The sequence below is a fragment of the Gossypium hirsutum genome, chromosome D06 (assembly GCF_007990345.1).
Source record: "Gossypium hirsutum isolate 1008001.06 chromosome D06, Gossypium_hirsutum_v2.1, whole genome shotgun sequence".
In the NCBI taxonomy this organism is placed as follows: domain Eukaryota; kingdom Viridiplantae; phylum Streptophyta; class Magnoliopsida; order Malvales; family Malvaceae; genus Gossypium; species Gossypium hirsutum.
In genome coordinates, this window is record NC_053442.1 from 4,687,590 (window position 1) to 4,759,678 (window position 72,089).

Sequence of the window (72,089 nt, forward strand, 5' to 3'; positions counted from 1 at the left end):
AAAATTAATACTATCTCTTTTACGATTATATAAGAAATTTTTTAATATATACATTAAAACACAATCAGTAATTATGTACCCAAAAAACTTTAAAAATATTTTAAATAATAGTATTTTATTTTTCCATGTATTTTATTTCAAATTAATATCTACATGTCACTATTTTTTTTAAAGATTTTAAATATTCAATTACAAATAAATTAAAATTTATTTAATTAATATAAATATACCAATTAAGATAAAATACATTTTGCGGCGCTTTTCGAAAAATGCCGCAAAAGATCAAAGCATTTGCGGCGCTTTATAAAAAACGCCGCTATAGACTAGACCAGCGCATTAGCGGCGCTTCACCAAAAACGCCGCTATAGACCAGAGCATTAGCGGCGCTTCATAAAAAATGCCGCTATAGACCAGAGCATTAGCGGCGCTTCACCAAAAACGCTGCTAAAGGCCAGAGCATTAGCGGCGCTTCACCAAAAACGCCGCTATAGACCAGAGCATTAGCGGCGCTTCCACAAAAACGCCGCTAAAGGCCAGAGCATTAGCGGCGCTTTCCTAAAAACGCTGCTAAAGGCTCAAGCATTAGCGGCTCTTTTTGAGAAACGCCACTAAAGCCCCGAAAACTCAAAGAACGACGTCGTTGGGACTTGATTTTTTTGCGGCACTTTTCGAAAAATGCCGCTAATTCTCATTTTTAGTGGCGAATTCAAAAAACGCCGCTAATACTTAATCTTTAGCGGCGTTTTTTTAAAAGCGCCGGTAATGCTTGATTTTTAGTGGCATTTTTTATACAAACGCCACTAAAGACGCCGCTAAAAGCCTATTTTTGTGTAGTGTATACAAGCTTTTAACCAAATGTTTATATTATTTAGACATAAATAACCTTCATTTTCAAAATAATTTACTTGCGATATGGAATAATATGTATACAACAATTAAGCATATTTGATATCAATGAAACTTAAATGTGAAAAGAAAGTGGATTAATTTGTTATTTAATGTAACGTATAGTTAAGAAATTTCGAATAATTTTAAAATAAAAAATTTTAATCCAATTCCCACTACAATTTATTAAATTGCTTCTATTTTGCTCAACATATATAGCAATTGTAAAATAAGTAAAATGAAACATAAGCTAAAGGAAAACATCCAAAACCAATTACATATATACAAAACCAGAGCCCCAAAAGAAACATTTTTCAAAAATCATCATGATAAAACTATTACTAATTTAAGTTATGAACTAAAACATACCTTAATATTTCACTCAACTTTGTCTACTTCACTCTCACCAGCAAAGAGAGACTGCAGTCAGAAAATTTTATTTTGTTAAGTGATTTGGTCAATGGTCAGATATGTATTAAGTTGCACCAAATATTAATTCTGCCTACAATAGATGAACCATGATCAGTTAGCAGCAAATATTTTTTCAGTTTAGCTATCAAATATGTAAAAGTTTAGCGATATCACAACCAAATATTACTTGGAAACATTAAATGGCAGCTTAAAACTTTACCGATTTTAAAAAAATTCAAATACTTAGAAAATATTGGGTTTCATCCACTGCACTATTTCACGTTTGCCAATTAAACTATCATATTATATAAGCTACATGATGAATTGCTACTTTAACAGTATCCTCCTGTGTATATATCATATAATCTATAGCATTCTTACATTTTCATATTTTACCATTCATATTGCTAGAGATATTGCTTTATAACTAAAATTAATTATTGCAAACATTCTTACATTTCCATATTTTACCATATACAAATTTAAATAAATTATTACAAAAACATATCTAAATTTGTATTATAATATTTAGGTAGATGATAAATTGAAGTTGAGCAGAATGGTTATTGGATTAGATATTGATATTTATTAATAAAATTTAATATTTAAATAAACTTGTTATTAAATTAATTAGTTCCAAAATTAATATTATATATTAAAAAATGGAATTTAATTGTTTAGATTATTATTGTTATTATTTGAAATACATTATATAGTACTATAAAAGAATGTTTAAAAACTATTTTGCAAAGTTAAATTAAAAATATAAAAAATATATTAAAAAATTATTTTACATTTTAACATGCCAGATGTTAACGACTATACCTATTTGCAATCACCATTTTCATGTCTATTGTATAAACAATGGATTGGCTTCAACTCAACCGAACAAGTATTAAAACAAAAATTGAAGAATACCCATTAGGTACCTTTGGATGAAAATTTAAGAAAAACAAAATATAGATAGAAATTAATGACAGTCACCGGACCAAATAAGTTTTCAAAACAGTAGCACATCCGGGATTTATTTAACAGTTTCCCTTAACAAGTTCAGAAATAAATATTGCTTTCAGGTAGATGATAAATTGTGGAATTATATTTCCATCAAATGGTTCCAAATCCAAAGGAGCAAAGCAGTGTTTAGCATAAAAGAAACACATGGTATGTTACCCACTATCAAACTAATCAAAAGCATCGACTAATTTACTCTCTTTTTCCCAAATTTTGAGCATGAACGAGTCGAATAAAAGTACCCCATATCAGAACCAAGGACACAAAGCTTGAATTAAAATGATGAAATTAATACCGAGAGCTTTATACCTTGGAAAGGGTATCGGCCAAAACTGAAGATGGAGTCCGAAAAGTGTAATTTTAACATCTTCTCCTCGGTTTCAGCCTTGGAGCTTCTGGGAAAGTTCGAAGCTTCAAACCGTCGGTAGCTGAAAGAAAGGAGCTGCTTTAGCCTTCACTGGAAGCAAGACGAGAGGAAAGGGAAAAATAAATAAAAAAACAGTTACTTGCTTAAAAGGACGAACTTACCGATGGTTGCGGACGGAGAATGTGATGCAGCACAGGAGACGGCAGAGTAGCAGGTGGTCGGGTTTGGGGAGCTGTTAGGGATTAGGGGAAATTTTAGGGATTTTGGGGGAGAATGAATTTTGGGGATAACTGATAGAGGTTTTGGGGGATAACTGATGGAGAAAAATATCGGGTTCCAATTTTGGTCAGAATGATGGAAAAAAATGACGCCGTTTTCATCTAAAAAATTAACCATTTCCGGAGTTTATAAATAAGCGCCACTAACTATAAGTCGAAACGCAGTCGTTTCATCAACAAATAGCGCACACCTGTGGCGTTTTTGAATAAACGCCACTAATAATACAGCAAAACGGCCTCGTATCGATCAATGTTAAAACATTTTGGCAGCGTTTTAACTAAAGCGCCACTAACTATAAATCAAAACGCAGTCGCTTCATCAACACTTACCTCAAACCCGTGGCTTTTTCGAAAAATCGCCACTAATAACATTTAAAAAAACGGCAGCGTTTCTATAAATGTTTGAACAATTTTGCAGCATTTTAAGTAAAGCGCCACTAAATATAAGATCAAACGAAGTCGTTTCCCTAACAGTTAACTCAATCTTGTGGCGTTTTCAAATAAACGACACTAATACCATAGACAAAACGACAACATTTCGATAAACATAACTACAATTTTGCGGCATTTCATGTAAAGTGCCACTAATAGCAACGTAAAACGGCGCAGTTTTATTAACTCCCAATAAAACTTTGCGACGTTTTCAAAAAGCGCCACTACTGGAGAAAAACAGAACGACGCCGTTCCCCTTCCCAGTTACAGGATAACTTCCCACTTACAGGATACAAATTTTGCAAAAAATATAGTCCACCAAAAGTATAGTCCTTTTGCGGCGTTTTGCAAAAAATGCCACTAAAATTTTGCATTAAAACGTAACGTTTTGCAGTATCAGGCACAAATTTTGCGGCGCGTTTTAAAAAACGCCACTAATTTCTAACCTTTTGCGGCGTGCGGTTGAAAACGCCACTGAGAACACAGATCAAAACGCAACGTTTTTCCATTTCTGAAACAAATTTGTGGCGTTTTTCTATAAACGCCAACAGGAAAACGGAGTAAAACGTCATCGTTTTTCATACTAATCCACATTTGTGGCATTTTTTACTAAAACGCCACTAATGCATAAACACTAAAATAAATTTAATTTCTGTCCTTTTTTATTAACCTTAAACCCTTAGATCCATAAAAAGTAAGACACTAACTATAAAAACTAAACCCTAAACCGTAAACCCGAAATCCAAATAATAAACATTAACCACTAACCTAAAACACTAAACATTAAACCCTAAACTCTAATATGATATACCCTATAACACCCTAAACTTAATTTAAACCATAAATATATATTATAAGTTACAATTAAAAGTAATTAAAAAGAATCGTATATTGCTTGTTTAAACCCTAAAAAATAACTTTTGTTTATATTTTTTTATCAAAATCCCTAACCCTTAAACCCTAATACCAGCCTAACCCTTAAAACCATAATTAAACACTAAGAGAGCGTTTGGTTCAGTGTATTACCCAATCCATTACACCCCGATTACGCTTGTAATACATTACGCCCCTATTCCGGCGTTTGGTTCGCTGTAATAGGTATTACGCGCGTATTACATTACGCCCCTAATCCCCAAATTGCTGTGTTTTCTAATCCCTTCCCAATTCGCTGTAATAGCTATTGCGTCCGGCTTCCCTCCCCATCTCTCTGTTTTACCCTCCCTCCCTACCCGACCCTCTCCTCTGCTGTCCTCGAAATTTCTCCTCCCATTTCCCACTGCTTCCGTTGATTATCTGTCCTCATCATTTCTTCTCGTCTCGGTGACTAATTTCTCTTCCCCATTTCCTCCCAACCCTATCTGCGCCGCACACCAAAACTCCCATTTAGTTCTTGAATTCATTGAATCGACTAGAAATGGAGATTTCTATGTGAAAGGAGCTTTGAGTGGGTGATATTAGATGGAAAATTTAGATATGTTTGGTGGTATGCAAACTTTATTGGCTATTTGGTTCCTTTAACAGTGTGATTTAATTTGGAAAGGAGCTGAACGATCTTCTTCTGGGAGATGATGTTGCTAGATATTAAACATGGAAATCAGTTTATGGGTTTGCATTGCTTTTATGTTAGCTTAGATGAAATCAGACGGATTAGATCTTGCTGTTAGTCTTGTTCATCTTGATACTTTATAGTTAATTACCATTACATTGCCACTATGTTACAACGATTATGCTTAAATTTTTCTATGTTTTTTTCAAGGACTGTATGCCAATACCATATCTGAATATGTGTTGAGTACATTTACTTTTGTAAAAAAGTAAAGAATCTGGATAACCAAGAATTGCTAGTTTAACCTGGTAAATTGGTCTTCATTGGCTAGCAATTAAGGTTTCATCATTTTCATTTAGCCTTAAGTGAATATTTTACCGTCTGGTGCAAGAAGCTATCACCATGCCAAAGGGAAAAATGATGGATTTGTTTGTTCATACCTCTAGGAATTATGATTGATGTCTTGGAATGACCTTTTTGTGCATGTTTCTTATCCGTTGAAGAAACTTCAGTTTAGCTACTCCTTAAATAAACTAATGGTGTATAGGTTTCTAATAGATTTTCTGTGATATTCTGCAGCTATGACTATTCTGGATACGGACAATCTTCTGGAAAGGTATATAAAATAAACATATTGTTTTGAAAGGAAAGGAAAATTAAAGTTATCTCTCTGTAAAAGATATGGTTATTATCTCTAAGGTGATAGGATTATATAAAGCTCTTTCTTACTTTTATCTTTTTACAGCCAAGTGAGCAGAGCACATATGCAGATATTGAAGCTGCATATAAATGTCTTGAAGAGAGCTATGGTACAAAACAGGAAGATATCATCCTCTATGGTTAATCTGTTGGTAGTGGCCCCACTTTGGATCTAGCAGCTCGACTGCCTCGGTTAAGAGCTGTTGTTTTGCACAGTCCCATACTTTCTGGTTTAAGAGTAATGTATCCTGTAAAGCGTACATATTGGTTTGACATTTATAAGGTAACAGAAAGCTGTATAAGTTTGCTTCTCCAGATTATTCTGCTAATAAGGATTTATTTATGTGAATATTGCAAAAATAATGTGTTCTTTTTTGGGCTGTTTGTTTGCAGAATATTGATAAAATTCCACTTGTCAATTGTCCGGTTCTTATCATTCATGTAAGTATCTGTAATCCTAACAGTCTATAAGACTTCATATATTATAAATTTCATAAGCCTACCACATGCAAACATATCTCTTTATGTTTGAGCCATTATGTTACTTATATTGTTCTTATCTTTTTTACATTGAATTCTTCATAATTATAATGGAACTTAAAGAATTCTCATTTTTCTTTTATTTCTTCAAAGTCCAAAATTACTTTTGAACTTTTTTAGGTTGAAACTTGAAAGGATACCCCCATTATTGAAAGATGACATACTAAAGCAACACTCAACATTTTCTTCATATGATATCTTGAATTTTAATTTTTTCCCCTACATTTTCCTTTGATATGTTTGTTGTAATAACTTATCTGTTCTTACCCAAAGTTCCCTGGATCCACTTTCATTGGATGATGAATTGATGATTAGAGCTTTTGGCCTGCAGTCTGAATGAAAATATTGGCGCGGGGGGGGGGGGGTGCGGGGGGCTATCAATGAATTTTGTAGACCTTTCTACAGTTTTGATTCACATAAAGTCATATCTGATCATTGATTTTGTCATGTTTAGTGCTACGGTGTTTCTCTTGAAGGTCCAATTCTTTCAGTCAAGTCTGACAAAATATAGATCTGCATTGAACTTTGGCCCATGCAGTGTCTCAAGTACAAACAAAAGATAGCTGTCTTGGCAATGGGTAAATAATTGCAAGTTTTAGAGGATTGGCATTCCGGACAAAGTAAATTAATTGGAGTCCATAGAATTAAGAGTTCTTGCAACTTAAACACCCTTTCATCTTCTCTACTGAGGTGTAAATTAAGAAGTAAGAGGATCATGATTGAACCATTGTTTTCTTTATGATTGACCATCATTTTGTTATTAGTTTATTCTTTAGATAGTCAACAAATAACTATAGGAAACGATGAAGATTCCACACCCTTGTTTTGCTACCTAGAAAGAATTAAAAATATCAATCTCTGTTAATTTACTTTTATGAGGACAAATAAATTGGCTACTGTTAGGACAGATTATCCATATCTAGGGAGGATTGTTGAGCAGTATCTTGAAGTGAAAAGAATGGTCTGTATGGACCCCATTGATGGCTAACCCAGATTACTATGCCTGAATTTTGGTTTGGAAACCTTGCCTTAAGTTGACATTGTTGAAAATTTTCTGCATCTCTGCCATATATGGATAATTCCATTAGACAGTGCGCTGAAATTTAGTTTTCTTGGCTCCTTTTGCTTAGTCAAGTAAATCTTCTGTAGGTTGTATTTAAGGTTAGTTATCCTCATCCTTATATTCAATTTAATGCATGATTCCGGATTATGATCAAAATTTTCAATTTGTTGGCTTCCTTATACTTTCATAGTGCATAAAAATATTTGATCTATTTTACTCAAACTCCAGAGTAAATCCAATACGAGTACGTGTGCTATATTGCTTTTCCATATATAGAGAGAGAGACATATTCTCATACCTGTGTCAGTATAGTTTATAAGATTTGACTGTCAATGTTTCCTTTGTATTTGTCTTCATTTATTGAACTAGTAAATGACTACCACATAGAATATTGTTTGCAAATTACCTCATAGAAGGTGAAAATGATTTCATAGGCCACCAGTTATGGCTTTTGAGACCAGTCTGTTTATATCAATGTGCAGGGAACTTCGGATGAAGTTGTTGATTGCTCCCATGGAAAGCAACTCTGGGAACTATGCAAAGAGAAGTATGAACCTCTATGGCTTAAAGGAGGGAACCACTGTGATTTAGAGCAGTACCCTGAGTATATAAGACATCTCAAGAAGTTCATATCAACTGTTGAGAAATCTCCTTCTCAAAGGTACAGTTCTAGGAGAAGCACAGACCAATTTGAGCAGTCTCGGAAAAGTACTGATGCATTTGAGGTTTAAAGTAAGAGTACTGATCGAAGGGAGAAACCAAGGAAGAGCACTGACAGGCCTGAGAAGTTGAAAAACCAGTCTAATAATTTGGATAAGCTAGAAAAGCTAAGAATCTCTTTCGATCAATTGGAAAAGTCTCGAAGGAGTGTGGATTGCCATGAGAAGTCCCGGAAAAACGTTGACCATCAGTTGGAAAGAGCTCGCAAAAGTGTTGATCTGTTGGATAGAATACGAACAGGGTGATGATACTACTTTCGTGTAAAGAAAAAAAAACTCCATGCAAGTGTTTGACATTTCATGTTGTGATGAACTAAATCTGGTTTTGTTCTTTATTAATTCTTATGGCGTCTGAGGCTTTGTATTTGGTTTTCCCAATATCTTTTGATTATACTATGGCATGAAATATGAGTTTGGTGTTTTGCTTGACCTGTGTTTCGGCCGTTGAGATCTCTCTTGCAAACATAAGCTAGTTTTCCTTGGGCTAAAAAAATTGGGAATCAAACTGGTAAAAGCTTTGGTTTTTCGATTCAACAGTAAGCTGATTATTATGCAGGCTACATGGCATTAATCATCTTAAGAGAACAAGCAGCAGTAAAAACCAGATTTGCAACCCTTCGCAAGTGTCAAAAAGTCTTTAATTTTTAAGAATTTTATTAAATTATATATTTAATTAAAATATATTTAATAATAATTATGTTTAAATATGATTAAATTATTTATTATTGATAATAATAATCTTATTAAAATTTAAATAACAATAACAATAATCATTTACCAAAACAAATTTCTGCTAAGGGTATTCTAGTCATTTTAGTTTTTCATTATGCTATTACACCTCTATTACACTCAACCAAACACAGGATTACTATTACGCCTCTATTCCATTACATTCAACCAAACAGTTGATTTGCTATTACACAGCTTTTCCATTACACCTCTATTCCATTACACCTCTAATCCAATACACCTCTAATCCAATACAGCGAACCAAACGTGCTGTAAGACTCTGACTATAAAAACTAAACTCCAAACAATAAACTTTAAAACACTAAATATCCCAAACCCAATATAACAAACCCTAAACCTTAACCTACAATATAGTACTAAACATTAAACCTTAAACTATAAAACCCCTTAAACTATAGCCCTTAAACCTTTTAAACCCTAAACCCTAAAAATTTTTAATCAATATTAAGTACTGCTTCCACAATTCTTTATAAACATATATGACCTTTTACATTAATATATATCTATATGTGTATATACATGTACATTATATCCACATGAAATTTTTAGGGGTTTAGGGTTTTAAGGATTATGTTTTTAAGGTTTAAGGGTTTTGAGAAAGCGATATGGCTGGCATTGATTTTAACAGCTTAATGGTAACTTAAATGAAAACTTCTAATTATAATTGATATAAATAAATCAATTATATAACAAATAGAAAAATAATTATTTTGCAGCGCTTGTTAATAAACGTCGCTAAATCCCACAAATGCTAAGTAAAATGACCTTGTTGGGCTTAGGTTTTTGGCGGCGCTTCCCAAAAACGCCGTTAAAGCCCTGAGCATTAGCAGCGCTTCACCATAAACGCTGTTAAATCCCCGAATACTCAGAGAACGGCGTCATTCGGCTTATGTTTCTTTGCGGCACTTCCACAGAAACGCCGCTAAAGTACTGAACATTGGCGGCGCTACCTCAAAAACGCCGCTAAGTCACCGAATGCTCAGAAAACGGCGTCGTTAGTCTTAGGTTTCTTTGCGGCGATTTCTCAGAAACGTTGCTAAATCCCTGAGCTTTAGCGGCGCTTCATAAAAAATGCCACCAAATCCCCGAATACGCAAAAAAACGACGTCGTTAGGCCGAGGTTTTTGCAGCGCTTTATAGAAATCGCCGCTAATGCTTATTCTTTAGCGGCGTTTTCCGTAAAACGCCGCTAATGATTGATCTAGAGCGGCGTTTGTTATCAAAACGCCGCTAGAAACGCCGCTAAAAGACTATTTTGGTGTAGTGAATCTTTTCTTAAATTTGACTTACTTAAAATTTGGGTTTGAGAGTTTTGTAACTTTTGGACTCTTTAGACTGTTTTGGATTTTAGAACTTTAATTCCATATTTTTCTTAATAACATTTAGTCGACAAAATTTGTTTTTCTGCAAAATTAATGGTTTTCCAACAATAAACTGTGTTTTCCAAAAGGTCACCCTTTTAAGGAGTCTTCGCTGCAAAATAATAAGTTCTTAGAAAAATAAACCAACAACGTTTTCAGTAATAAAATCAGACATGATACATTTTCGAATAATTTGGAATTTTAAGGGATTATGCTAATTGTTCAAATTTATGAAAACTGGAATATTCCAAGAAAATTAAGTAACACTTTCTGATCTGGCCATAACATTTAGGCTGGATTTAGGGTGTTATAGGTCAGATCTATGATCAAGTTTAGATTAGATAAGATAAGATAAGATAAGATGTATCTCATATTTATTTGTTTATATTAGTTTCAAGTTTCAAAGTAAAATTATTTTGTAGCTTAGTTGTAATAAAGAATATATGTTTATGAGAAATACTAACAAATAATTTACCTTTATTTTACTTAATATTCTTTTGTTCATTGGAAAGTAGGTACTAGGCTAAATTAGTCAGGACAAGAAATAATATTGAAAATAGGTTGAAATTTTGAAAAATTAGAGAAATAAATCAATTTTGGATTGAGTGTAGGAACATGTTTTTTGCACAATTGGCAGAAAAGTGGGCCCAACGGGACTTATTTTCCCTTTAAACGCATTTTTTTGACTTTTAAAATAAAATCAATTGCTTTGGTCATATGGTTAAATGTTAGTTGTTTTATCCTTGAGCCTTAGATTTGATTCCTCTCTTACACACAATTGTATTTTTATTTTATGTTGTTCTAAGTTTTTTTTAATTAATATTTTTAATACATAAACTCCATTGGTTAAATGGTTTAACAATAATTATTTCATTCTTAAGTCTTAGGTTCAATTTCTCTTTTAAACACATTTGTAATTTTTATTTCATCTTGTTTTAAGGTTTTTTTTTTTATTTTTAATTAATAAATATATTTTTAAGTCTTTTTATTTTTTTTATTCATCTTTTTAATTAATGTCTCTTTTATTTATAAAATCAAATAATAAATATGTAATTATATAATAGAAATATATATTTTATATATATCATTATGTTAAAAATATTTGAAAATTAATAACCCCTTAATATATAAAATAAAAAAGCAAATTTTAATTAAAAAAAGTAAAATTCTTGATGTAATGCTTAAATTTTTATCACCTATTTACAAGTGGGAAGACGTGTTTGGTGACTAACTGATGCAAAAAATGACATTCTCTACCGCACCCAAGACTATAGCCATATCAGGCACCCGCCTATGTCCTGTGAATTGTGCTTTGTCGTCTAACAAAAACATTTTCAATTTACTCATCCAAATAATATTCAAAATAATTATTTACCACTTTGAACATCATAAAGACACAATTCATCATCCGCACTAATAAACTTTGAATTACAAATTTTCATAATTAAACCACTCACACTTACTTTCTTTTAATTATTCACTTAAAATCATTCATCGCTCTGTTCATACATGAACATAATATTATCTTTACTTAGAGCATTGAAAATATATAATTATACAAAATTAATTATTACAATATCTCATCAAGTTAAACACGTCAATAAGTATAACATAATAATTTAAACCACTTACCTTAATTTTTTAACTAATTTCTTCACATACCTGTGCTTTTTCACAGTTCCATCTTCATTTTCAAGCCTGAATACATTGGTTTCCTATTTTCTCTTAACTTCTTTCACTTCCAACTCCAATGTCTTAGTTTCAAATTGATAACCAAACTCTCTAGGATTTCTACTTCACTTTTCCTTTTTGGTGGCTTTAGAAATTTTCATGAATTTTGGATGAAATGGTGGATTTAATGGAAAAAAAGACTAAATTGCATAAAGTGCAAACTTTTGTTTCTTCTTCCTTTCATGGACATTGGGAACTTTGTGAAAGTTTGAAGAATTTTATCCGTACTTCCTTTATATTTATCACGAGTTCAATTAATCAACACGAGTTTTCAAATTAAAATATCACGAGTTATCAAATTCAAGTAATCAATTTATATTTTTATAATGTTCCAAATTCATAATAGAATATTTAATTAGTGAATTTAATAGTTTATTAAATTGATATCTTTAATTTCACTAATTGAATATTATTTTCACTTAATAAAATATGATTAATTAATATCTTTTTCATGTGAAATTTAAACAAATTATTGAAATAACATTTTAATTAATAACATTTTTATTCAATAAATTATGATTAATAGGCTTGCTTATATGAAATAACTATAATTTTAGTTAAAATTTTAGGCCATAAAGAATGTACTTCTTAACCATTATTATTGCTATTAAAAGTGAAAAGTTTTTATAGAGTGTTAGAATAAAACATAAAAAATCGAATCTACTAGAAATTTAGCTGTTTAAACGAAATGTTATTATATCAAATGACCGTTATAGAAAGGATAGACTATATTTTTAGAGTTTGTGACTACTCTTCCCAACAACATCTGATTCTTCAATATTAATACCTGATATAATTATCATTGACATAGTTTAGGATAGGAAGAAATGGTAGAGAATTAATATATATATATAAATATAAAGAAAAATAAAAATTTAATTCAATACTTTCTTCTTATTACTTATTTTCCCAGATAGTTTATCAACTTCGAAAAAATAATAAAAAAACTGAAATTCAATAAATACCTGTTCTGACTAATTTGTTCGATCGGAGATGATGAGGAATATGAAGAAAACAGACAAAAGAAGCTCCTTGCTTGCGGATAATATGATAGAGAGGAGCCCCTCCAAAGGGTTTTTCTATGCCTCCCCTTAAATCGTCTTCACTTAAGCAAGATTTACCTTAATTAATACATCAAAAATTACATTCTAATCTACTATTATAAGATTAATTTGACGAAGAACTCCGATCAATAAAAAATTCGTTGTCAAGAGTTTCAAAAATACCACTATCAATGATGAACAAAGAGCTAAGTATCCAATACTACAAGAACATTTGAGAATGGTTTCCAATTTGTCTTGACAAATCTTATATATATATATGCATAGTAATAATTTTTAAAAAAATGGAGTAAACAAAAATAAAAACAACAACTGCTTTCATAGAAACAAAATGGATTGAAATAAAAACCGACACAATATTTTAAGAAAATAAAGTGGATTGAAACTAAAAATAATAGAGTTGAAAAATCCCCTACCGACAACTAACTAGGAGATTGATGCCTCCGCCGACAAGATTAAGATTTGATTCTAGAAAGTTATCAAAATTTAGCTTCTATATTTCATGTTAAGCTCAAACTTTCCAATTTTTACTAATTTATGATATGTGAATCCTTGAAGTGCAGATTTTTTATTTTGTAATTCCATAAACTTGTACCACCATAGCAAATAACCCTAGATCTCCCTGGTCCTCATCATAGCAAATAACCCTAGATTTCCCAGGTCCCTGCTTTTTTTATTTTCTATTGCATACAGTACTAATAGAGCATTTTGTCAAAACTGGAAAAGAAATTAGGTGCATCCTAATTAATAGGTACCAGGCAGAGGCGATTCTAGGGGTGGCATTGACCGGCCCCTCAAATAAAAAATTGTCATTTAAGTCTCTTAAATCTTTTTAAAATTAATAAAGGTAAAATTATACTTTGACCCCTAAAGTTATAAAATTTTGATTTAATCTTTTAAAAATTATAAAGATATAAACTATAAAAAAAAATTTCATCCTGCCCCTTCTAAGAAATTTGTTCTGGCTTTGCCCTGTTACCAAAGACTATAGTTTCAATGCTGAAAGGGAAAGGAAAAGAAAAAAAAAACCAAAATGCTGCAGATTTGGTGTAATAGTTTTCAAATTTGTTTGAAGATTTCAAAGATATGCTAGCAACTCTTATTGACTATTAATCTATGGCACTCAAAACTGCAAACTCCAAAGGCACCAATTGATCTAAATCATCATGTATGCTATAGATTGATGAACGTCGAACTCAGTTTCATGATAAAAAAATTCATTAGAAATTGCATTCATTTTTATTTTACTTATACTTTGAGACCCTTTTATGATTGCTATAAGATTTTTCCAATAAATATGTTCATACAAGGTTTGGTTGACGTGAAGTTGGTCGGCTCATCCCATTTAAGACAAGGTGGAGAGCCAATGATGGTGACCGAAGTATGGTCATTGGTGATGATAGCCCACTTGCTTAGGCGACCATAAGATTAATTTAATTAAAGTTCTTAATACACAAAAAAAAACTTAAAAGTATCATAAAAACCTCTTTTTAACTTATGATTGAAAATACATGATTGAAGCTGAACAAATCTTTTGAACTAAATGTGCTTTTAAGGAAAGTGGCGAAGGTTATATCTAACCTGACACCCTTTATTTCATAATCCAAAACCATTGTTAAAAAATGATTAATTGATTATCAATGGGAGAGAGTAAATTTTTTTTGTTTGTTTGTTTGAAAGTATAGAGATTCGTATTTTGTGTATGTCGAAACCGCTTTTTTGAAAATAAAAATTTTGGTTATCGACTTAAAAAACAAAAACTGAAGTCGCCACCTTAAAAAACAAAAACTGAAGTTGCCACCGATCCTTTATAAAGGTGTGATCGGCCCACCTTAAAAAATAATTTTGGTTTACGAAATTTGAGAAAACAGGTTCGGGAGTCAGTTACGCACGAGGAAGGATTAGCACCCTCGTGACGCCCAAAATTGGTACCAAATTGATTTTTGTTAATGTCTTGGTGTCGAAAATTTGATAAAATTTTAAAAGAAACTCTTTATTTCATGAATAAAAAAAATAGTAAGACATTCATATTTCAAAGAAATAAAACACCACACCCAGTGAGTTAGGGCACAATGTTTTTAAATCTCCAAAATACCCGAATATTGCCTTTTGCTTTTGAAAATTCTTATCTCGAGGAGTCAAAATATCAAGACCAGTAAGTTAGGACCCAACATTTTTGAACTCCCAAGAATAAGCTTTTATTTAAAATTTATGAATTTATTGCAAAACAAATACTTGGCTCTCTAAATTCATCGAAAAATAATCGCGATCCAGTAAGTTACGACACGATCTCTCACGAGAACCATGAATGCCAAATATTTTGGAATTTATAAAATAGGATGATTTAAATACCTTGAGAAAATCAAAATATACATTTTTAAAATGGATGCTAAAAGGGTTAAGGTATAACATGAAATGGATACCCTAATTTCAAACATATATGAATAAATATTTACAAATATATATACAAGTACAATATACAAGTAAATTTGCAAACAAAAAGAGATACATCAAATAAAAAAAAACTAATAATAAATGCATGTATATATGTGTACGAAAATCATGAAAATAAAATAAAGATAAAAAAAATGTATATGTGTATATATTTACAAAGTAAAGTATGTAAAAGTTTTAAAAAATATAAAAAAAATATAAAAACGTATGAATAAAAGATATGCATGTATTCATAAAAGCTTAAAAATATATATATATTAAAAAATATGTATATATTATATATAAAAATATGCGTGTGTAATACATAAAAAAATGCATATATATATTATGTAAAAACCATGCGTGCATGAATATAGAAATAATGATAATAACCATAATAATAAATAATATAACAATAATAAATAATGATATAACGATAAATATTTTAAAAAAATAGAAAAAATCTAAAATGGACTAAATTGAACTTAAAAACAAAAAAATGGGGTAGATTCGAAAATAAATAAAAGAGGACAAACTTGAACACGTGAGCAACTATGGGGGACTGAAAGGGAAATTAATCCCACCCTCCAAAACGCTTCGCAACGAAAGACCGAATTGAAACAGAAATGGAAGATGCGGCTAAATTAAAAAAAAAACTAAATGAGTTTAATTGAAGTGCATCGCAAAATGGAAGGGCCAATCACGCAAATAGATCATGTGGCGTCAGAGCGCGCGGATCCTCCCCTTCGGGTCAGGTTACCGCGCGGGTCAAGGCCTGGACAATACAGCGCCGTTTTGATCTGTTATTTAAAACAAATTTTTTCCTCTAAAAACCATTTGACTGAATGAAAGGAAAAAATAAATAAATAAATAAAAGTTCAAATACCCTCTGCTAGGGTTTCGTTTCTGCGCCGCCATTGCCCTCAACCAATCGACCAGTTCGGATCCTGGTCGTTCAAGGCGAAGCGAGCTTCGGGTTTCATCGGCAAGACCACGCAGGTAAGCCTCTTCCCTTTCCTTTTATTATCCTTTTCTTTTAAAAAAACAAATGAAGTAAAGAGAATAAAAAATACGAAAAAAAGAACCCGATTTCACCTTGAATCAAGAAAAACAATCTGTATTCTCAGTGTTTTTTTCTATTTCCTGCGTATTCTTTGTATCCCCCCTTTTACAGATTTTTCAAGGCTTTAAATAGCAGAAAAATGAAAAAAAATGAACAAAATCCAAAAAGAATCTATTCTATTTTTGTTGGCATATTTGCGTTCGTTGCTGCAGGTACTGCGTGCGGGGAAGGCGCAAGATTCGCGACGGTGAAGGGCGCGATGTGCGGGATCGACGGGCGCAACGCGTGGGAGTAGTTGCGGCACCAGCTGCTGCAGCGCTGAGGCAGGGGCTGTTAGGGTTTCTGAAATTTTGATGTTTTTTGGGCTGGGGTCTGAAAATTAGTTGTTGGGCCTGTTAATGGTTTGGGCCCGTTTATTGGTTTGTGCCCGGGCATTATTGGGTTTGTACAGCTGCCCCTCTTTGCTCATTGTCGTGTAACGGGAATAGAGCAAAGACTAAAAGCTCAATTGTGCTCGGTCTTACTGAGCCTCGACTTCTTCAGTGCAAAATGGCTTCAAATAGCTTCATCCTCTCCTACTGCATCTTTATAGGTATAGGAACTAGTGCTTCAATCCACTCCACTGCAATGTTAGGGAGATAGGCTTCGTACGTTGTAGCTTCTTAAAAAGAACAAAATTTGCTATCTTTAATCTGCTCCACTGCAACTTCAGAGAGATAAGACTTGTAGCTTCAATTTGTTCTACTACAACTTAAAGATAAGTTTGATGCGATCTGCTCTACTGCAATTTCAGAGAGATGAGATCTGTGGTCTTAATCCACTCCATTGCAAGTTAAAGGAGATTGGATTGGTTACTTCTCTCTGCTCCACTGCAACTTCAGGGAGATAAGACTTGTATCTTTGATCTACTTCACGCTAATACGTGAAGACAAGACCTGCTATCTTTGATCTACTTCATGCCAATACATGAAGACAAGATTTGCTTTCTTTGATCTACTTCACGCCAATACATGAAGACAAGATCCTTTTTCTTCGATCTACTTCGCCACCTGCATTAGAAGACAAGATCTGCTATCTTTGATCTACTTCATGCCAATACATGAAGACAAGATCTGTTTTCTTTGATCTACTTAGCCACCAGTATGGGAAGACAAGATCTGCTATCTTTGATCTACTTCACGCCAATACATGAAGACAAGATCTGCTTTCTTCGACTTCACGTCAATACATGAAGACAAGATCTACTATCTTTGATCTACTTCACGCCAATACATGAAGACAAGATCTGTTTTCTTCGATCTACTTCGCCACCAGTATGGGAAGACAATATCTACTATCTTTGATCTACTTCACGCCAATACATGAAGACAAGATCTGTTTTCTTCGATCTACTTCACGCCAATACATGAAGGTAATATCTGTTTTCTTCGATCGATTCCACTGCCGACTAGAGAGATAGAATTACTGGCTTCAATATACTCCACTGTAACTTCAGGGAGGTAAAATCTGCCATCTTCGATCTACTTTACTACTGCCTAGGGAGATAAGACCTGTAATCATCAATCTATTCCACTGCTGCCCAAGGAGATAGAATTACTGGCTTCAATGTACTCCATTGTAACCTCAGGGAGGTAAAATTCACCATCCTTGATCTGCTCCACTACTGCTTAGGGAGATATGATCTGTAATCTTCAATTTGTTCAACTGCAATGTTGGGGAAACCAGATCCGCCGTCGTAGCTTCAATCTGTTCCACCGCACCGTCAGGGAAGTAAGATCCGCCGTTGTGGCTTCAATCTTTTTAATTGCAATATCAGTGAAACTAGATCCGTCGTCGTAGCTTCAATCTGTTCCACTACACTGTTAAGGAAGTAAGATCCGCCGTTGTGGCTTCAATCTTTTTAACTGCAATATCAGGGAAACCAGATCCGCCATCGTAGCTTCAATCTGTTTCACCGCACCGTCAGGGAAGTAAGATCCGTCGTTGTGGCTTCAATCTTTTTAATTACAATATCAGGGAAACCAGATCTGCCGTCGTAGTTTCAATCTGTTCCACTGCACTGCTAAGGAAGTAAGATCCGTCGTTGTGGCTTCAATCTTTTTAATTGCAGTATCAGGGAAACCAGATCCGCCGTCGTAGCTTCAATCTGTTCCACTGCACTGCTAAGGAAGTAAGATCCGCCGTTGTGGCTTCAATCTTTTTAATTGCAATATCAGGGAAACCAGATCCGCCGTCGTAGCTTCAATCTGTTTCACCGCACCGTCAGGGAAGTAAGATCCGTCGTTGTGGCTTCAATCTTTTTAATTACAATATCAGGGAAACCAGATCTGCCGTCGTAGCTTCAATCTGTTCCACTGCACTGCTAAGGAAGTAAGATCCGTCGTTGTGGCTTCAATCTTTTTAATTGCAGTATCAGGGAAACCAGATCTGCCGTCGTAGCTTCAATCTGTTCCACTGCACTGCTAAGGAAGTAAGATCCGCCGTTGTGGCTTCAATCTTTTTAATTGCAATATCAGGGAAACCAAATCCGCCGTCGTAGCTTCAATTTGTTCCACTGCACTGCTAAGGAAGTAAGATCCGCCGTTGTGGCTTCAATCTTTTTAATTGCAGTATCAGGGAAACCAGATCCGCCGTCGTAGCTTCAATCTGTTCCATTGCACTGCTAAGGAAGTAAGATCTATGGTTTCGTCGGTTTATTCTCTGGGGAACATGACCTGTATAATTCAATTTATGAACCTAATTATGCCTAGTGATTAGGATGACATGATCAAAATGAATCAAATGCTCCTAACTAGACGTGTATGAATAACATTTGAATGAATGCAGAATGTCATGTTTTGAGAATGATCCTTCTTTATCACTTAGTTTATCATTATTCAAAGTTAAATTTTCATCGCTAATGTGCTATAGCTTCTTCTTGCTCGGCTGGCGTCTCTAAAGAAACACTTGACCAGATTGCCCCCCACTGTAAACCTCCAAGTTTGATCTATTGGGGTGCAAAATTTGTACCATCTTTCTCCCATTGTAACCCAAGAGTAAAAAGATTTGGGCTTTTCTCAATCCTCTGTTATCACAATTCAATGATACAGGATGTGAAACTCTTTGGTCTCTTACACCATTCCCAGGGTATCCTACCAAATGCTCACGCACAAATGAAGAATTTTCTTTTCCAAGAACAACTTCTTCTTATTATTCGGTGATCATTGCTTGCTTGTTCATCTAAGCTTTGTCACCAACACGACATATTGCCATTTTGTTCAATCGATGTTTTAGACAACAAAATTCAAATGGACAGTCTTAATTTAGACTCTTCCTTATTAGATTTCCAACCTTTGAACTTGGTGCGTTCTAAACAATAGTCCTGTTTAAGGTTCCTATATTATTTAGAAACTTCTAGAGTAATATGCAAAACTTTCCTTGTGAAAGTTTTATTAGTCTATTAATCATTACTCTAATGCAACACACTTGCAAAGAGAACAAAATGATGGATAAAATTGAATTAGTTCTGAGCATAACTCGAAATGAATAAATTATCAGGGATAATAAAGATGGATAGCAAAGACATTGATTTAGGAATGCGTATCTTGGAAATGAATAAAGTGTTCCAAGAATAACAAAAATAGTATAAGGATTAGGTGCCCTAGATATCGCAGCTTGAACTTTACTGTACAGGCTTTCAAAAGACCATTCTGAGTTTAACATGTGTTTAGGAGTAATTTGTCGATGCCCCAAGATGTCGCCTACCCTTTCCTATTGATTCAGGTATAGCAAGACCATTGCATGCCCCGTTCTGATCGGTATTTGAGCTGCTCCGATAATCTCATGCCCCATTTTGATCAATATTTGAGCCGCCCTTTTCGGGTTTTCAACTCAAATCCCCTTTGGTCTAAGGCGCCCTTTGCGGGTTTTCACCTTAGCCTCTCCATTTTTACTTTTTCATTTTTTATTTTTATCTTTTCATTTTTTCACATCACTTCTTTTTCTTTTTTTTTCTTTTTTGGACTCAAACTGCCATTTGTGAGTTTTTACATTGGTCCTCTCATTTTTTAAGTGGAGTATTTCCTAACTGAATCTGAGTTTACAGGACTTTGCAGGTTTATCATCCATCTCGCTTAAAATCAAAGCTCCTTTAGAAAAAAACCTTCTCTATAATCATAAGGTTCCTCCCAATCTGGCATCCGTTTCCCTCCAAAATATTTTCCGTAGAGGGAGGATTTTCAACATTTGGTCACTCTCGTGAAATTCTCTAGGATGAACCTTTTGTTATAGGCTCGCATCATTCATTTTCGGTACATCTAACCGTGATGAATAGCTTTTAGTCTTCTTCCTTCTATCAAGTTCAATTGATCACATTGCGATTTATATATAATTTCATGTTTCAACTTTGCTTACCGCCAAGTTGATATTAAAGTTTTGGAAAAGGTTTGGCCATGGCTGACCCTGTCTTGCTTTAAATTCATCAATGACTTTTTTTTTCTTTTTGGTTTCCTTTTTAGAGCTGTTGAAGTTGAATTCTCATACCTGTGCATTCAATATTCTCTTTTACTAATTGTTTGCGTGCTAGAAAACAAATTTGGGCCAAAAATGTTGGTTCTAGTAACCCCTTTTTCCAATCTTACACATGGTACGAAGAGAAAGTGTGAAGTAATTCTATGAAAAACTGTCATTTTAGGAGCGAAGTAATAAGTAGCTCCAAAAGGGTTTCAGTAGGAAATTAATGTTGAATATTTCTGTATGTTGATGCTCTAATAGGATGGTGATGATGGATTGGGCATGGTTGAGCTGGAATTTTGTGAGCGAGGGGATATTAAAAGTTGTGATAAGAGACGTTTTTGGATATTTAAATTTGTATAAAGAAAGAAGTTATTAATGAGAATAAAGTTAAAAATAAAAAATAAAAAATAAAAACAGAGTATGATATTTAAAACCCATTCTGGTATGGGTGAAAGCTAAGACTAAAAAATTCACATAACCATGTACTTTTCACCACACATTCAAAGGTACCTATCATGGGGTGTGGGCAATTGACATCATTGGTTTGCCAATCTGGCTAGCCTTCTAAAAGGTGAATTAGTCATGCCGGCACTCTTTTGGCCCTCAATTTTCTTTAGGCATAACCTGTGGCATATTGGTGTATTATTGTCCTTGCATCCAATCTCTTGAGACTAATGGTACCCTCCTTCCTTCCAACTTTCTAGATTTGTATTGCTTCCACCATTTCATTGTTCTTTACAAAAATATCCATATCTGAAAATATAATTTTTGCTAAACAGAATATTTTTAAGAAGAAACAAAAATAAAGTAGCAAATTTTAACTTTAGGAAGAATGATGGCAGAGGGCACTTATTACACAAGAATTGCATTGTCCAATCGTATTTTTTTCCATTTTGGTATATAAACAAAGCTACATACAGTGGAGTATATACATACAAATACAAATACTAAAACGAGTTCATTTCCAGAAGATAGCTCCTCGCCTTAAGCAATTCCCTGACAGCATCCCCATATACGCCATTCCCGAAAGCCCTCACTGCCAAATCAGCATCTTCCACGTCTGCTTCCCTCCCATTGTGGGTCCCACCTTTCACCGCCCTTACCACCACCAGCGTCGCACCCAACCTTGGCTCATGCCTCATCCTCATCCTTACACTCGGGACCACTGTCCTCCCTCTCTCCTCCTCTTCTTCCTCCACCCTCACGTGACTCTCACGTGCCTCCCTCCACTCCCTCAGCCCTTGTTCCTCCATTACCACCTCCCCTTCCCCTTCCCTGTCCGTTATAACTAACTCTTCCATCCCCTTGTGTTCCCTAACCACTTCCCGTAACAGGAAATGCCTAACGGAAGCAGCCATCAACGCGCTTATCGTCCACATCACGCGCCTCTTCAACCCTCCCGCGAACTCCGTTTCGTAATTCCCGTCATGACCCAAACGGAACCCGAATATGACGCAGGTTTTCAACGTCTCGCCGAACTCCGCTCTCCACTTAACCACCGTGCCTTTCTCTAATTGAAGATCCCCGGCCGGTAATTCCACGTGGAGTTCCCTGATTCGTTGGAACCGGGAGAGGATTTGAGCCGGATAAGTGTGCGTCCGGTTCGGGAGTGGACTCTGTGTAGGCTTGGGTAGGATGAAGTTGAAAAAGGACTTGAGGAGGGTGAGGAACAACGAGTCGGAGTCTGACTCCGACGAGATGACGCGGTCGATTTTCAAGAGGATCGAATCAGTTTGCGGTACGAGAGAGTTGAATCGTTTGGAGACGGAACGGCAACGTATCAGGCTTTTGACGTCGGAGACTGAGTTGAAGATCAGGAGGATCAGAGAATCCGGTAGCTGATCAAAGCCGTCCATTTTCTTTTCTTCAGTTTTTGGTTCATGCTTGGCACTTCGATATTTATACAAATTGGAAAAAAAGAAAAAAGAAAAAAGCTTTGAAGTTAATGATAAAAGAAATAAAAACAAAAGGTTTAAATTGCTCTCAGTCTCTGTACTCTTCAGAGTTTTGAAACTTAGTCCCTGTATTTTTTTATTTCTAGAAATTTAATCTTTTTAATTGCCTAATGTGAAAATTAAAGTTAATTTATTCAAATTTAACAGAATTCAATTAATAATATTATCAATTAAATTTTAATATTAAAATCAAACGAGTAAGGGACTAAACTCTTGAAATTGAATTTTAAGGGACCAATATTTAACTGTATTGTGAAAATTAAATTTCATTTATTCAAATTTAACCGAATTCAATTAATAATATTATCAATTAAATTTTAATTTTAAAATCAAACGAGTAAGGGACTAAACTCTTGAAATTGAATTTTAAGGGATCAATATTTAACAGTATAAGAATACAGGGACTAGATCATAATTAGACAAAATAAAAAGGCATTAAATAGTAGTGGAGTACTTTTGACCGTTGACCTGTAAAACAGTTGGGCCCCTAATAAATTTTGGCGGGTAATGCGTCATGATCAAAAAACGTAGCGGTGTCGTTTTAGTTATCCCATTGATTCTCTCATTTGATTTTATTTTTCGATTAAGATTATAATTTATTTATGTTGAATTTAAAAGATTTTCTTTGATCACGACTTTGAAACAAGGGTATTAAAAACAATATTTTGGCTAAGAAATTTCTGAAATCATGATCAAATCAACCAATGTTTGGTTTATTTAAATGGGTAATGTTTAAAAAAATATTAAATTCAAATAAAATAAGATAGAGCAGATATAATTGGAAAATGTTATGTATCTTTAATAAAGATTATACAATTGAAGAGAGGTTGGTCTTGGACCCTCAACGGAAGGTATTGTTTCCGCGTTGGGGTTTTGTCTCAAATTATAAGAAGCATCTCGGTTGATGTAGATACGACCTATAAACTCACAAAAGATGTGTAAATATTATGTGAAATATTAATTATGCATATTGTGTTTGCGGGAGATAGAACTATCAACCAAGGCTTAAATGCCTTACTTAACATACTTGATACCACTTGACCTTCTTTGGACTTCTTTTTGCTTTCGAACTCTACCAAAGCTTAAATTTGGTGAACTCTTTTGGACTCTCTTCAAAATAGGGAGACAAAAACCCGAAGTTAAAATCAAATATAGCCACCCCAAGAACAATACTTGCATTGTTGAAGAAGTGAGACACTCTAAAATAAATACTCGGCTTCTAATATAAATTATTTCTGGAGATGAATTTCATAGTACATAAATAAATAATTAAAGGCTACCCGGCAAGTTGTTAAGATTGTCCAATCAGGAAAAAAATAATTGTTTAGTTGGATGGAAGTTATGTATTAAATAATAGACAGTATCTTGTAGATTAGTTTAAAGGGTAATTAATTTTCTAAAACTCCAACCATATCCAAGAATATCATTAAACACCATTGACTCAGTCCTCATTTTCTTACACTCTAGTTTAAAACTATTGACTTTGTCTTTAGGGAAATTAATTGATCAGATCCCATTTTAAATAAAGAAGAATAGATATATCAAGAGAATCAATCCTATTAACATGTTTCCTCTCAATCTAACATGTACAATCTCCTTAATTTTCTTCAAGATATTTCCAATTTGTGTATAGGAAGAATGAGAGCTTTGGTTTTAAGCTTCGAAATAGTCCAATCCAGTTCTTGACTTCATAATCCAACATTTCTTTTGATATTGCACAATTGCAACACCAGCTCCCAAACTTTCCTAAGATATGATGTTTAGTCTCAACAGCTCTAGAACATAGCAAACACCGAGTCTCAACATGAAGTCTCGTAGAGTATAGCCTATCTCTAGTTGGGAGTCTATTCAAGATTGCCATCCAAGCAATTATTGCATGCTTATTCAGGGTTTTCGTTGTTTCCCATTCTTTCTTACTGTTTGGGCCATTTAAAAATGGGGTTTGTTGTTTGTTTCCTTAGAAAGTAGCATAGGCATTTGATTAAATTAAAAAAATTAAGCCCCTTAGTTACTAATCTAATAAAGAAAGATAAACTGGGTCTAATTAATGCGCAGGCAGTTGGCTTGTTTATCTAATTTCGTGGTAATCACAATACCTAATCATTAAAGGCACAATGGAAAGAACCAATTGGGCTGATTTAGACACCAAATCTGATTTAGTAGGCCTTGGAAATTGCCTACCACCAAGCATTTATTTCTTGGTGGTGTCAGATTGTCCTAGTTTCTGCAGTTTTAATGCATGGTCCACTGATTTTAATTTTTTTAATGCAAAGGAATTATTTGATGAAAAAGATTATTTTTTTATTCAAACTACGTTACTTTTATTCATATATATTAGATCATTTCCATCGAGATCTTAGCATTGCTAGAAGAAAGTGAGGTTGAGTCCTTCAGTATTCGGTTTTGATTATCATAGGTAATTGCCATTCGGAGTCTTTAGGAGAGAGGAAGCTAAAAAAAAACTTTTTGGGAGTTGTAAATGAATCAAATTTTAGAAGGATTAAAATACATTATATTAAATTTAAACCCCTTTGTCTACTTTCTCATAGTTGTTATGTGTGGAATATGTTGAATTCTATTTCGATTCTTAATTATTTGTAGAGGTGTCTTTTTATTTGAATTTTTTTATGTTCAGATTTTCTCGAACTCGGATCAATTTAGGTTTAGATTTTCTCAAGCTCGGGCCCTTTCAAAATTAAATTTTTTGGGGTTCGAATTTTTTTAAATTCGAGCTCAGATCAAGTTGGGTAGGCTTTGGCGGATTCAAATAATTTTAAATTTTCCAAGTTATAAATATTTTAATTCCAAATGTAATAACCCATTTTACTTGTATATAATGAAAAACACATTCAAATGTGTCTTATAAACTAATTATAAGATCTCAAGTCCAAAATAAAAAATTAAGTTCAATATCCAAATACAATTTGTAAAAGTTAACATCCAATTTAAAATCTAATTTAATAAAAATACTATTTTATCAAGATATTAATTTTTTAATAATATTTTATCTATTACTAGTTATAGGCATGTATTGTAATATACTAATTTATCAAATTGTACTTGTTTAATGTTGCCGAAAACTCTAAATTTCTTTTCTTATAATCTATAATGTGATGATTGTTATCTATATGTATTAATAGATTTAGTCGTAATTATATACTATATATTATTATATTATGTAATAGTCTATCATCTATTATAGTTAATTATTAAAACCGAATTAACTGACTAAATTAAGGCAATTCAAACAAATTGATTGGTAAATTTGATTTTGGACCAATTAATAGTTATATATATGTATCAATAGTTTTAAAACTACATTGTGTAATACTATATCACATACTATAACAGTAGTACATAATATAGTAATTATTATATATTCTTGTTTATTATTATATTGGTTGAAATATGCTTTAAGTCCCTCTATATATACTTTGTACATTTATAAATTAGCCCTCCTACTATATTATATAATGCTATATCATATAATATAATATATAATATATTAAAAATTTATATATATGCATTAATGATTAAATATAATCAGTTAATATATTAATACTTTATGTATTTGCACTATGGTCGGGTTAGGTAGCCGATTGATTTAATGTTGTTGATTCGGTTTGGGTTTTAAAAATTCAAAACCGTTTAAACCAAATTAATCAACTTTGTACATGTAATATATATTTAAACCCAATTCCAAATCCAAACCTAAGCCTAAGCCCAATTTAAACTTTATTTAAAACCCAACCTAAATAAAAATAAACTCGTTCCAAATTAAAATATAATATAAAGATAATAATATTAATAAAAATTAAATATTTATAAAAAAATTATTAAAATTAAATTTATTAGTAATGTTATTAATATTGCATAATAAATCATGTTCTATCATTTGTGATAAGTATAACACTAGTTATTGTATTATTAAATTAATGTATTATGTTATTATATATATTTTTATATTATCGTTAAATTTAAATTTTATAGATTTTAATAATTATTAATTTCATCTATTTATTGTACATATATAGTTATAGTATTAAACCATATTTTATTCAATTAATGTTTTTAAAAATTTACTTTATAATTTAACATAAAAAAATATTATTGATTATTTTTGCTATTAATAAAATTTTAATATAAATATGTAATGCTTATGAACCCCGACTTCATAAAATAAATAATTATTATTTATTTTTATTTCAAGTAATATCATAAAATTAAATTAATTATTAATGTCTATTATGATTGTTCAATTATAAATTTAGGTTGTGTGCCAGATTTATCTCAGGCTCGGGCCAGATACTTAAACTCAGATTTTTATGGGCTTGGGCTTTCTCGAGCTTAGGTTATGTCGGACTCAAATTTTCTTGAGTTCATATATGCCACGTGCTTGGGTTTTCTCAGACTTAGATCGTTACGGGCTCAGATTGGAAGGACAAGCTTTTAAGCTTGGGCTTATTTTTTTCGCTTTATCTATTTGTATATTTGACTATATGTTGTTGTTACTTGGTATTTTACAATATTTGTATTTATAACTTCTAAACAAAATTCTATACATCTTCATATTTAAATTATTTATTTGTTGGCATATAATGTTACTGTAAAAACCTATTTTCATATGGGTAAATTACACCATTAATTACTAAATAGGTAAGTTTTCGCTTTGGTCGCTTAACTAAAAAAAGTTACAAGTTGGTCATTGAACTATTTGAAATTCCCATTTAAGTCACTAAACTATTCAAAAGTTTTTATTTAAGTCACTAGGCTGTTAAGGTTTTTTTTTCTTTCAAAAAAGAAGGTTCTGTTAGTGAGCTCCAAGCGACGAATTGATGATCGATATAGTGTATTAGTACCCATTGACAAGCAGAAGAATATACCTTAGATCCAATTCAATCTGACGGTCAATGTTGAAGATTGAAGAAAAAGCTATTTGACCTTTGATTCGCAGATTCGTGACGTCTAAAGCTGTTTCATAAAAAAATTGAACTGTAATAGAGAGGGGAAAGAGAGCTTTTGATAGGTATAGACAGTGCGAAGAGAAAGCCATATAACATCGATTTTAACAACTTAGTGACTTAAATGAAACTTTTAAGTAGTTCAGTGACCAAATTATAATTTTTTAGTTAAATGATTAAAACAAAAACTTACCCATAATTTAGTAACTAATGGTTTAATTTACCCTTTTGATATTTCAATCAACAAAAACGATGAGACAAATTCCTCCATTATTATAATTATTATTGTCTCATGCACGCAATTCATGAGCTGCATGGACCACCTTTCCATGCATGCAAGGCCACCGCCACCTCAGTTATTACCCTATTGATCGTAAAATACCACCGTCCTCCTCCTCTTATCTCCACGGCTCCTCATCACTCATAGCCCGAACCTTCGTAAAAAAATTGTACGGGCACAAAAATCTCAGCCTGTTTGGTGTGTGCTTCCCTGTCTAATTATATTAATATTACTTCCTTTTTGTAAATATGTCCATCTCTCTCTCTCTGTGATCTGTTTTTTAGGTACAAGATAATAAGGAAGCACTACAAAAGATACACTGCAAGGTTTAAGACAGAACCATCTGGATTTTCATGTACCAATTATCTCACCTTATCTAAGTCCAGGTGCCCCTATGTTTTGTATATAATTAATAGAAAAGATAAACTTTTTAAATAGAAGTGGGAACCTTTTCACGGTCTATATATATATATATATTAGGTCAATACGGAAATAGTGGAAACCAGGCAGGCACCTTGGCTGGTTTAAACAATTCGAAAAAAAAAGGTTTTGAAATATTTGAAGTTTGTTGTATGTGCAAATGATCAATTGTCTTTTTTACAGGATTTATAGAAATAAATCTTTGTGCTAATTTAATATTGTAGTTGTTGAGTGATTCAAGCTCATCAATAAAGATTAATTCACTTGAAAAATCATATTTTGAGGATTGAAATTGATTGGATAGATTATACTAATTAACTCCTTTGGATCAAGGATGTTGGATTGGGAAGATTTTTTTGAAGACTTATCTACCAACAATTCACCTTGCTGTGGTCATTATTATATTATATCTAGTTATTTGAACTACTGTTTAAAAGAGATTGTGATTGACCTTTTAGTATGCTACCAAGTCTCGTAAATATATATATTGGAGAGACTCGTGTAGGTTGATGTATTGAATATTAAGAGCACTTATCAATTTATTGAGGAATGTTATATTTTAGAGTGTATTTGAGAAAGTAAAACCTTTTGTTGTTAGTTTTACGAGCTATCTTGGGAGAGGATTTAGTGGTGAGAGATTTAGTCTTTTGAGTACAAGAGTGAGAACTTTTCACTGGAGTGTGTTAGAACTAGGTTCACTTGTTGCATTTGTTTCAAAGACAATAGATTTATCCCATTGAATTAGACTCTCCAAATATAAAGAAGCCAAACTGCGTAAACAATTTACTCTCTCTTATTTTATTGTGGTTATCACAATCATGGCACATATGATCACTTCTACTGTCACTTCTCCTCATATTTTGTTTCTTGTAACTTCAACAACTAGTTCAAGTCCACAACTATAATCATAATTATTGATATGATTGTTGTACAACCCAATTTTGCCCAAACCTGGGCCCAACAAATAAAACAATAACTAACCTAAAACTAACCCAAATACAGCCCAAAACCCGAAGCCCAAAACACCCAAGCCCAATTTCATAAAAAAAATCTGCCTAGGGTTTCAGAGACTGAAACCGTAGGCGCCTCCCTTTTGACCTTTGGCCTCTGCCACTGCCACTCCGCGCCGCACCTACCACCACCTGCTCCCATCACCACTGGCATCTGCAAAGGAGAAAGAAGCAAGGAAAATATATCAAAAACAGTAACAAAAATAGGCTATAAAAGCCGAACTTGTAACATGAAAAGGGGCTTTTTTCTTTGAAAAAAAAAGCTATTTATGTAACACAAAAACGGATTAAACAAAGATCTTAAGGTGATTCCTTTTTTTTCTTTTCGCATCTTTTCCTTTAGATCTGTTTTTTTTTACTTTTATACATATAATATACATATACTAATAAAAAAGAATAGTTGATATTCGCAAAAAAAAAACCTCTTTTGAATTTTCCGGCCACCGCACGTGACGCCGGCGCGACGAAGGCACGGCGGTCTCCTTTGCTGGATTTTGGGTTTCTGCCGGAGGAGGGGAAATGTTTTGAGAGAAAAAAAGGGTGAAGGGTTTTTTTTTTTTTTTTAAGAAATGAGAATTTGAATGTTTTTTTTTAGTTTTTTTTTCACTTAAATATCATTAGTAAAATGACGCCGTTTTGGGTGAGGGGATCCGCGTGTTGACCCGACCCGCACCCAAGGATCCGCATGTTTTCATTTAAGGGTCTATTTGCGCGCGCAGTCCCTCCGACCTTGAAGCGCATTGCAATTCGGCCCTCTTTGCCTTTTTTATTATTTTTAATTTAGCCCCATAATTTTATTTTTGCTTCAATCTGGTCCACTTAAATGCTGCGTTTTGGGGCTTTGGTTTATTTACTGTTATGGTCCCTCTATGTTTGGCGCGTGTTGCAATTTAATCCTTTTAGTTTTTATTTATTTCGAAATCGCCCAGTATTTATGTTTTTATTTCGATTTAATCTCTTTTTAGCAATTTTATTGTTTAATTAATTATTTTAGTGTCATTATTATTATTATTATTATTATTATTATTATTATTATCATTACTACTATTATTAATTATTATTGGCTTTATTTTCTGTTTATTTAATTTGTTACTATTATATTAATATATTAAGTAGTTTATATTATTTTCAACTTCATTTTTATTTTATATATATATTTATGTATTATGCTTGCTCATATTTTATAATAGCTTACTTTTATATATGCATAAACGTATATATGTAAATATTTTTATATATATTCTATAATTATATATCCATATGTATTGGTAAATCAATATATATTTTCTATACATTTTATAAATACACGTATATAAAATATGCTTTCATACACCTTTATTATATATATACATTTACATATACTTTATACGTCCAAAATATATCTTGTACATATTCTTTACGTTTTATGACTCATATATACCTACACATATGTATTTTTATATATTTAATGATTATTATATATGTATATATGTATGTACATACATTTACATGACTTTTAAATGTATAATAATTCCGAAACATGTACACTTACACACATTTTTTCATATTCTCATTATTTTATTTATATATATGTGTTTATATATCTTTCATATTTGCATAATGTTGTTAATTTTGTTGATTTATTTGCACGTTTATTATTGTTTGTTCTCTTTCTTTAGTTCCTAATTATTTGTTACCTTGCCCTGACTATTTTTATTATTTATTGTTTGGCTTGTATCATTTTATTTACATTGTCACCATTATTATTTTACATCCATTTTACTCGAATTTATTAAGAACAAAAAATTTCAAAATAAAAGCAACACTCGGTATTTGGGATCTTCAAGAGAATCAAGCCCTAACGTATTGGGTTCTGATTTTCTTTGCTGAATCTAAATAATCGAGGTTACTTTTAAAAAATAAAAATAAAAGCTCATTATCGGGAATTCAATATGTCGTGTCCTAACGTATTGGATGTGACATGTTGCTTTTTCGAGATGAGGATTTTCTTAAAAACAACCAAGGCAATGTTCAATGTTTGAAATGTTGAGAAATTGTGCCCTAACGTATTGGGTTGCAATTTCCTCATCTAACTCGAACAATTGAATATCCTTTTTTCAATTTTTATAGTAGGAGTTTTTATAAGCAACCTATTTTATACAAGTCATTTTAAGATAAAGGATCGTATTTTAAATTTCTTTAAATTTTTTAATTTTCGACATTAAGATATTAAGTAATCAACTGGGTACCAATTTTGGGCGTATCGGGGGTGCTAATCCTTCCCCGTGCGTAACTGACTCCCGAACCCGTTTTTTCTAAATTTCGTGGACCAGACTTGTTGTTTTAATAAAATCAAACCGTCTATTAAAAATAACCACTTTTCGAGGTGATCTAATCACACCTCATTAAAAAAGGATTGGTGGCGACTCTGTTTTTTTTCGTTTTCATCAAAACCCAAGTCGACCCCATTTTATCCAAAAAATGGTGTCAACAGCTTGGCGACTCCACTGGGGACTTTAAATAAGAGAGTCAAGCCACAAGTTGATTACTTTTTGTCTTTTTGTCGAAAATTGAAAATTTGGTTTAAATTTACGATCCTTTCATTGCATTTCATTCTTTATAGTTTTCATCATTGTGGTCTATAATTGCTCTGTTTGTTTAAATTTTGGTATCTTTTGCATTGCATTGCATGACCGTTGGTCACACCCTTTAAGTGGGAGTGAGAAGCTAGTCCTTCGTGAGGTTTTCACCTCCGTGCAGGATAGTGGATCGCTTCCGGGATACATCCGTACCTATGTCTTCGTGAGAATCTCCGTGCAGCCATAGGGAAATGTATTCCCCTGAACCGAACTCGGTCCTTATGAGCCTATAATAGGTGAGGATCGAGGAATCTGCTGGTTCGGGTACCTTTACTTTAGAAGCCAAACCACATATAGTGAACTCTAGGAATCCACCCTAGGTAGAACCACTTCCAACCCCTAGTAGACACCTAAATAGGCGCTTTATTATTTATTGCTTGTATTGAATTTTATTGTTATACTGATTTATTGTGTTTTGTTTTGACTGCATGACATACATGGCATTTCATTATAAAAGGTGTTGATTCACATTCGGTTACTAGATAGAAAGCTAATCATGGAAAGTGAATTTTTTGATAAAGTGGAAGATAATGCGGTTGTCCGAATATGGTCAGAAAAAACGTAACTCGAGAAAGGAGACAGCTTGATGGAAGGGTACACGTTAGAGTTATCAGACTTCACTTATATCAATGTAACTCAGAATAATTTTCAAGAGTTGAAGGAAATATGGGCCTAGTGGGATGATGAAGTCAAACAATTATTTTACTCTAATTATGGTGACTTGCCTTATTTGCTTGATATTAAAGTGGACGAGCATTTGTTTCGAGCCCTGGCCTAATTTTGGAATCCCGCTTATAGCTTCTTTACTTTTGGGGAGATAGACTTGGTGCCTACCATAGAGGAATATACAGCCTTACTGCGTTGCACAAGGTTTCAGGCAGATAAAGTCTATTCTAAAGCCATCAATGTCCCGACTTTTGTGAAGAAGCTAGTGAACATCTTGGGAATGAGTGAGCAATGGGTCTCAGCACGGGTCAAACAAAAAGGAGAAAACAAATGTATTCCCTGGAGAAGTCTGCGTGATTTGATTTTAGCTCATCCTGATACGAAGAAAAAAGTCAATGTTTTTGCTTTGAGCATTTATGGGCTGATGATTTTCCCTAGAGTGTTGGGGTATATAGACGAGGCAGTTACTAATTTGTTTGATCGACTGGACAAGAGGGTCACACTTGTTCCAGTAATTTTGGCCGAGACATTTAGATCTTTAAGTGCGTGCCGAAGCGCGGGGGAGGGAAGATTCATTAGATGTACACAGTTCTTGTTTGTATGGTTCCACAGTCACTTCTGGAAAGTGGATAAAGTCTCTTACCGAGTATTTTCCAAGAATTATTCTCCATTGAAGGAATTAGCAGCCATGCCGAGACGTGACAACATTACCGTGGAAAGATGGATAGCGATCCTTCAAAATCTCAAAGATGAAAATGTTGAATGGAAAGCTCCTTGGATGGTGCCTGATGAGATCTTGTATCGATGTGGGAATTTCGACTGGGTCCCTTTACTCGGGATTTGGGGAGCTGTTGGCTATGCACCATTGATGGTACTGAAACAGTATGGGTCAAGACAGTTCGTGCCTACCACCCAAGGACTAGCTCAGTGCGAGTTTTCGTATAAAGATGATGGTTACAAGAAGAAGATTCGAGAGATGACCAATGCTTGGAGGCAAACTCATCGGATGAAACGATTTACTGTGGGAGCGATGACGACCCCCGAGTATCATAGATGGCGAAGTAAGAGGATTAATGATAACATCCTCGGGCCAAGAGAAGATTGCGTTTGATCCATAGAGGAGTATTTGCAAATAGTTCCATCAGAATTAGAGATCATCAAACAGGACTTTGAAAAACGAAGTTTGGAATTGAAAAGGAAGATAGAGCAGCTAGAAGAGGAAAAGATGCGTTTGGGACTAGATGTCAATATCCACAAGTTGGAAGCTGAAAAGTTGAGGAAAGGGAAGAACAAGGCTGGAGAGGATTTAGATAGTCTAAAAATAGATTATAAGAAGCTGCGTTTGTCACTGAGAACTGCGGGTTTAGGTAAAACATCAGAGTAATGGCGACAGGAGGTCAAAGAAGAAAAGGCCAAAGTTGTTCAGTGGGAAAAGAAATTTCAAGACGCTCGAGCTCGAGAAAGCGTTTTGGAGAAAAATTTATTAGAATGCCGAAATGAAGAAGCAAGATTAAAAGCCCAGATAGCTGAGTTGGAAAGGTCGCTTCACTTGTGCTGTAGTCGTAACTCTATGATCGAGCTGAGAGCAAGTTTGAGCAAGATTGAAGAATTGAAGGAAAAGATAGAAGAACTTGAAGACGCATTGCGAAATTCTGAATTACGAGTAGAATTTCTTAAAAGACGTAATGAACAGTACCAAGAGCAGCTCCATCATCTTCAAAGTCAGATTAGAGATAGAGATTACGTTATGGGCGAAGCTGTGACTCAAGTGCAGAAAGTGGCTGACCATCTGCAAACCTTAGCGGTTCAGGCTGATATACTGAGTTTGAAATATGAGTCGGAGTCAAGTCGGGGTCGAGAGTTAGCTTGGCTCCTTAAGAGGGTTAAGGCTTTGAGCATAAAGGCAAAGCCGTACATGTAATCCACTTTATGTAAAGAAATTTGTTTTCTAGTCAAGTTTTTCTAATGAAATTGAATTAGAATCAATATCTTTTCTTTGCATTCATTCATCTGCATTGCATCATATGCATTAAAGTTTCAAATAATAATAATAAGAGCTCTAATTAATGATAGTTACCCTGAAAATCAACGAAAATCTGTCAACTAGATATCGTTACGGTACTCGCCGGAGAACCAAAGAAATGGATCAAAGACTAGAGAAATTAGAGCAATTGCAAGAACAGATGCAAGCTCAGATGCAAGAAAAGTTAGCCAAACTGCAGCAAGATATGGAAGCATCCCAAAGAGAATTATTGAATCAATTAAAACAATTAACGGCTGGGGGGCATGATAAGAGGAAGAGCCCCGCGATAAATTTTGGGGATGATCACGAAGACCCTGCCTACCCTCCAGGTTTCGCCCCAACTAATGTCCAGACGCAACCAGGGGTGTACCCACAGAGGGTACCTGTCACCATTAGATCCCTATACCAAGTTGGTGCCCCAACATCGATGAACTTCCCAACAGGTTCGGGTTCTAATCCCGGGGATAATCCTATTAATCCCGTGGTTCCTGATCTCGACGCAGCAGAAATAGAGAAGACAAGAGTAGACCTACCGAAACAATTAGAAGACCGATGTAAATGGTTAGAGGAGAAGTTTCAAGCCCTGGAAAATACCGATTACCATCGAGGAATGGACGCTAAAGATTTGAGTCTGGTACCTGATCTGGTGCTCCCTCCCAAATTTAAAATGCCGGATTTTGAGAAGTACAACGAGACCAGTTGCCCCGAAGCCCATATTACTATGTTTTGTAGGAGGATAACAGGATACATCAATAATGACCCATTGCTGATTCATTGCTTCCAGGATAGTTTGATCGGGTCAGCGGCTAGATGGTACAACCAATTAAGTCGGGCCAGTATTCATTCATGGAAGGATTTGACGCAAGCCTTTATGAAGCAGTATAGACACGTGATGGATATAGCACCCGATCGAATTGTATTGCAAAACATGAAAAAGAAGCCTAATGAGAGTTTCCGGTAATATGCTCAGAGATGGAGGGAAGTGGCTGCGTAAGTTCAACCACCACTTTTAGAGAAAGAGATAACTATGCTTTTTATCAATACTCTAAAGGCTCCATTTCTCAGTCACATGTTGGGCAGTGCCACTAAAAGCTTTTCAGACATAGTGATTTCTAGAGAAATGATAGAGAATGCCATAAGACGCGGCAAGATAGAAGCGGGAGAAAGTACTAAAAGGCCAGCACCAAGAAAAAAAGAGCATGAGATAAACAACGCAAGTGTGTTTAACAGGGACCATTCTAAATCAATTACGGTGGGGCAAGCCAGAGCAGTAACCGCTAATCAGCAAGGTTCTTCGAAACATGAATCTAATCAAAGGTCAAACGTAGAGAGACCTCAATTCACACCCATCCCAGTGACGTATAGGGAATTGTACCAGAACTTATTCGATGCACATGTGGTATCTCCATTTTACCTGAAACCAATGCAACCTCCATACCCTAAGTGGTATGACGCAAACGCCCAATGCGAGTATCACGCGGGGACTAAGGGGCACTCGATTGAGAACTGCACTGCATTCAAGAAGTTAGTTGAAAACTTATCAATTTGGGGATCGTAAAGATTGGCGACTCATCAGGACCGAATGTAGCAGAGAATCCGTTGCCTAACCATGATAATAAAGGGGTGAATGCGATAATTGAGTATGGAGGAAGGAGAGTCAAAGCCAACATAGCAGAGATAAAGACCCCCTTGAATGGGTTTGAAAACAAATGATGAAAAGAGGTCTCATCAAGCAAGGTTCAATAGAAAGGCCTGAAGGAGTAAGGAAGTTTTGTGAGTTCCATGCAGGAGAAAGCCATGACATCCAAGAATGCACCGAGTTCAGAACCATGGTGCAAAACTTAATGGATAACAAAGAGTTGGAGTTTTATGAAGAGATTAATGGACTAGAAGAAGGAGAGGTTTATGCTGCAGAAGAAGGATCTACGGGGAAAGCCCAAAAGGCTAATCACCCGGTGGTGATTATTTCAAAACCAATGAGCAGAGAATCTGGAATACAAATAGCACCAAAGGTCATAATCCAAAAACCTATATCCTTTCCCTACAAGGATAGCAAAAAGGTTCCTTAGAATTACGATTGCAATGTAACAATCCCAAGAGAAGAGAGCTTGGTAAATACTTCAGGAAAGGATAAAGGATTCTACACACGAAGTGGAAAACGCTATGATCCGGCAAATGCTAGAGTGGAATCTGGAAAAGGAAAAGCCTTAGCGGTTGAATTGGGAAAAGCAAAAGCAGACAAAATTGAGCCGCATGTCAATCAGTCGGTAACTGAAAATGAGACTAAAAAATTTCTAAAATTCTTAAAACATAGCGAGTACAGCATGGTAGAACAATTACATAAGCAACCGGCTCGTATCTCAGTGCTTGAATTGCTTCTAAGTTCAGAGGTACATCGTAATGCGTTGATTAAGGTGCTAAATGAAACTTATGTCGCTAGTGATATCTCAGTGAATAAGTTGGACCGTTTGGTTAACAATATCAGTGCCGACAATTTCATTTTCTTTAATGATGATGAAATACCGCCGGGGGGAAGAGGAGCCACCAAAGCATTACATATCACTGCTCGCTGCGGGGAGTACACGTTAGCGGGAGTGCTAATTGATAATGGATCAGCCTTGAATGTTTTACCCCTATCTACCTTAAATAGGTTACCGATGGATAGTTCCCACATGAAATCATGCCAGAATATAGTAAGAGCATTTGATGGCACCGAAAGAAAGGTGATGGGAAGAATAGAAATACCCCTCTTGATTGGCCCGAATACATACGAAGTAGATTTCTTAGTGATGGATATTAAGCCTTCGTATAATTGCTTGCTGGGGAGACCATGGATTCATTCAGCAGGGGCGGTACCTTCATCATTGCACCAGAAGTTGAAATTAGTGATAGAAAGCCGGTTAGTTACGATCGACGCTGAGGAAGACATTATTGCATCGGTAACCAGTGACGCACCATATTTGGGAACAGATGAGGAGGCGATCGAATGTTCCTTTCGATCCTTAGAGTTCGTAAATGCGACCTCTGTTATTGAGGGAAAGAGGATCCCAATGCCCAACGTGTCTAGAGCCACGAAGATGGGATTACAAATGACAGTTGGGAAAGGAGCTGTGCCTAGAAGAAGACTGGGAAGATGCCTTCAAGGAAGAATAGAGGCACCAGTGGTGAAAGACAAACAGGACCGCTTTGGTTTAGGATTTAAACCAAATGCTAAGCAAAGAAGGAAAGAGTTAGAGAAAAGACAAGAGAGGAGGAAGGCACGTTTGAACGGAGAAGAAGTTGATTGGGAACCTATGGCTTTCCCCCACATATCTAGGACCTTCGTATCGGGAGGAACCATGTATTCTGGTCTGAGGACTTCAAGAAGGAAGACCATAGAGGAAATGTTAGGAAACCTGAACATCAATGCCATATTTGAAGAAGAATCTGAAGAAGGAAGTACATCAGGCATCTATCCCTTTGAACCTGGGAGTGTTTTAAACAATTGGACTGCAGAGGAAATGCCTGAAGTTTTTAGAGCTTTTCCAGAGTAATATTCAAAACATACTAATTGTTTTAAGCCTAGAGAAAATGAAAACCTTTTGTGAACTGAAATAGGCTTATATTTGAACATTGTGACTTCAATGAAATATATCTTCGCATTTTCTTTTTGAGTATATATTCTTTTAAAATTCTTTTCATTCTTTCGTGTGAATAGTCATCTTGGATGCTTATATTCCAATCATTCTTTCATTCATGGCCATACTAAATAAGAATCCTTAAATTCATACATTCCCTGTACATTCTTTGGTACTTATAACAGGTTCCAAGATATCGATGACATGAGTGACTCTACTATGAACTTAGAGAACCCTTTTGAACGAGATATGTGTTTAGAGGAATCTCAAGATTTTGAAGATAACATATATTGCAACCTATCTCCGGACTTGTTGAGGATGGTGGAGCAGGAAGAGAAACAAATCCTACCTCACGAAGAGACGATAGAGACGGTGATCCTGGAAGAGGGAAAGGTGGTGAAGATTGGCACATGCATAGCTGAAGAAGTAAAACAAGATCTTATTGAGTTGCTTCGAGAGTTCAAAGATGTCTTTGCATGGTCATACCAAGATATGCCTGGGTTAAGTACTAATATCGTAGTTCACTGTCTTCCTATAAAGGAGGATTGTAAGCCCATTCAGCAAAAACTTCGAAGAATGAGGCCGGATGTCGTATTAAAAATAAAAGAGGAAGTGCAAAAGTAATTCAATGCTGGATTCCTGCAAGTAGTTAAATACTCCGAATGGGTAGCCAACATCGTACCCGTCCCTAAGAAAGATGGGAATGTACGAATGTGTGTAGATTACAGAGACTTAAATAAAGCTAGCCCAAAGGATAATTTTCCCTTGCCTCATATCGACACTCTGGTAGATAACACGGCGGGACACTCACTGTTTTCTTTTATGGATGGCTTCTCGGGATATAACCAAATTAAGCTGCATCCTGACGATATGAAGAAAACTACATTCATAACCATATGGGGAACTTTCTGCTATAAAGTGATGCCATTTGGATTGAAAAATGCGGGAGCTACATACCAAAGAGTCATGGTGACCCTTTTCCATGATATGATGCATAGAGAAATAGAAATCTATGTGGATGACATAATTGCAAAATCTAGAACAGATGAGGAGCATGTACAAGTCTTAAGAAAACTCTTTATATGGTTAAGAAAGTTCCAACTAAAGCTTAACCCAGCCAAATGTACTTTCGGATCTAGATCAGGAAAGTTGCTAGGGTTTGTAGTCAGTGAAAGAGGGATTAAGATTGACCCAGATAAAGTCAAGGTCATACAAGAATTGCTTCCGCCGTGCACTTAGAATGAAGTTCGAGGTTTCCTAGGAAGATTGAACTACATTGCGAGGTTCATTTCACAGTTAACGGAGAAATGCGACCCCATCTTTCGTCTCCTTAAGAAACATAATCCGGGAGTATGGGATGAGGAGTGCCAAAAAGCTTTTGACAAGATTAAGTATTACTCGTCCAACGCCCCAGTGCTGATGCCACCTTGCCCAGACAGGCCATTGATACTATATTTGACAGTATTTGAAAATTCTATGGGATGCGTGCTGGGCCAACATGATGACTCGGGAAGAAAAGAAAGAGCAATATACTATCTTAGTAAGAAGTTCACCGAGTACGAGACAAGATACTCGTCAATCGAGAAATTATATTGCGCATTGATTTGGACGACTCAGAGATTGAGGCAGTACATGCTGTACCATACAACCTGGTTAATCTCAAGATTAGACACTCTGAAATACATGATGGAGTCAACCGCTCTAAACGGAAGGATGGCTAGATGGCAAATCCTACTATCTGAATTCGACATAGTCTATGTGAATCAGAAGGCCGTAAAGGGAAGCGCGATAGCAGATTTTCTGGCTAGTCGAGCTCTGGAAGATTATGAGCCGTTGAACTTTGACTTCCCAAATGAAGATATAGTATATGTGGCAATCTCAGAGAAAGATACCCGAGAAGGCGATGCTTGGAAATTAAACTTTGATGGAGCCTCGAATACTGTAGGCAATGGAGTTGGAGCAGTTTTGGTATCCCCAAGCGGAGATCATTATCCATTCACTTGTAAATTGGATTTTGATTGTACGAATAATATGGCTGAATATGAAGCATGTATCATGAGGATTCGAGCAGCCATAGAGCGTAAGATCAAAGTGTTAGAGGTATATGGAGACTCTGCACTGGTAATTTATCAACTCAAAGGAGAATGGGAGACAAGAGATCCCAAATTGGTCAATTACCGAAAGTTGGTTATGAAACTAATTGAGGAATTTGATGATATCACCTTTCCCTACCTTCCACGAGAAGAAAATCTGATGGCCGACGCTTTAGCTACATTAGCTTCAATGATCAAAGTAAATAAGCAAGATGATATCAAGCCAATTCAGATGAGCATTTATGAGGCTCCAGCTCATTGTTGCAACATTAATGAAGAGGAGGGAAAAGACGATCACTCTTGGTACCATGACATATTGCGATATGTGAAGAGTCGTGAGTACCCTGACCATACGACAGAAAATGATAAGAATACATTAAGGAGATTAGCCATTGACTATGTCCTAGATGGGGAAATTTTGTATAAAAAGGGGAAAAGATCAAGTATTGTTGAGGTGTGTGGATGCTGTCGAGGCAAAAGAAATTTTGGAAGAAGTGCATGACGGTATCTGCGGAACGCATGCCAACGGCTTCACGATGGCCAGACAAATTATGAGATTTGGGTACTATTGGTCCACCATGGAAGGGGATTGCATTAGTTACGCCAAAAAGTGTCATAAATGCCAAATTTATGGTGACAAAATGCATGCACCACCTTCACCCCTCCACGTTATGGTTTCTCCATGGCCGTTTTCCATGTGGGGAATGGATGTCATCGGGCCAATATCTCCAAAGACTTCTAATGGGAATCGTTTTATCTTTGTGGTTATTGATTATTTCACTAAGTGGGTGGAGGCTGCTTCATATGCTAACGTTACAAAGTCAGCAATTAGTAAATTCTTAAAAAAGGAGATTATATGTCGGTACGGGATGCCAGAAAGGATCATATCTGACAATGCGCTGAACTTGAACAACAACTTAATAGCGGAAGTTTGTAGTCAGTTCAAGATCAGACACCATAATTCATCACCATACCGCCCAAAAATGAATAGGGCCGTGGAAGCAGCAAACAAAAATATCAAGAAGATTGTAGGGAAAATAAATGAAACCTACAAGGACTGGCACGAGAAACTACCTTTCGTTCTCTTGGCGTATCGAACCTCTGTTAGGACTTCTACTGGGGCAACACCGTTTTCTTTAGTCTACGGGATGGAGACAGTTTTACCCATAGAAGTTGAAATCCCTTCTCTCCGGGTATTAACTGAACTAAGGTTAGATGAGGCCGAATGGGTTCAATCTCGATATGATCAGCTGAACTTGATAGAAGGAAAGAGACTAAAAGCTATTGTCATGGTCAGATGTATCAAAAACGAATGATGCGAGCTTATAACAAAAAAGTTCGTCCCAGAGAATTTCACGAGGGGGACCTAGTGTTGAAAAAAATTTTTCCTCTACAAAAAAGATTTTAGAGGAAAATGGATGCCAAATTGGGAAGGTCCTTATGTCGTAAAGAAGGCCTTTTCTGGAGGAGCTTTGATCTTGAGCAAGATGGATGGTAAAAACTTGCCAAATCCTGTGAACTCAGATTCAGTCAAGAAATACTTCACTTGAAGGAGGAAGACCAAAGTGAAAACCCGTAAAGGGCATTAAAAAAAAAGGGGAGAGGCCAAGGTGAAAACCCGTAAAGGGCGCCTTGAGACCAAAGGGGATTTGAGTTGAAAACCTGAAAAGGCGGCTCAAATTTTGAGAAGACATGAGGTGATCGGAGCAGCTCAAATTTTGATCAAGACCTAGGGCATGTGGTGATCTCGCTATACCTGAATCAACAAGGAAAGGGTAGACGACATCTTGGGGTATCGACAAAATCCTATAGATTCCCTAAACACATATCAAATTCAGAATGGTTTTCAGAAAGCTTATGCAGGGAAACTCGTGCTGCAATATTTTGGGCACCTGTCGTCATCTTATTCATTTTGAATCTTGGCAAAATTTATTGTCTCGATTAATATATTCATCTCAAGCTTTGCTCCTAATAAAATTCCATCATGTCCATTGTTTTTTCTCATTTTATCTTAGCAAAATTTGCTATCTTGATTAATTTATTCATTTCGAGATTTGTCCTCAATAACATTTTTGTTTGTCCATTATGATAATATTTTTTTTCAAAACATTTGAAATAATGGTTAATAAATTGAATGTTCAAGCAAAAGGAGTTTTGCATATTACTCTAGAAATTTCTAAATAATGAAGGAACCTGAAACAGGATGGTTGTTTAGAACACACCAATTTTAAGTATCTAAAAGGAAAAAGCCTAAATCAGGACTATCCTTTCAAACTTTGTTGTCCAAACAAGGATTGAACAAAATGAGAAGATGTCATGCTGGTGACAAGGTTTCAATGATTACCGAATGATAAGAAGAGGTTCTTCGGAAAAGGAAATTTTGCAATTATGCATAAACTTTTGGTGCGACGCCCTAGAAATGGTGTTAGTAGCCAAGGAAATTCAGATCCTGTACTCTTAATTTACAGTAGGAGGAGGATGGTTTTCAATTTTATGCCCCAAATTACGATGGGCTTAACCTTGAAAATCACAATGAGTTGAACTTGAAGAATACAATGGGGGCAATCCGACCAAGTAAGAGATGAACATTACCAATCGGACAAGATAGCATTCGGACGCGTTGGCAATAAGGACTTATTGAGCAAGGGGCAATAACAACTCAAACATTGACAGATCATTTTGCATTCATGCATAAGCATTTAGCCAGGGTATTTTGATTCATTTTTATCATAATCACTAGGCATAAATAGGTTCATATAGGTCATGTTCCCCAAAGAACAGATCAATGAAGATGGCAGGTCTTGCTTTCCTGATTTGACAAGAAGCAGATCGAAGAAACCATAGTTTGCAATTTAAAAGATTGAGGCCACAAAGACGAATCTTACTTTCTCAAGTGGTGCAGTGGAACAGATTGAAGCTACAATGGCGGATTTCACTTCCCTGACATTGTAATCAAAAGATTGAGGCCACAACGGCAAATCTTATTTTCAGGCGGTGCAGCGGAACAGATTGAAACTACAACAGTGGATCTTACTTCCCTGACATTGCAATTAAGAAGATTGAAGCTACAACAGCGGATCTTACTTTCCTAGCGTTGCAGTGGAGTAGATTGAAACTACAACGGCGAATCTCACTTCCCCGACATTGCAATTTAAAAAATTGAGGCCACGACAGCGGATCTTACTTACTTAGCGATGCAGCGGAACAGATTGAAGCTACAACGGTGAATCTCACTTCTCCGACATTGCAATTTAAAAGATTGAGGCCACGACGGCGGATCTTACTTACTTAGCGATGCAGCGAAACAGATTGAAGCTACAACGGCGAATCTCACTTCCCCGACATTGCAATTTAAAAGATTGAGGCCACGACGGCGGATCTTACTTCCAAGCGATCTAGAGGAACAGATTGAAGCTACAATGACGGATCTCACTCCCTCAACATTGCAATTTAAAAGATTGAGGCCACGACGGCAGATCTTACTTCCAAGCAATGCAGCGGAACAGATTGAAGCTACAATGGCGAATCTCACTTTCCTGACATTGCAATTAAAAGATTGAGGCCACAACAGCAAATCTTATTCTGTTTATTTTCTGTTTATTTAATTTGTTACTATTATATTAATATATTAAGTAGTTTATATTATTTTCAACTTCATTTTTATTTTATATATATATTTATGTATTATGCTTGCTCATATTTTATAATAGCTTACTTTTATATATGCATAAACGTATATATGTAAATATTTTTATATATATTCTATAATTATATATCCATATGTATTGGTAAATCAATATATATTTTCTATACATTTTATAAATACACGTATATAAAATATGCTTTCATACACCTTTATTATATATATACATTTACATATACTTTATACGTCCAAAATATATCTTGTACATATTCTTTACGTTTTATGACTCATATATACCTACACATATGTATTTTTATATATTTAATGATTATTATATATGTATATATGTATGTACATACATTTACATGACTTTTAAATGTATAATAATTCCGAAACATGTACACTTACACACATTTTTTCATATTCTCATTATTTTATTTATATATATGTGTTTATATATCTTTCATATTTGCATAATGTTGTTAATTTTGTTGATTTATTTGCACGTTTATTATTGTTTGTTCTCTTTCTTTAGTTCCTAATTATTTGTTACCTTGCCCTGACTATTTTTATTATTTATTGTTTGGCTTGTATCATTTTATTTACATTGTCACCATTATTATTTTACATCCATTTTACTCGAATTTATTAAGAACAAAAAATTTCAAAATAAAAGCAACACTCGGTATTTGGGATCTTCAAGAGAATCAAGCCCTAACGTATTGGGTTCCGATTTTCTTTGCTGAATCTAAATAATCGAGGTTACTTTAAAAAAAAAAATAAAAGCTCATTATCGGGAATTCAATATGTCGTGTCCTAACGTATTGGATGTGACATGTTGCTTTTTCGAGATGAGGATTTTCTTAAAAACAACCAAGGCAATGTTCAATGTTTGAAATGTTGAGAAATTGTGCCCTAACGTATTGGGTTGCAATTTCCTCATCTAACTCGAACAATTGAATATCCTTTTTTCAATTTTTATAGTAGGAGTTTTTATAAGCAACCTATTTTATACAAGTCATTTTAAGATAAAGAATCGTATTTTAAATTTCTTTAAATTTTTTAATTTTCGACATTAAGATATTAAGTAATCAACTGGGTACCAATTTTGGGCGTATCGGGGGTGCTAATCCTTCCCCGTGCGTAACCGACTCCCGAACCCGTTTTTTCTAAATTTCGTGGACCAGACTTGTTGTTTTAATAAAATCAAACCGTTTATTAAAAATAACCACTTTTCGAGGTGATTCAATCACACCTCATTAAAAAAAGATTGGTGGCGACTCCCGTTTTTTTTCGTTTTCGTCAAAACCCAAGTCGACCCCGTTTTATCCAAAAAATGGTGTCAACAATTGTAAATTATTATATCAAAAATATTAAATAATATATATTCAAGTGCAATGTAACAAGAAAACTACTTAAATAAACACATCGGCACTTCCAATTATTATACAACTTTTCATAATTGAAAAATCTTAAATAGACATAATCATTATTTAATCATCTAATGAACTTATCCCGAAATATTTGTCATTTAAATATGACCCAAGAAGAAGCTTAGGAGAGCTTTGGCTCAAATATGCATAATGCCGATATGAACTCAAACCCCTTAAGGCTCACAAGATCACCAACTAGCGTAGTAGGGTCACATGGCGCAAAAAGGATTCATCTCCCTGTAACAGAAGAATGAGCTAATAACGTACCTAAACAAATAGGAGACATCACGTTAACCAACAGATAGATCTAGGCAACAAACATACAAGCTCAAGAATCAACTGCAAATACCAAACATTGACCTCATTTCCGGTATGATTTCTCTCTGTTTTATATTTGATCCATGATCATCTTCAACCTGACACCCTGTTGAAACGTTGACTTGAGCTTCGGAGTGTACACAAGCTTCGGCACCTCTTAATTTCTTTTGTCTTGTAGGCAACCTAACTACACAGCCCGATCCGTCAAGCCAACGCACCACAGAGAAACATCAACAAGATCAAATCATTTGAACATAATAATTTTTAATATCCCATTGAACTAATGCCGAAATAATTGTCATTGTAATTTAGATAAAATCATTTGAACAAACAAAATGTGCCTACATTTATACTTGAAAACATACTTTTATAAGAAATTCAACATGTTTTATTTACGAGAAATATGTAACTATTGTCCTGAACTGTTCCAAGTGAGAGCTGTTTAATCAAATGGGACCATTAAGTGAGACTCGATTGTGGAAGGGAAGTGGTTTCTTTTCCTCCAATAATTGGAGGCTTCGGCTACTTAGTTTAATTGAGTTTAAGGACCTAATGATGGGTTGAATCTAGTGGTACCTTTCTTTACACATATGAAAGAGCCAGAGATATCGAGAGAGAGGTTTCATGGCTTGAAAGCATGTGTTGGATGTCCCCATTAAAAATCCAAGTCCCACGTCTTCAACTCAAAGCACTTCAAGTGGATTCCAACTCCTCTTCAACCATGGGTTCCCCCTTTCACCTAGTGGCCATCCTTTTCACCACCTAACTTATAACTCATTATTAAAATTAAAAAAAAAAAGCCCCCAAAAAAACTTTAAGATTCTTTTTTAATCTTCAGAGGTGGGCTATCTCAAATCCAACTGTCCAATGGTGTAGCTCTATGCTTCTGTTTGTGAGCAATGATCTTCTTTCCCCACTCTTTCAGTCCCTAATATCTTAAACGTGCATAGATTTCTTGTCCTTGTTTTTTAATGTGTTTTTAAGGATCATTTATTTGGTCTATCACCCAATTAGCCTATGTTTCTGCTTTAAAAGCAAAAGCTTGCTCCTTTAACCTGTACTTTAATATCTGGTTTAAGATATAATAATCAATGTGAAACCTATTTTATTCTTCTCTTGTACCCTCTAATGGTGCCAATTCTCTTTTCTTTCCCTTTTTTTAATTTTCATGCCACTCTTATCCGAGACTAGGGTTTTAAAATATATAATATTCATGAAAGATGGCTGCAATATTTATATATTATGGAGGGTTAGAAGATATAAGAATTTAGATGAAAATATATGTTAATTAATTTGTTTTAAACATAATTTTTTGTTAGGTAAATAGAATTTTGGTTTAATGGTAAAGTTGATGTTTTGAAAATTTTGAGTGTTAAAAATTAAGTCCCATTTAAGAATTGTAACTGGTTCGCCTTCTCCTTAGAAGGGTTTCGAGGTAAGACGAGTTGGTTTTTCAATTGTTGAGGTTAGGTTTAAGTAAAACTTTCTTTGGACTATATCTAGGAATATAAAAAATAGGATTGAATTATGGTGAGCAAAACATTTCTTCAATATCGTCCCTAGCTCCCACCAGTGTAAATCATGAGTGGGTGAGATCCAATTTATTTAGCCAATACTTGTACTGATTGATTGTGATGTTAGTTTTAGATTCATTTTTATTAGAATATAAATACTTATTTTGAATAATTTAAAGATATGATTATGTGCTCATTTGGAATCTGTTACTTGTTGATAGAAAATATATAGCTAAAGAAGATAGATACATTGGTGAGGATGAAGATGAGGGTTAGTGAGTCGAAACAAGAAGCTTCATCAAAGTTTTGTTTGTTTGTGATCATTTAACCATTCTTGTACGTATTATGTGAGAAATGAGATGAATGATTAGAAGGTGAGTGCAATAAGTACAATTTTGTCACAAATTGCATTTGGAAACCTTTTAGAACTACCATTCTCATTTGGTTTTTATTTTAGAAGAGAAATTACTTATCTTGTGGTTGGAAAAATTCATAAAGATCATAATTATGTTGAATCCCCATAACTAAAAAATGATTATGTAAATTGGTTGACCAATGTTCTAAAATTATTTAGATATGAAATAAAACACTGTTTCTGTAATATTATTCATCATTATGTTTGAAAATCTGTCAATCCATTTATATTAAAAAAAACTTTTAAAAGAATACTAGAAAATCAATTAAACTCCTACATTAAATTTACACTCAATTAAGTCCCTGCTGTCAATAGAAAAAACCCTTCCGTTAACGGTTTTTGTCAAAAAGTGACACTTGACAGCTTCTAGTTTAATCCAATATTTTCCCATACAAAATATTAAAATTTCATAAAAATAATTTATAATTTATTAAAAGTAATATAAACTTATAAATATAACAAATTATAAAAATTATTTAAAATTAACAAAAAAAATTATTTAAAATTTTATAAAAATGTATAAAAAATCTTAAAAACTTATAAAAAAATATTTAAATTTACATAAATTTATAAAAAAATATTAAAAACTTAAACTGAACCGAATCAGTCGGTCGGACTAGTTAGATCGAAATCAACAAGGTTATCAGTCTAGAGAAAACCATTAGATTGATTGACCTAGGAACCGGGTGGTTAAACCAACTTTTTAAATTTTTTTTATGTTTTATTTAATTAGACTAGATTGAACTGGAACTGGCAAACCAGCGGCCTGATCGGCTCAACCACTGGTCTAACTATAAAAAAATACTTGATTTTGAATTTTTTATTAATTTTATAATTTTTCATTATCCAAATATTAGCATATATCAATATGAAATATTCTGACCAAGGTTTTTAGAATCAAATCAATGGTCGAACGGATCAAGCAACCGTTTTTCAGCTTGACTAGCCTATACAGTTTAATTAAATAGAATATTAAAAATAAAAAAAATAAAAAATCGGTTCAACCGCTCGACTCCTGGGTCAATTAATCTAATGGTTTTCTTTAGACTGGTAGCCTTGTCGGTTTCGATTTAACTAGTCCAATCGACTGATTCAGTCTTGTTCATGTTTTTTATGATTTTTTATAATTTTATATCAATTTTTATAATTTTTATAAATTTCAATAATTTTTATGATTTTTTATATGTTTTCATAAAATTTCAAATATATTCTAATAATTTTATAATTGTTTTAAATTGTATTAAAATTTATTTTTATAATATTTATAAGTTTTTATTAATTTTTAATATTTTTAATTTTTAATAGTTTCAATATGTTTTTATAATTTTTTATGGTTTTTATTTTTTATGATCTTTTAATAATTTTCTATTAGAAAAATATTAGATTAAACTAGAAGCTGCCATGTGTCACCATCTGGTTGGTCCATTGGTTTTTTTAACGATCAACATGGTCAATGACGGAATCGATAATGAAAGGACTTTATTGATTTTTTTTTGCAATTTCCTAAGCGCTTTTTTTTACATATAAGTCTATTATATTTAAGTGTTAGACTAAGTTGGTGTCACTAATCAATCAAACGCCAATTCAATTGAAAAATGACTAAAAAATAATATTTAGAAGGTAACACTATTATGAATATGTTTTTTGTCTTTTTATAAGTTTTTGTCTTTTTATACTTTTATATAAAATTTAATAAAAAAATTGTTGAGGCTAGGTCTATTGAATGAGTTGAGTGGCACTCGGTAGTGCCCATTGCAAACTGCCACTAAGGTAGTGAAAATACTTGCCATATTTAAGTTGGAAATTTCATGAAAAAATTATTTGGATCTTTAATGGGTTGTTATATTGAAGATGTTGTGGCCTGCCTATGAAAACCAATCATTGACTATTGAAGATTGGATTGGATTTGAGTGAATCAATTTACCCCTTAGAATGTAGAGATCCGATCGAGATTGTGTTACTGATTTCGAAGAGCCTATTTTTGATTGATTGTGATTTGAATGTGTATGTTGTAATAGTTATTTTCAAGGAGTTACTTTGTATTCACTTAGTTTCTATATTAACGAGCCGAATTTGATATATGTTTTAAGGCTTGTTTAGGTAATGTATGAGAGTTTATTGAGAGCACTTGAATCTATTCATTGAAGAATTGTTTTTTTGAAAGAGTGCAATCTGAATTGTAAACATTGAGTATTTATTGTCCAGGTTCTTAAGGGAGAATTTGGAGGTGAGTGTTCTAGTTTATAGGTACAAAAGTATTATCTTTATACTTGGGGAGTGATAGAGTGTAAATCGTTGTTGTATTTATGATTAAAGATAGTGGAATTAATCATTGAGCTAGGCTCCACAGACGTAGGAAAACCAATCGCATAAAGAAATCCTTGGTGTTATTTTGTTTTGTTTGCACAGTTTTTCAGCAATGCCAAGCTGTAGTGGTTATTGCAATCAAGTACTTCCATGAACTATTGTCATATTAAGCAAACAACAACTGTAGGTAGCAACAATTCTCAATGTCATTAATACCTTGGCTATGGTCATATTTAGGCTAAGTGTGCTAACACTTTTAAGAAGATAAAGAAAGTTTTATGTCCTACATGGAGTGATGAAGACATCTCTAACAATTTTGGATCTAATGAGGACCAAGTGAACAATTATGTAATATTTGCTTTGAGTGTGGTATATGGTTCTGAAGCTGAGACAGATGATACATCTTATGATGGTTCTGAAAGAGAGTTTCTAAACACATACAAATTATGCTAGGAAAATGTGAACATGTATTGTAACAACCCGATTTCAAGGGTGTTGAAAAAGTGGTTTCAAAATTACAATTCTAATGTGTGAGTTAGTAAATGTTATTTATTTAATATTTACGAAATTATATATGTATCCTATTAAAGTTTGGTCCGATAATTTTATCGTTTGGCTAGTTAATTAAGGAAAAAGACTAAATTGTATAAAATACATAAAACTTTATCTCTATTGATTTCTATTAACTAAAATGCTTGATTAAAGTTTTTTTAATGGTTTTAAATGGTAACTATATCATTTTTATTTTTGTTTGGACGGTTAGTATGTTTAGTTAGTTAAAATATGATTTTTTTATAATATAAAATATTATTATAATGTATAATAGTTAAAATAAGAAAAACAAAAGCTAAGAACATTTTTGTTTTTATTTTTGTTTCATCTTTTTCTCACAAAACAAAAAGGGGAGCTAGGGCTTGGTTTCAAACTTTTGATCCTTGATTGGTAAGTCAACTCTACTTTGTTTCTTGTAATTTTTATGTTTTTGAAATCCCGAGAGCTTGATTTAGCTAACCCATGGACTATTTCGTGAGACTGGTAAAGTTTTTTTTAAGTTTCCATTGATATTTTCTTGAAGCTTTTGTGGCTATTTGGTTGGTTTTGAAGCTTAGATATGTAAATGAACTAGTTTGTAAAGTAAAAGATGTTAGTTTTGAACTTATGGACTAAAATGCAAAAAGTTCAAAATGTGTATGAATATTCTAAATTTTTGTGTTCTATTGGACTATTGGAGGATAAAATTGAGATTGATTTTGAAACCGAAGCTCAAATGTGTAAATTATAGCATTTTCGGTTATAGGGACTAAATTAAAATAAATACAAAGCTTAGAGAAATATTGTATAAATGAAATTGAGCTAAGTCATGACTGCAATATGTTGTTAAATATTGATTGTAGTAGTTAATTGAGTTAAATCATGCTTTAGATCAAGAATTACAACCAGAGGACGTACGAGGAAAATGGAAAATTGTCGACTAGTCCTTGTCGACTAAACTACTACAGTGAAATCAGGTAAGTTCATACGATATAATTTAAATTGCTTATGGTAACGTGTTATATTTGATTTGTTAATATTGGTTGTTGGTGAATTGGAATTGTGTATAATGTGAAAATCCCGGTGAAATTAGTAAAAGTCTTGTATATGATTATGAGTTTTTGCCAAGGTTCCGAGTTCCTAGATATGTTGCATACTTGAGAATGCATGTTTAGGTTCTGAGCTCCTGCATATGTTGCGAACTCGAGAATACATGAATATTAAGCCTTAGCCAGACTATTTATCGTGTAGGTTCAACCCTAACGGGTAATCGGGCGCTATAATCTACACATGTGTACAAAGTTTTTTTACGAAGTTTCATCGGGTAGAATTGTGAACCTATTTTTAGAGATATGCTATTTGAGGTTGGCTAAGTAATGAATATGTTTTGGTTATGAGATTCAAGTTAAATTGAAAAGAAAATAAGAACATTTGAGGGTATATATGTGATTGAGCTCAAAATCTTATAAGTTGATGTTGTTTGAATTTTGATAGGTAAATTTTATATACAAAATGAATTGTGTATGTGTTAAATGATTGAGGTAAGTAAATGTTTAATTGTATGAACTTACTAAGTATTTTATATACTTACCCATGTTACTATTTTTCTGTAGATTTGGACGTTCGGAACTTGTCGATCGGATTGGCGAGAAGCTCACACCTACTGTCTCTCGTTTTGGTAAACTTTTGATGTTTTGAAGTTGGTCACTTGAGACATGTATATAAGATGGATAGTCTTTGCAAATAGTGATAATGTTTTCGCATTTTGGTTGTGTATAAACCTATATATGTAACCTTGTGATGTTAAGTGATTGGTTCCAAATTGATACTTAGTAGATTGATGATAATGGCAAAGGACTTTGGTTGTGTTAGGCAAATGTTATATTTGGTGTGATTGAATTGTGGTTTGAAATGGTTAAAAGTATTGGTAAATATGATATAATTTGCTTGATGAAATATGTACTTATATTTTAGACCATTTGATGAACTTTGCCTATTGATATTTTAGTTATAAAAATGATTATTGTACATGTATGGTTAGGTATGAATAACTTGGCATGAATGGTAAGGAATAGTTGTTATTTAATGGTTGAATTGTGGTGCCAAATGTGACATATTGGTTAGGCACTTAGATTGAATGAAATATGTTGTAATTTGGTATATTTTTTGTGTCTTTTAACAAGTTAATCAAAGGTCTATTGCATGACTTGAGGCTTAAAAGAGCCTAGGTTATATTTGCTTATTGTGGATGCCATTTTAGGTACACACAGTTTGTGATACGACCTGCTACACGGCTATGTGTCATACATGGGTGCATGGCACGACCGCATGGTTTGTTTAATTTAAATGTAGGATGATTCACACGGTCACAGTGTGTTATATAGCCTAGTGACATGGTCGTGTGACCCTGGATTACAAGGCAATAGAGAGCTACATGCCTTGGGGACACGGCTGTGCGATAGCGCCACACGACCTCAACCATGTCATACGACCGTGTGACCCCTATTTCACTATATTTACCTATCTTTTGTAAAAGTTTTAAAATGGTCCCAATTTAGTTCTGAGCTTGCTTAAGGGATTTCATAAGCCCGATTGGGACTCAGTTTTGATTATAATGTATGTTTAACTTGAACTTAGTTTGTATATATGGATTTATTGGATGTTAATTGACTAATTTGCTTGTGAATGTTTCAGTTTTTTGTGGTAGCATCCTGTAGCTCAGGTTCGGCGACTGGACTGAGTATGGGGTGTTACATGTATGTGAGTTGAACTTGAAATTGTAAAAGAGAATTCTCAATTGAAATTGGAAAATCGACCTACGATTTTGAATTTTTTTTATAAATTGTGGGTCAAACAGAATCCTAAAAATCTTTTTTGACTAGGTGAAGCCATCGTAAAACATAATAAAAGAAATGGAGAGCAGTGGAGGGGAACAAAGTTGTAATCGCGAGAGGGTTAGATGGGAACAAAGTTGTCATCAAAACGACACCGTTTTAATAAAAGTAAAAAAAATATTGGTGGCTTTTATGGGAAAAACGCCGCTATTGCTTTACCTTCTGCGGCATTTATGAGAAAACACCGTATTGCTTTACCTTTTGTGGCGTTTATGCAAAAACGCCGCTAATACTTTACCTTTTGCGGCATTTTTTGGTTAGCGCCACTAATAGTATAACCTTTGCGGCGTTTTCGATCCAAACGCCACTAAAAACCTGTTTTGCTGTAGTGTTTAACCAACTGATCTTTGACATTAATAATGGAAAAATACAAATTCATTAGTTAATTATATATCTTTTTATAGTTAAACAACTTCGTTTAATTTAGTAACCATATTTTTCTTTTCTCCTAAGCACCTTAAAACTAAGAAATTACATGTTGGTCCAAATATTTACTATTTTTTCTTGAAAGTATGGAGTTATAATAAACTTTTTGTCCTTTCAAGGAGACAAAAAGAGAAAAGTTGCCTCCATAATTTCCCTTTTATTGTACTTTGTTGGGTTTTTCAAGAAGGGAAAATAATAATGAATGGATTTGTAGTTTCTGAATGTTTGTTTGATGGCATTATTGTTTAATATAAGAAGTGTTAATTGCTTGTGCCTGCAGTTATTACTTAGATGATAACATATTTATAATAATATATTTTATAATCAACAAATAGAAATGAAGATGGATGGGCACGTTGGTGTATCATGAAACCATCTTTTTCCATTTTTAATGGTTAACATATCTGAGAATAATATCTATGCAAATACAAAAGAGAGAGATTAGTCGGTTTAAAGAATTTCCAAATTAATGGAGCAATTCTTTTTTTTTAACAGCCTCTGAACACTGGTATTTAATTACAATTATAAAAACTCTCTCTAAACCAGCAAGGTCCTCTATAAGAACTTCATTTTAGCCAATTATGGGTGCTTGTAGCGACAACTTTTTCCACTCCACCAAACGTCGCAAGAACTCCTTAACCTGAAAATAATTATGTTTTTATGAACACTTATAGACCAAAAATAAATTTAAATAAAGAAGAGCAAAATATGCCAAAATTAGTAATAAATCGTGCCTCAGATGGTTCTTGGAGAGAATAGGATGCATTAGTTTCTTTGGGTATTTTTGAAACCAAAATCCCAAACCCTAGTCCTCTATCACGTAAAACCTGATCATAAAACCATGCAAAGGCAAAAAAACAAATGCGTTAAAAATTGACCAGAAATTATTTAATTTTTATAGATTATTTAATTATAATTTGTAGGTTACCTTGAAAGCATCTTCATCAGTTCGATCATCGCCGATATAAATTGGTAAAACATCATTTGGATTGTTATATCCTTTAAAAATATTAAATTGAATCAAAGTTAAATTAGTATTATATTTAAATAATTATTTAAAAAGGCAGAAATTTTAGTATATATATATATATTCACCTAGTGCTTCCAACAAAAATTCAAGGGCTCTCCCTTTGTCCCATTTGATAGTGGGACGTATCTCTAATACCTGCTTGAATCAAGGAAAATAAAATAAAATAATGATTCTTCTTCTTCTTCTTCTTCTTTTAAGAAAAATGGGTTCAAGAAAAAGAACATATATTATGATTATGATTATGATTATACCTTCCTCCCTTGAGTTAATTTAAGCTTAGGGTAGTGGTTCAGCACTGATCTAACTTGCTCAGCTATTGTAGCCCAACTCTGCACAGTAAATCAGTGAGATTAGGATTGAAATTTAATGACGAAAATAATGAGACAAAAAGTGGGTTCGATGTGTACCTTTTCATCAACACATCGATAGTGTACGGAAACACAAAACTTGTTGTTTTCCACCTTGGCTCCTGAAATGGATTTTGTTTTCTCTACCAATGCTTTGTACACCTGTACTTTTTTTAAAAGAAAAATATTAAGTATATTTTTTTATATATATTTCCAGAATATGCATTGCACATAATGGGGGAAAAAAGGAACCTCATCAATCATGGGCAAGAATTCACTTGCAGGCTGGAAAAGCACTCCCTGCTTACCCTGAAATATATACAAAAAATACTAACAGATAAAGGGAAATTAAGGGTAGAAAAAGATTAAATTTGTACAAGTAAACTGATGGTTTCTTACATTATTATAGTCTTTGCAGCTTTTGGATGGTCCCTTGATATCCATACCATGGCTACCAGCATAATAAAGTCCAGATAGTTTTACAAAGCTGTAAACCTGTAGGATTTCCATCATCAAGAATAGTTTTTTTGCTGTTGGTAATGATTAAAGAATGTTATGTAGGTAGGTACCTTGTCTCTGCATCTTCCGGTGAGTATTGCAGTAGGAAAATATCTTGAAACATCTCTTACAGCTGCTCTCATCTCTCTGGGCATGAAAGCTCGATCCGGGTCTTCAACGATTGGTGACAGTGTGCCATCGTAGTCAAGGAACATCGCAATCTGTTTCCCTTTTGAAGCAGTCACTATTTGTTCAAACATGTTCAAAGCTGAGGGATGATGAACCTGTTCCATAAGGATTAGACAACAATAATAAAAAAATAAGGGGGGTTATTTACTTTATTTAAATCAAGATAGACGGAGAAATAGCAACTTACAATCCAGGAACTTTTGACATCAGTTTCAGGTAAGGAAGTCGTAGTAGGGTTGCTGATACGACTAGGTGAAGAAGCTCTCATGGAATCCAGTACCCAAGCATTCTCAGTTTCAAACCTTTTCTTCATTAACAATAACTTCAGGTCTTGTGGTGAAAAGGACTTGGCCACTGGCAATGATAATGGTGGCTTAACCCCACCATGGGGTTTCACATCCACAACCACCACATTTTGTTGGTTAGTCATTCTTCTTTCTTAATTAACTTGTTCTGCATATTCCAAAACCCAAAAAAACCAGACCAGATAAACAAAAGCAGAAAAGAAAAAAAAACATCAAGTTCAATGACTAGAAGGATACCTGAACAGAGTGAAGAAAGAAAACAGAGAAGATAACAATGGCAATGACAAAATGACTAGGAGTAGTACAGAAAAAATGCAGCGAAGGGCAGGGTTTTAAATAGGAAGGCAAAGGGTCTAGAGAGAGAAAATAAATAAATTGATTTAAAAAAAAAAGATACTGAAAAGAAAAAGTTGAAAATCACAGAAGCGCACTAATAAAAAAAAGAAGGAAAAACCTTGGTATGGCAGCACTAAGCGACGAAACAGCCATACCTTTCTTCGCCACCTGTACTTTTAGACACCTCCTTCCATTGTTTTCTTTGAATGAGAGGCAGGGGGAACAGTAATGAGATCCATGGTCTATTTAACACCCCATGAAAAACAGAAATGGGGGGTTTTTATTTTTAAGCAACTTGTTGGTAAAGTGATAAAAATTGAAGTTAAAGTTCATAATTGTAAAGGTATGGAATAAAGAAATTAGTCACTATTACATTGATCAGCAGGATTTAAGGATTCAACTGTCTTATTTACCTTGTCTCTAAGAAAAATTAGAAAAAGAAAATGGCAGGTACATGGTCGTGTCCTGTTCAGAAGCCTGTAAAAAATGGGGATGAAGGGGTTCTTTCAATTTTGATTCCTCTCATTGCTAAGCATCCCAAGAAACTCCTTCAACACTCACATAGGGACTTATTTATTTGTACAAATTTAACTTTAAAATAACAATTAAAATGATTTTAATCACTAGTTCTAAGTCTTAAATTTTATATTTATCTTAATTTATTAAAATAAAATAATAACAGTCAATCTTTCCCTTCTTCTTTTTTTTTTCCTTTCACTTAAAATATTATGGTTTTAGATTTTTTTTGAGAAAAAATCAGAATGAAAAATAAAATATTATGTTTGTTTTCCTTGATTGAAAAAATTGGTCGATTATTTTATTCTAAAAATTTCGAAAATTTTTTCTTAATTAATTTCAAAGTCAAACATATCTCAAAATTTTATTATAATAAAATAAGATAAATATAAAATTTAAAATTTAAAACCATTTATTTCAATATAATTATTAAAATCATTTTAAAAGTTGTGACTGGAATTAAAATTTTAGTTTCAACTATTATAAGATTAGTAGATATTCGACTTGCTAATGTACCTACTTATGGTGACCGATGAAATGTGAGAGTTTGAGAAGTGAATTACAACAAAGGAAAAACCATTAGCTCACACGTGAATTTTTCAATGTTTTTAGTTAATATATTGTCGGATTGAGTGTCAAAAGAAATAAAGTTTCGAGTTTAAATATTATAGGTGAAGAAAATGTTATTCTTATTTAAGAGTCTGGCTCAGGTCAATACTAAATTAAGTCGAGACTCAACTTGACTACCCTAATTATAACTTTGTTCTAAATTGACCTCTAAACTTAAAAAGTGTTCTAATTATGTTTTTTCATTATTAAAATTGTGTGATGTAATTATTTTAAAATAAAACAAATAAATTAAAATGTTTTATCATTAAAAAACTCATAATTTAAGAATGTCTAAAAGATTATTTAGAAAAAAAAAAGAATGTTTCCATCATTAAATTTTGAATTATTCAGACAAAAAAGTTGAGTCGTGCAAATTATGGGAGACGTGACTGGATATATAAAAGAAAAGTCTAAGAAATTAACTTCTTACTTTTTTTCATTTGTTTGCAACTGTTTTTTATCTGATTGGTAATCAACAAGAGAGCTCAAATTTTATTTCTCGAGAGTCAAATATACTACAAAATTTATGATGCCATAGGAATCCATTTTCATGCGTGTGCTTTTGACCACCTAAGTGTTTATTTTTAGTACGATTCATTCAATTTTTTTTTATTTTATGTTATGCTACAGTATTTAATCTCTACTATTGAAGGTATGTATACTCTTTAAATGAAATTTAGATATCTATGTTATTTATAAATAAAATGGTTTTAAGAATTTAATGTTTTAACACAATTATTCCTTTTTCTCGGAGAGGAACTATATTTAATACATCAAATGCATTCCCATTATTTCATTGTTTGCATGGAATATTCAGAGTCTTCAATCATACATTATTTCATTGTTTTTATTATTATTATTATTTCTATAAAATATAGATGAATTATGCAATCATGATATAGGTTTTACCCTACATTTTCTGGACATTGAAAACAGTCGGAAAAGTTAATTTTTTGGTCAAATATTTCTAGAAAAAGAAAAAGACTTTTTTATGCTCTAGAAATTAATGAAGTTGAATCTTCGAGTGCAGACTTTCCTATTAAGGAGTTTGTACATGGAAACATGAAGAATTACTATGTTTAGGATAATTCAACGGACTGTAAGAGATAAATGCCAATGGAGGATAAGATATATTTCTAGAGATTGTAATCTAGTTACATATCGTCTCGTTAAGATGAGTTTAACATGGAGGTTAAGTGTAGATGCTTTTGATACCGTATCGATTGAGGCTTCGAAACTCCTTCAACAATTCTTTTTTTTTTTCTAGTCAATAATTTCTATTTGACATCAACTACTTTTTATTCACATCATATGGAATGAATTTATATAATTGCCATGAAGACTAGTTTCATAAATGAATGTTGAAAAAGGCAAAGGGTGTATGTTATCATTTCTCTTTAACTTTCAAAGTAATTTATATGTTGAAAGAAATTTGATTTAAGGGATTCAGATAAAATTATATATTGATATTTTTCATGTAATTCAATTCTACCTTCCTAAAATATTTTATTTCTAATTTCACCCCTTTAACTTAGGTCCAATTTGAATAAGTTTATTATTCTCTCAATTAATTTTTGATGGTAGAGGCAAAAAAGAGATGGCAATAGAGATTTGAATGAGCACCGCCCCTTGTAAAGGCATACTGAAACAAGCAGCTCCAATCCAACCCAACCTAACCTTTGATGCAGTTTGAATCAAAACCAGCAGCTTTTTTGTCTTATAAACTTGACATTTATGCCTTTCCCTTTTGTCTGCATTACTCACCTTTTTTTTATTAAGGTCGGCAATTAAAACTAAATTTTTCATAACGTACGGTTTCACTTAACCAATTATTATCTGATTTGGACTCTTCACTTTTTGTCCCCCAAAATATTATTTGTTTTGAACCACAAAACATTTGTTCAAATTTTCTTTCGTATCTGAATTAGATTTACAACTTTTCTTTTTAACTTATGTATGGTTAATAATATTTTCAGGCAATTATTGAAAAGATGCATGCATGAATGAAGTTTCCCATCCATTTTCATAATAATATTTCTTTAAATTTCACCTTTTGTACCCTATATCTTTATTATAAATTATACTTTCTAACGTATAAGCCATGTGGTGGATTAAATCACTTTTTGGGGTTTGAATTTAATTCTTTTTTTTTTGTATTGGGATTTGTTTTTTTTAAGTTAGATATTGAACTTGACAGTTATTCCCACATTGGGGTTTGAACTTTTTTTTGTCTAAGTTAGACCTTAAACTTCACAATTATTCTCACATTGAAGTTTGAGTCCTTAAACTTCACAATTATTCTCACATTGAAGTTTGAGTTTTTTTTATCCAAGTTATTTCTTGAAAACTCTAGATTTCAGGCATTAATGTGGAAATAATTACTAAATTCAGAGACTAACTTAGGCAAAAAAATTAGACCCCAATATGAGTAAAATTATCAAATTCAAACCCCAAATAGGGATTTAACCCAAAATATTTTCACAATATCAATTGATTAAGTATTCATAAACCGACATTATGATTTGAGTATCATTTTCAGTACTCTACAAGATTGATGACATGCCATGATCCTATAGTCTTTCCTCGTGTAGACAGTGATATAATTAGAAACGAAAGTGGTATCGTTGCCCATAAGATGGAGCAAACCAGAAGACACGAATTGCATGGGAAAAAAGCATGTAAGAATTGAAGGAAAGGAAGTTTGACTTCAAATACCAAAACCCCATTTGTTGAACGTAAGTCTTTATACACTAGGTTTATTCTTTTGAGGAAAGGGAACAGTAAACAAAGTATGTTTGCATGCAATGTATGGTAGTTTCTATACCAACTTTCGACTTTCTTTCAACATTAATATATGCAGATATAATATGGTTTAATGTTATGTATTTATTATTTGCTTTGGATGCATGTAAATAGTCAAAACTGGAGGCCATGGAGATGCCTGGAAGCTACCTCTCCCATGTGATAACTGGAAGTTTCAGTTTCAAAATTCTGGTTGTGACGAAATTTTGTCAAAAAGGAGAGTGGGTTAGGCAAACAATAAGTTAGATTATTAAAGAGATTCCCTCCAACAAAAATATTCAGATCTCCCAAATACCAAAAACTCTTTATTTCGGAATAACTTTCTTGTTAAGAAAGTTTAGTATTCTAATATTTTGGTTTAATGGAAAACATGAGATTATGGAAATTTCAATAAATCATTTTTGAGCAAATTTAAAATTTTTATTTTCCTAGGCTAGTCATTGTTACGTATTGTCAATTTCATATTTTATTTTCTATCAAAATAATAAAAATATTATCAATCGCTTAAACTTGAAGATACAAGGCGGTGAGAAAAGCACGTTGCAAGTTGAAAGAGTTGTGAGCCGGTTACCAAATGCCACTCGTGTGCTCTTGTTTACTTGTTGGAAATTGCGCTGCATCTGATTGGGTGAGGGGCAAGAACTGCAGGGTCACAAATAGGGTCGTGGTTGTAAATAGCCACGTTTGTTGTGGTTTAAAAGTGTCACTTTACAACCAATTTCTTGATTTGACTTGAAAAGTAATTTTTAAAAATATTTTTTATTGCAAAAACTCTCAATTATGGTGAAGTAGTTTTGAAAATGTCAAAAATTATGATAAAATGCATATGTACTGTGGTTGAATCAAATATAAAGCCTTTTAAGTACCCATTAAATCTCTTTTCATTAACAAAAACCATATTTTTTTTTGGTAAGCAAACAAATTGATTAGTGATGATAGAAGCAAACATTAAATACTATAATTATAAAAATTATATATATTTTTTAAAAATTTATAATTTAATTATGACTCTTATAATATAAATTTTATAGCTTCGAATATGAATATGTAAATATGCGAGTACAAATTTAGTTAAGTTGTGAATCATGAGATTTTGGATTCAATCTTTTATCCCGATTATATATATAAACACAAGCCAAAATTGTTGTAAATGGGGGGAGGGTCTTCAAAGTGGGTCATAGCAAATAGTGACTAAAATCGCTTCTAAGCATCTCAAAGATATTCATTCAGCGAATCAAAGGGAGATTAAGGGTATATTTAGCTTTGCATATCTTTTTAAAGTGGAGAGTAATGATAGAGAATATAGAAGCTAACCCTTTGGGTTGCTTGCCTATCCCATGTTGGCCATGAATGCTATCTTTGGCCGGTATGCCAAAATCCATTACTTTATCCATCGATGCGATGATATTTGCAAGTGGATGCAAATCTTATTGCTTCCTTGGTTTAACTAGATTTGATCATCTTTTTGCAGGCGCAAAAATATGTGAGCAAATCTAATTAAAAGGTGCTTGGAATACACAAAGAATAACTGCATTTGGTCACTTTACAAATTGTGGGTTCTTCTCGTATTTAGTGGAATATGCTAACAATATATAATTTTACGGTTCACTTAAAAAGGACAAATTTTATACAAGGCACTTATACTATGTGTTTTTGGAGGATTTAGTTCATCCTTTTACTCTATGTACTTGATCATTTCCATTCACTATATGCCAATTGTTTTTTTTGTTAATTACATCAAATAATTTGACACCACTTATCTATTTAAGCATGTAATAATATGAGTCTGTGACATATATAGATTGGTACAATTGGATAACTTTTTTGATCTTTTAAAAAAAACAAAAAAGAAAAATTTGTATAACATTTATTTAACTGTACAAAAATGTTAAGATGTATATGCCACATCACCATATGTTTTAAAACATAAGTCATATCGAATTATTTAACAAAATTAATGAAGAGAAGTTGGTCTTAAAATTGAAAAATACATGTTTCAATAAATAGAGGGATTGTGGATAATTAATTTATAATAGAAAGATTAAATCAGCTAAAAACACAAGTATGAGGACTTTCTATAGGATTTAAGGGTTGATTCTAATATTATTTTGTGAGGGTAATTTCTCAATATCCTGAAAAGATATAATCTTAGATTCCATTTAAAAACAAAATTCTTATCAATCAAGATTTTTTTGGGGTAGATAGCTAGCCAAGACCGGTAAAGGTGGTATTAAGAGGGAAATTAAAGGTTTTTCATCTTTGCCGATGATAAATATATAAATATATATATTGAATGTTGTTATGAATATCTTATTAAATAGATGTCCATTAAGATTAAGATAAGTTTTAACGTAATTTAAAATTTAATAGTCATTAGAAGTATATATCTACTTCATTTATACTTATATGCCTACAAATAGAGACTTTGGAGAAGCTTTATAAATATCTTGATTGATCAATAAAAATATGCTTTCTCTTTACTCTCTCATTCTCTTTGTTTTTTATTCTCTGTCTTTTATTTTATAACACGTTATCAGCATGATTCTCTTTTAATTGTTTTTCTCCATAAGTTACAATTTTTTCCCTTTCACCAAGCCTTACCCCTTTCAAGCAACAACCAATGCAATAGCCGGTCACTCAAGTTGTTGTGGATTGCCTTCTAGAGTTACTGTTATTTCATTCTTCAATTGAGGCCCACACATTATGGATAATCATTATGCAAAGAAATTTATATAATTCTTACGTGATATATTTTCTCATTTGTTGATTGATTTTTGGTAAAATTTTTTATGAAAAATATTATTACTTTAAGGTTTCTTTTAAACTAAAATTCTTTTATTAAATTATAGTATGTATGATATTTGGATGATTACAATTTTTATGACTAAATTATTGTTATTAAATATGCTTGAAATTATTGTATTATATCTTTTAAATTGAATTTATAAATATTTGATTAGAGCATCATAAGATTTTATAACATATATGTGGTATTGAAATTTGATACAATGTGTATTGTATTGTATTGAATTTTAAATAGCAACCTATTTGCTTTCTGTCCGAGCTGATGTTTTAACACAAGTTTAGAGAAGACTATGTAACAAAGGCAATAAGCAAATAAGAGAAAAAGAAAAGATAGACACAAAAAATTGTTAACGCAATTTGGAAAATAATCCTACTCAACGAAGCCTAGCTCTATGAATTATTTATTCAATAATCAATCAAATACCTATTGGCTAAAGCCCGACCTACCCTTACACAAGAACTAATTGCAACCCCAACAGGTAACCCCGACTTGTTACAATCACTCACCCAAATCGCCTTACTTACCACAAAGTGCAAATTACAAAGTAAATGCTAGCTACAATTACACAAGAAAAATAAAACAAAAGCACTCCACAAAAGATGCATTGGCACGTGCATAAGTGTTTCCTATTTATAGGGAAAATATGATAGTTTCTTCAAGTAACATTGTAAAGATAAAATCACCATTTGAATTGTAACATTATCCAAGATAAAGTCATCGAGTTTCAATCTCAAATAGTAAAGTCGATTATCAAGTAAAAGGCTTAAAGGATAAGGATAAGTTCCTGAGATAAGGAAAGCCGATCCTTCATCCTCTTCCTCTCCCAAATTTGATTAGCGTAATAAAACATGGCTTGAGGATAATTTATTGATGGTATAACACATCATGAAGGTCAAAGTAAAAGATACCAACTACATACTACATTTAGGCTATCTTAAAGAGATGTCTCAACTATTGTTTAAAGGTTTGTCCAAACATGATGTTTGAACCAGAGATAAAACATAGTGATGCAATTCAAAGAAATGTTTGAACACAAGGAGAAACTTCAGATGTAAGACAACTAAGAGTCTCAACAATATTATGTTGTATTATATATTATATTATGTGATATTAGATCAATCTACTTAAATATTAAATATAAAAATTGTTAGCTCGATTAATCAAACCGAAATTGTCAAGAGGGGAGGTGAATTGACTTTTAAAAAATTTAGTAAAAGCAAGGAAAGAAAATGAAACAATGAACACAAAGATTTAGAGTGGTTTAACCCCAATTGCCTACTCCACAACCTTAGCTTTTCACAATTAAGGATTTCTCAAATTCACTAATTTGTTCAACCTTTGAGGACAAGGTTTAACCTTACAACTCTCTTAAGATTTCTACCCTAAATCTTAAGATAAACCCTCTCAAAAAATTACAAATAAGCAAACAAAGAGATAATCCTAACAAATTCAGAATGTTTGCAAATTAAGCACAAACATACTAGAATACACTTGAGCAAAAGAAAAACAATGAGAGCTCACAAGTGTATACAAGAGAATTATGAAAGTATTGAGTACAAGTGTATACAATCTTAAATATTCTTTGTTGTTGTTGTAGGAACTTTAGAAGCTGGTATACAATCTTAAATATTCTTTGTTGTTGTTGTAGGAACTTTAGAAGCTGGTATTTATACTCCCTAATTGATTTCCAACCATTGAGGTTGTTGTGGTAGTTAATAGAGCCATTGGGGATGTGAAAACCAGAGATTTAATACACCTATAACAGTGAGTATCGATATCAGATAAAAATGTATCGATATTTTTATAATAAATGCTAAATTTAGTGACTGTTGGAGATTAACTATCAATACCAACACAATTTTATCGATACTTTATGAAAATATATCGATACCGTATCCATACTTTGTAGGTTTTGTGAAAAACAAACTGCCATTTTGATATCGATTTTCCAATTAAACAGAGTGTGGTTGGAGATATTTTATTTTTATGAATTTTTAATTATTTATTTAATTTAAACTGGATTGACCAATTAAATCGACCGGATTGAACATTAATAACTTAATCGATTCAATCACTAATTAGATTCATTGCAAACGTAGTTAACTGTTATAATTAAATAAAATACGTAGCTTTTGAAATAAAACAAACTATATAGAATTTAAAAGAATAAATATATATCCTTAAATCCATACAAATAGGTTTGACCAAGAAAATCAAATTGGAGCTAAAATTATTAATGTGGTTGGGTTGAATAATAAAGAATATAAAATTTTCAATACTATTTTAAAATTAAGTTTTATTTTTAAAGAAAACAACGTTGTCATTAAAAAGCTAATTTAATTTAACATTAAATTTAATCAAATTCATATTTAAAAAAAACATAAAAATAGAAAGGACAATGTTGCAAAGGGCAATCGAAATTGGGCAAGGAAGCAACTGAAAAAACTGTCAGAAGTGATTTTGGTTTATTAAAAAACATGGGGCCTTTTAGTGGTTAGAAGGAAAAACCAGACACCGCATTACCATAATAATGAAGGAGGCATGCCAATGATTCATCACTGCCCCACAAATCATGCTCACTCAACCCTACCATCAACTTATAAAATATTGTTTAATTTCACGATTTTATTAATAAAAAGTGATTTTAGACCAAATCTAAGATTCATAACTTTTCTTTAACAAAAATCGAGAATTGGGATAAATCTAAGTTTATTTTTTTATTTGATTTTTAATTAGTTTTAATTTTCGTATCATAAAATAGTTTTTTTTTAAATTAATGAAAAAAATTTAAACTATATTTTTAAAATTTTTAAAAATTAAGAAAGTAACATATGATATTTGCGATTTTGATTTGATTTTTTCAAGAAACAAAAACATTATATAAAATGGAATCATCAAATTCCCTAAATCACTAGTTCTTTCAAAATTAGTGGAGCATTGAGATGATCGTATTTGATACATTAATACATAAGTGTATTGGGAATAAGGCAAAGGATATTTTTTTCCTGAATTAGATAACCCCAAAGATTGAATAAATAACTTAGGTCCTAACATAGATTATACCTACCTAAGGTTAATGATTAGCCTATTGGATTCTTTTTCTTACTTTTGATTATCATCACCATACTCAACTTTTAAATAATTTTAAATTAAGCAAAATAAAAGCTTCATCTACTTAGTATTTAATATATATATCGATTGAGTCTTAACTCAATTAGTATGAATATTGTTGTTAATGTGAGAGAACGCCGATTCAAATACACTAAAATATATTATCCGTCTATTTATAAATTGAAAGAATTATTAAGTAATTTTAAGAATTGAATCAAACATAACAGATATGATCAAAACTTCTAATGAAATTGTTCAAAAATATAATATATATTGCTAATAATTTCTCTTAGAAAGTAGTTACAAGACTAATAACATTAATAATATTTATAATTGCAAAATAACCCGTTAATTCCATTTCTTTCTCAATTATTTGAATTTTGCTAACTTGAAGACAAAATTTAGTAACAAATATTTTCTATATTCTATTTTAATATTTAACAATAATAAGTTAATTAATATAATATTAAAATTCAATAAAAATGACTATTTTATAAAAATAAACTTATCTTTTCTTTTATGATAGATGTATTTTTATAGTTAAATAAGCTCCAAACCTATAAATTTTATTGATGAAAGTCCTCCATTCTAATATTAAAATAAAAATATTTAAATAAATTTGCATTTTAATGCCTATGTGAATTTGATAAAAATGATTTATTAAACAAAAATAAGATAACATTTTTTAAAAAGTAAAACAAAATAATATTTTTAAAAAAATTTAAAGTGATTATATACATAAGAAACAAAACAACTTACCTGCTAAAACAATGCACATAATTACAATTTATTCAATTAGGATAATTTGTTTAAAGGAATTCAATCAAACAACATATTATTCACCATGAAGGTTTAATTTAATTTTCAAATACAAACATGATGAACAAGAAAAAGACTTAATATTTAACTTAAATTTTTATTTAATTTAAAAATAAAAATAATTAATTATTAAAAATAAAAAATTAAACCACGTAATGGGTGATATTACTAGTTATTTGATTATATATACAAAGGCAAGAGAGATGGCCTTAAAAAGAACTGAATAATGTGCAAAATCAGAATACTGTATAGTTATGCTTTAAACATGTTCTTTCTGTTTTAACTTTGTCAATATTTGGGTACCCAAAAAGAAACTACCCAATTACATCAACAACTTCAAAGTTCTAACAAAAATAATTAAAAATATATCCAGCAGCAGACCACATTAAAAGGCACCAAATGAGCCCTAAAAATCAACACTGTTAATAATAATAATAATAATAATAATAAAACCTTCTTACTTTCCAAGAAAACATGCGATACAAAACCGGAAATAGGATGGCAAAATATTTAACAAGAATTTCCAAATAAACATTTTTGTCCCCTACTAATTACTTTTTCTCTACTTCAAATTCTCTAGTTGTAGGACTAATTCCCATTTATTAGAGTTATATTCTTAAGTAATATTTTGTCCACTCTCTTACTGATTTCAACAAGCTAATAGCTCACTTAGTAATAACATTCACTATCTCAAATCAAATTCAGCCTATTGAATAAATCTATCCTCACTTAGTAATAGTTATATTTTCTGCACTTTCATCTTGCTTCTTATCATATGCATGTTGCAAAAATTTCTGTTCAGTAAGATGAGGAAACCTTGTAAACCAGTAAAACAAGATGTTGCAAGAAAACAGAAAGGAAGACTAAAAGGAACAAGTGCGGTGATGAAGGTTGTACGTTCCCGAGGCCAGTTAAATCTTCACTTGCCTACAAGTAATGACCTCGCTCTGATATTTTAGGCAGAAACATTGTCATAGTCTACCAACTTCCTAAGTAGGAATTTAAGCCTTTGTTTAGATCAGGATATTTTATTTTCTTGTTGGAACAAAAAACTAGAAGCAACTATTGGGGGTAAGGCAAGACAGAGCTTGAGTTCTAGTTTTCTAAAGGTGCTAGGAGCCTCGTACCCATTTAAAACAACAAATAGAGCAGACATTTCCACACAATGCAAATCCTTCGTCTACTCCATACCTTAGCATTACTCAAGTTTTATACAGGAAGTTCCAGGCTCATTATCAACTTCTTAGCGACAACAAGAGCAAACAAAATGCAACGACAAGCAGTATTGGCAAATGAAAAACCCATCAATTTACAAGGATGGGAATAATTAAGATGTGGTAGTGATGTGAAAGGGGCACTATCCTTCATTTAGAGCAAACCAAATGTAATGGCAAGCAGCATTGGCGAATGAATAATTATGATGTAATAGTGATATGAAGGGGGCACTAACCTTATTCAGAAAAACCATATTTTAGAAATATCTTCGGGATATGGAACAGTGATGGCAGATTGATGCTCTGCAGCTGCATGAATCCCTCCCTGCTCGTTGCTCCAAATATTAAATCTTATGCACTCAAAACCCCTATGGAGATGGTTGACCCAACCCAAAATAAGCTTGCCATTGCCCAAACGATACAGAGTGCTTTCCGGTGGTGGAGCCACTGGAAATTCTGATGACCATTTGACGGGCAAATGTTTCTTATCAAGCAAATTATACGCCTCCAAAGAACATTTATAAATGAAAGTATACAGCACATCGTCCACAATTGCCGCTGAGTCAGACCAGTAACAAAATTTTTGTTCGAGGCAAACCCATGATTTACGATCATAGTAATAAGCGTAAAGAGTATCACTGGCATGGCAGTGCACCAAAATCCGAGATCGGGAAGAATCTAGAACAGGAACACATATATCGATAGCTTCCGGAGGGGGCGACAATGGTTCCCAAATATCCCCACTTATATCGTAAACCTCACCAAAAGATTCAGAACCCATACATTCGAAGACGTAAATCTTTCCTTCAGCAGCAAGAACATGGGGAAAAGCCCGAGGGAACAACATAGAAGTAGTTTTTCTCCACCCACGTTCAAGGTCCTTCAAATCTAGTTGGAAAACATCGTTTACAGCATCAAAACCAAAAGGAGTAGCATCATTTTCGCGTATTCCCCCAATAACGTAAACGTGGTTGCCACAGGAAACGGCAGTGGAACATGAAGGAGCATCAGGTGGCATCGCTTTAATAAAGACTTTATTGCTCTCCAGATCAATAAAGTGCAAACCGAGCGTTATTTTACCATCGGTACCAGGCCGTTTCTCGACGAGGGCCCTGATCAGTTCATTTGGCTCTCGCCCATGAAAGTAACTGGAGGAAACACTAGTATCGCCGCTCATGGTTCACCCTCAGCTTCGCCTTTCCAGATCCAAAATCACTTTTAGTTTTAGGGTTTCTAGCTTGGGTTTTTTTTTTTAATTTGGTTTGGGTTTAGTAGTCAATGACAAAAAAAGATTTATAATTAAATAAATTTGTTGACAAGTTAGTAAACGGTTGATAATTTTTATTTTAATAGTAATTTGCTTGTTTTAGTTGTTAATTTCCAAAGTAAAGTATTGTCAATATGACTGTTTGTATTTTAAAATTATTTATTAATTATGATTATTTTTAATGAATATAAAATAATATTATTTCGTATCAAATGTTAGAAGTTTGTTGAAATTTGATCAATCAATTGAATCAGGAGTTGATAGGTATACTAATTTGAATGAGACAAAAAATCGGTTAGCAGGTTTACATGAACAAATTGAATCGGATTAAATTGACTTAATATGATAGTTTAGAGTATTAAAAAAGACGTGGAAATGTGAAGCTTAAAGTTTTGGGTTTTTTGTTTATTCAGTAAATAAAAATGTTGATTTTTTAAAGCTGATAGCTTTGTGTATATATTGCTTTGCATGTGCTTTCTGCGATAATTATATTTGTAGGTGTTTAGGTAGCCCCCAAAATCTAACATTATTTTGACAGCAACTAGTGCTTATGATAATAGTGTTTAAAAAACTGAGTTCACTTGTCGTACTGGTCGTTCTGGCCCCATTAGTGTTGCATCTTGTCCTTCAGGAAAGCTAGTTCAAATCGAGCACCCTTGTCGGCGATCGAATCGGGTCAAACATCTCTTAGAATCAAAGCTGCTAATGGGGTAGTAATTGCTACTGGGAAGAAATTGCCTTCGATCTTGGTTTAGCTGTTAAGAAAATACAGTGCCGACACCAAGTGTTGAAGTTGTTTACAGTGTTGGGCAGGTTATAGCATTTTGGATCAAGTGTAACATAAAGTCTTTCTAAACTCGAACAAAACTTTAGGAAGAAAAGTAAGGCATTGATTGGTTCTCTTTCCATTAAACAATCAAGCCACCAAAGTTATTTTAATTCGCTCAAATAACATTCAGGTCGCCTACTTGAGAAGGGCACAATGATTTCTTTTACAGAGACCATAACGATAACGAGAAGGGAAAGGGAGTCTCAGTCTCAAAGTCCCATATGTCTAATACATTAGAAGACCTTGTCTGATATCAACCGTGACATCTTCCAAAAAGAACCAACAATTGCCCCAAAAAGCATCGTTGTCTCTAAATTGAAAAGACACTAAGTATATATATTTATTATATTCGGGTCGGGCCAAAAAAGTGGTGCCCGAGGCCCGACCCGTTTTCTAAACGGGTCTCGTTTTTTTGCCCAAACTCATATTTCGGACCTATATTTTTACCCGAATCCTCCCATATTTTGGGCGGACCGTCAGGCCGGGCCAGACCGCCCAACTCATGATCACCTCTAGTTCTGATTGATCTATGTTGTGGTGTGCTAGCCCCTTGGATAACTCAGGTCATTGCAAAGGTTGGTCTGAAGCATGTCTTCGTAGTATAATCTATGGTTGGTGATGCACCACGATTACTATGTCAGTTTATAATTGTTCTTTTAATAAAAATTTTAATTTTCTCTGTTTTTGAAACTTAATGGCTTCAGGTTGGTTTAACGATGGAACTCGTGGAGGACCTTTTGGGTATAATCCAGGTATTATTACAAAAATTTGAAAGAAAAAGTGATTAACTGAAAAATGGAATTCAAAGATAAGTAATAAGGCATGATTATTTTACTAAAGACATTTATGTAGGTGTTCAAATGAGAATAAAATTTAAGCCAAAGAGATTTATATGTATGATATTTACAGTTTACAAATGTATGGAATTGCTTGTTATGTTGTTAATTGCTGGTCTCCTTGCACTTTCCATGCCTTGGTTGAGAATTAAATAAAAAAAAATCCATGAACTTCTGTGCTTTTTAGATTTTGAAGATATCCAATCCAGATTAGTTTTGAAACAACATTTCCAAGTAGAATGCATTTCATTCCCTTTTTTTAATGGCAAGGTTCCTGTTTCAAACTTTTTATCTCAAGTTCAGAATGCATTATAGCCCATCTGGCTTAAATGCCTAACAGTTATGGCATCATTGCAATATCAGGGATGCGATAGGTGAAGTTTAACATATTAACCAGTTTTAATGTGCATTTTGGTTGGGGGCATGTGATACTTGCAACTAGTTAGATTTCTAATAACTTTTTATGTTATATGGTTAAGCAGTTTACATGTCCATTTGGCCAAACTGCAAATCCATCATACTGCAAAATAAGCAAACCTGTAGCTAAGGCATGCATCATTCCTGGTATTCCAAGAGAATCAACCCATGAATATAAGATCCCTAGAAA

At 33.1% G+C, this 72,089-nt stretch overlaps 4 protein-coding genes and 1 pseudogene across 5 annotated transcripts; 2 read left to right on the top strand and 3 right to left on the bottom strand.

Moving 5' to 3' along the window:
• The first annotated feature begins 2,837 nt into the window (after positions 1-2,837).
• On the top strand, positions 2,838-8,380 carry LOC107901448 (alpha/beta hydrolase domain-containing protein 17A-like; annotated as a pseudogene).
• Positions 8,381-21,707: 13,327 nt separating this feature from the next.
• LOC107901447 (F-box protein At1g22220) lies at positions 21,708-22,824 on the bottom strand. The gene has a single exon (XM_016827462.2). The coding sequence runs from the start codon at positions 22,698-22,700 to the stop codon at positions 21,792-21,794; it is 909 nt and encodes a 302-aa protein (XP_016682951.2). The 5' UTR covers positions 22,701-22,824; the 3' UTR covers positions 21,708-21,791.
• An 11,677-nt stretch (positions 22,825-34,501) lies between these two features.
• Positions 34,502-36,335, top strand: LOC121218727 (uncharacterized). Its single transcript, XM_041096422.1, has 3 exons — positions 34,502-34,671; positions 34,862-35,734; positions 35,843-36,335. Exons 1-3 carry the CDS (start codon positions 34,502-34,504, stop codon positions 36,333-36,335), a joined length of 1,536 nt encoding a protein of 511 aa, XP_040952356.1.
• A 17,995-nt stretch (positions 36,336-54,330) lies between these two features.
• LOC107900326 (probable trehalose-phosphate phosphatase D) lies at positions 54,331-56,660 on the bottom strand. Its single transcript, XM_016825967.2, has 11 exons — positions 56,575-56,660; positions 56,220-56,485; positions 55,915-56,127; positions 55,745-55,840; positions 55,598-55,654; positions 55,406-55,507; positions 55,250-55,327; positions 55,064-55,133; positions 54,897-54,967; positions 54,703-54,795; positions 54,331-54,608 (listed from the first exon to the last, which is right to left on the bottom strand). The coding sequence occupies exons 2-11, from the start codon at positions 56,460-56,462 to the stop codon at positions 54,540-54,542; spliced, it is 1,092 nt and encodes a 363-aa protein (XP_016681456.1). The 5' UTR covers positions 56,463-56,485; positions 56,575-56,660; the 3' UTR covers positions 54,331-54,539.
• Positions 56,661-64,648: 7,988 nt separating this feature from the next.
• On the bottom strand, positions 64,649-69,831 carry LOC107901445 (putative F-box/kelch-repeat protein At4g34170). 2 transcript variants are annotated; one of them, XM_016827461.2, is made up of 2 exons: positions 68,787-69,831; positions 64,649-65,162 (listed from the first exon to the last, which is right to left on the bottom strand). In XM_016827461.2, exon 1 carries the CDS (start codon positions 69,725-69,727, stop codon positions 68,792-68,794), a length of 936 nt encoding a protein of 311 aa, XP_016682950.1. In that variant the 5' UTR covers positions 69,728-69,831; the 3' UTR covers positions 64,649-65,162; positions 68,787-68,791. The 2 variants fall into 2 exon arrangements, with proteins under 2 accessions (XP_016682950.1, XP_016682949.1); XM_016827460.2 differs by lacking the exon at positions 64,649-65,162 and adding an exon at positions 67,566-67,742.
• Between the last annotated feature and the right edge of the window lie 2,258 nt (positions 69,832-72,089).

Coding starts and splice junctions, on each gene's coding strand:
- LOC107900326 (XM_016825967.2), bottom strand. CDS start 56,462: ATGACTAACCAACAAAATGTGGTGGTTGTGGATGTGAAACCCCATGGT. Junction 55,134..55,249: donor AATTAACTCAAGGGAGGAAG/GTATAATCATAA, acceptor TGATTCAAGCAG/GTATTAGAGATACGTCCCAC. Junction 54,609..54,702: donor CTCTCCAAGAACCATCTGAG/GCACGATTTATT, acceptor AATTATTTTCAG/GTTAAGGAGTTCTTGCGACG.
- LOC121218727 (XM_041096422.1), top strand. CDS start 34,502: ATGGGCGAAGCTGTGACTCAAGTGCAGAAAGTGGCTGACCATCTGCAA. Junction 34,672..34,861: donor ATAAAGGCAAAGCCGTACAT/GTAATCCACTTT, acceptor TCTGTCAACTAG/ATATCGTTACGGTACTCGCC. Junction 35,735..35,842: donor AAGCCTAATGAGAGTTTCCG/GTAATATGCTCA, acceptor TCCATTTCTCAG/TCACATGTTGGGCAGTGCCA.
- LOC107901445 (XM_016827461.2), bottom strand. CDS start 69,727: ATGAGCGGCGATACTAGTGTTTCCTCCAGTTACTTTCATGGGCGAGAG.
- LOC107901447 (XM_016827462.2), bottom strand. CDS start 22,700: ATGGACGGCTTTGATCAGCTACCGGATTCTCTGATCCTCCTGATCTTC.